General features: G+C 30.8%; 3 protein-coding genes across 10 annotated transcripts; 1 reads left to right on the top strand and 2 right to left on the bottom strand.

Moving 5' to 3' along the window:
* Window positions 1-6,868: 6,868 nt before the first annotated feature.
* LOC139519212 (BTB/POZ domain-containing protein 19-like) lies at window positions 6,869-13,539 on the bottom strand. The gene is made up of 7 exons (XM_071311152.1): window positions 13,413-13,539; window positions 12,876-13,101; window positions 10,650-10,703; window positions 9,269-9,397; window positions 8,591-8,722; window positions 7,719-7,844; window positions 6,869-7,090 (listed from the first exon to the last, which is right to left on the bottom strand). The coding sequence occupies exons 1-7, from the start codon at window positions 13,493-13,495 to the stop codon at window positions 6,953-6,955; spliced, it is 888 nt and encodes a 295-aa protein (XP_071167253.1). The 5' UTR covers window positions 13,496-13,539; the 3' UTR covers window positions 6,869-6,952.
* A 7,464-nt stretch (window positions 13,540-21,003) lies between these two features.
* Window positions 21,004-30,899, bottom strand: LOC139526263 (BTB/POZ domain-containing protein 19-like). The gene is made up of 7 exons (XM_071321398.1): window positions 30,724-30,899; window positions 27,060-27,270; window positions 26,261-26,314; window positions 25,390-25,518; window positions 24,094-24,225; window positions 23,482-23,607; window positions 21,004-22,958 (listed from the first exon to the last, which is right to left on the bottom strand). Exons 1-7 carry the CDS (start codon window positions 30,804-30,806, stop codon window positions 22,836-22,838), a joined length of 858 nt encoding a protein of 285 aa, XP_071177499.1. The 5' UTR covers window positions 30,807-30,899; the 3' UTR covers window positions 21,004-22,835.
* Window positions 30,900-56,296, top strand: LOC139526213 (kynurenine/alpha-aminoadipate aminotransferase, mitochondrial-like). 8 transcript variants are annotated; one of them, XM_071321368.1, is made up of 13 exons: window positions 30,904-30,977; window positions 34,524-34,635; window positions 36,193-36,292; window positions 36,991-37,059; window positions 37,644-37,776; window positions 38,580-38,654; window positions 39,787-40,062; window positions 40,824-40,906; window positions 44,234-44,254; window positions 46,498-46,594; window positions 49,630-49,756; window positions 54,010-54,215; window positions 56,026-56,296. In XM_071321368.1, exons 2-13 carry the CDS (start codon window positions 34,569-34,571, stop codon window positions 56,077-56,079), a joined length of 1,308 nt encoding a protein of 435 aa, XP_071177469.1. In that variant the 5' UTR covers window positions 30,904-30,977; window positions 34,524-34,568; the 3' UTR covers window positions 56,080-56,296. The 8 variants fall into 8 exon arrangements, with proteins under 8 accessions (XP_071177475.1, XP_071177469.1, XP_071177443.1 ...); XM_071321342.1 differs by lacking the exon at window positions 44,234-44,254 and adding an exon at window positions 41,645-41,674; XM_071321346.1 differs by lacking the exon at window positions 44,234-44,254 and adding an exon at window positions 41,645-41,674 and having other exon boundaries at window positions 30,906-30,972.
* The last annotated feature ends 3,155 nt before the right edge of the window (window positions 56,297-59,451 follow it).

The raw sequence follows: 59,451 nt of genomic DNA, 5'->3' as shown, positions 1-59,451 counted from the left end.
TAAAAATAGTATTGTGAAAATACATGGACGGGACCAGCGTAATTCGAACCATCAATCATGGGATCTACCGGAAGTACTCTAATAAAAAGTACTAGGAAGATATATCCTCATCCAACCGCTTAGACTATCTTAATATCTGTAGTTATACAACATACCTCCCTATTTTCGTTTATTCGCGCAGCTTACCATTAATCTCTCAGAGCGGCTCACTGGTCCACTCCTGGACAATGCCCGAGTTCATTTGGAAAATCCATGGCCAGTTACAGATATGTCACGATCACCTGGTAAAACCTCAACTGAAAGACACTCGTATGTCCCAGTAACAGTTGCTCGTAACGCAAATGTTATGAAAATACATGGATTGTATCAGCAAGATTCGGACCTTTATTTCCAGGATCTAAGGGCAGTGATATACTCGACTTGGTCATATTGATAAGTCTAAGTGGTTTTACTTAAAAATTCCCAGCAAGTGAAAAACCTTGCAAGTACACTTTCAATAGGGTTCTGTGTGTAACAAGTTGTAAGGCCCAATTGTTGTTCCTATTCAATACTCTGATATTCAAGTGGCAGTCCAAATCAACCCTTTCGCACCCATTACAGCACCTACATATTGTATGTATCTATAGTTGAATATTTATCGAACATGAATGACATGTTTTCCATTAGACATAATTTTTTTCGTTGATTTAAAAACATTTAAGACGGGTGTGAACTCTTTTATTTCATATGTTTATCCAACAAATATTCGAGAAGGTGTAGAAGGATGATCTTAATAATATTTCTATCCATGATCATTCATTTATGATGTCAATATCATTGATGTTATATCTTTTTTAATGATTAAAATGTTGTGTTTATGATATGAGAAATCGCACACAACGAACTAAATGAAATAATTAAATAATCTTAACTTGAGAAGTCTTGAAGCCTATCTTCAAAATTCAAACTGTATGACTTCCCATTGTGGTGGAACCTCTTATAGCAGAATGAAAAAAACTGTTTGAATTCTATCTTGTTTTTAAAGATAAAACTATTCTTATTAAATTTTCGCGTTCGGTATTATTTTTGATTGTTATCAGTTTGCTTATGTATCGTTTGAAGCTACCCTTAGAAGTTTTTCCTTTTACAATATTGTATTTTTGTACATTATTTCTTATAAATAGCAATACAACACTAGATCGTGTCTGCTTGCTCTGCGCACGACACACAAATGCTGTATAAAATCTTCACAGAGGCTCATTTTTTTTTAAATAATTTATGACCAAACTGACTTTATGGGCACTCACCATCCCTCTTTTAATTTTGGTGATAATTTAAGTATTGCAATAGCATGCACTTACATAAATATCATGCATTTCTATATTTAAAACAATTTGATTCTCAATCAGATTTTAAATTTCAACCTCAAGGTGGTTTTTTTAAATTAAGGACACAAAATTACCAAGTTATGGTATATATTGTTCAAACAACAATTAGTTTTTTTTATATGAACATTTCAACTTTAACATAAGCAGCTGCTTATTCAAATTTAGCAGTTGATACGGTTCATGTTTTTAAGTCATACTAAAACAGACAAACGTCTGTCTGAGCTCTATACTTTTTGAAAAGAACAAAAGCGCCAAATTATCAGTCATATTTGAGAAAAATGAAAACATTGATAAACTGTCTAAGTTCATTGCTTTTTCTTCTATTTGAATTAAGAAGACTCGTTTTTTTTTGCAGAGAAGGTCTTACATTCGATGCAAAATGTTCTTGTTATTTTTTCTCCTTTGTTTAGAGTTTTTATGCTTCTGTCTGATAAGCGTCATAACTAGTTTTTTCAAAAGGTGTTTTGTATAAAAAAAAAAAAATTGAGAATGAAAATGGGAAATGTGTCAAAGAGAAAACAACCCGACCAAACAGCAGATAACAGCCGAAGCCCACCAATGGGTCTTCAATGCAGCGAGAAACTACCGCACCCGGAGGCTTGCTTCAGCTGGTCCCTAAAGTTTAGATATTTTTTTTTAAATTATCTTATGTAGATTTTAATACATTTGATTGATCTTAGTTTTGTTGAATTGAAATTTACAAACTCTTATACTTACGTCGAGAGACATATACAGTCCTTTTATCAGCAAATATATGATTCAGACTTTCACAATACAAATGTGTTTCCATAATTCTGCTACACTATTGGGACATTCAAGCATGAGTTTCCAACAAAAGCTAATGCATAACCATAACGATAACATCTTTTTCAATATGGAATATAGAATATTTCATGTTTCTTTAATGACTGCGTAGAACACACTCATACCTTTAGTAATTATATAACAGGCGAGTTTTAATATTGATATTTTCAATTTTCTAAATTATATTTATATAATGCTTTACATGATGAGTAAACAAAGAAAACATGCAGCTATCAAGGAAAATGAAATGGACATTTTTTTAAATTGATTTGTACAGCATAGTTTCAATACGGTGTTTTACATCCCTAACATATTGAATTGAAAAAGAGTTTACGGGTTTTAAGAAAAGACAGAACAAATGAAACGTGTCGTACCGCGGAGCAATTATAATTAATGCAAAATATGATGGCGGTTTATCCATAGTACCAACCAAGCATGGAAGTAAGACACATGTAGTAAACATGTTAAATTGATCATATATCTACATTTTTTTTATATGATTTCCAGATATTGTTGGGAGAGAAAATAACAACAAAATATAAATGTATATATCACTATATATATATTTATTTTTTTTTTATTATGAGCACATGTATGAATAGAATAATTAGGTTGCATTAATAATAATTATAATCGTTTAATATCAATTTAATCGTATATGAATATAAGTCAATGAATTTTTATATTTATTTTATTTTATTTTTTGTTTGTTTGTTTTTTGTACTTTTTGTTTTGTTTTGTTCTTTTTTTTGGGGGGGGGGGGGGGGCGGGTGTGTGCAGTGGATGTATAAGCACTGACACTGACAGGTCAAAATGAATATTCTTCTTTGATAGAAAAAAATGCATATAAATATTGTATAAGATGAAAAAATACAAAATTAAGAATTATAAAAAAAAAATATCTACAACAATTATGAATAATTTTATGACTCAAAGGGGTATAAGCTACGGTTTAGACACAAAATATAATACAATGTTTTCTCTCTCAAGTATTCAAGGATAAAAGCGGATTTGTTAAAACAATATTCCGTTTAAAGCAATCGATTTGGCGCAGATCTGTCAAAATAAGTGCATGAGAAAACATCGCATGTGTATGTGCATTTATGTGAAGATGTGTTACGCATGTACTATACGTGTTTAGATATTTAAAGGAAAGGAATGTCCCTGAACATTGAATTGGAACAAGAGTAAACCATTCCGTTGAATTATAACAGATTAGATCCAAATTTCTTTCATCTATACAATGAAATCAAATAGACCCAAGAAAAATTCAATTGCACATGCTCCATATCTATTTATGTCTGTCGACAGTCTTCGGAATACATCTCAACTGTTTTATTTAGATGGCGTATAGGCTTAAACACATAAAATGCTGTTATAAAGTCCATGCATAGTTTGTTGTTAGCTTTTTTTGTAATTTGCGTTTTAGTATGTTTTAAATCATATTTGAGAATTTGCAAATCGGTGAACACGACAGCTAATGCCCCTCATTGTCCTTTAAAATTGTGAGACTGCTAATTCATCATGTCACATATATTACGTTGTTATTGGTTGAGAAAATATTTATTTTAAACGGATTTGACTTTTATTCATTTTGCCCCTTTTGAGTTCTTATTTGTTCTCCCCCCCCCCCCCCCCTTAATTTTTCAATTCTTGCATTTCTGATAAAGACACATATAATAAAAGAGCTCATAACACAAGCTATTCGATTTGTTTCACCTTGATTTACCAGCACTGTATCGATACCATTGATCTTAGATTGTAAGTAACCACGAATTTCATCCACTACCCAGTAGCAAAAACTTCACCATATGTTCCTTTTAGCAATTTACCACTACACAAATGTATCCATATTTTCTAACTATCATTTTTAAAGCTAAAGTTGATACATTCAATTCAATATACCCTTAGAGTTGGTCTCGTGTTAGTGTGCTGGCCTCAAATGCATAAGGTTGTCGTTTCCATTGCCGACCTGGTCAAACCGAGGTTAACGTTTCGATTGCCGACCTGGTCAAATCGAGGTTGTCGGTTCGATTGCCGACCTGGTCAAACCGAGGTTGTTTCGATTGCCGACCTGGTCAAATCGAGGTTGTCGGTTCGATTGCCGACCTGGTCAAACCGAGGTTGTCGTTTCGATTGCCGACTAGGTCAGACCGAAGAGCAAAGATCGACTACTCGGTCAGAGCCAGAATAATGGATTGAACGGCCGAAAGATATCAAAGTAACAATCAAATTTCAGAACTTTCTGAGAAGTGGAAGAGAAACCAACAAAGCCATTGCAAAAAACAAACCCTCGAAAAATGGCTAAATGACGAGCAAATGTCTAAAAAAAATCAGTACTTTTTTAAACTAAAAAATGAGTAAGGGGACAACCATTTGATATTCTGGGGGGGGGGGGGGGGGGGTAGGAGGATTTGTTTTTGATCGGTTATTTATTTTTGTAAACTAAGAGGACAGATTATTCATTTTCTGCACTGTTGAAGCAAGATTTTTCATTTTCATTAAAGCAAGGGACTGATTATTCATTTTCACAACTATATTTTTGATATTCGAAAACATACAATTTTTTAAATGATTTGTTTATTATAAATAATACATACATGTATAGTATAGTCAAGTCATTATGTACCATTTAGTTAGATTAACCATCCCTCTCTGCAGAAATGAATCTTTCAAATTAAAAAAAACTGCATATACATGTATTGCACATAGTATTACAGTTTAGTTATAACTAGGCACTTTTAAATGTATTGGCAAACATGCTAAGCCGAGCGTTGCGAGGCAAAAATATTTTTGAAGGGTTTTGGAGCCACTAAAGGCTCAAGAAGCTATAGAACAAATGATGCAAAATCATGCTTTCTTGGTGTTCCGAAGACCCTTTCATAATCTGAAAATGAAGTTTTGTTTTAATAATAATTTGGTCTCAAAGCAAAATGTATAAATTCAGTGTAAGACTGAAGTTTCTAGGGACAACATCAAAAGACCAATGTGCATGATAAAGCAAAAATGGAATTCACATAGTTAAGCCTGTGGCTGCTGTTTTTTTTAAACTCATGATCAAGTTCATAACAAAATTACTAGATTACAAAAGGAATGCAACACTAACAGAATACAGAAGGGCAATCAATGAACAAAAGACAATTAATAAGAAACATTGATCTCGAAAAATCAGGGCTATAAGTCTGAGGGAAAACATAACTTTCTTCTTGCAAGGCCGTGAACACAATTTGATATGGAGACAAGGGTTTGGTTTTGAAATTTCCTACATGTAGTTACGGCCCTGTTAAAATAAAACTGAGGTAAGGTTTCCAGAGACAATATACCTCAAGTCAAATGAAACCAATTTTCAGACATTTCAAGTATATTTAAATAATATTTATACTTTTGTTATTAAACAATTTGGGAAGTGTTTCCCGATTGTTTTGGGGAAAAAAGATGAATTTATGAAGAATCTGGTGCCATCTCATACTTTCGATTAGACCTGCTGAGTTATTTATTTTCTATACATTGCAAGAAAGGTAATTTATTTTCAAACTACCACAGAACAAACCATTTATTTTTGTGATTATCAAGGCTGAGTTATTTATTTTCAAAATCATCCTGCAACCCCCCCCCCCCCCCCCCCAGAATATCAAATGGTGGTCCCCTTACATTTACCTGGTGCAATGAAAAGGTTATGGAACCCTGTTCCTCGTGTGACGCCCATCGTTTTCACGACACATACACATTTTGTATTGCGATTCATTCGGTGCTACGATACTCGGAGCATATTCGTTGTCACCTGTACTTGGTTATTGTATCAAATACGAAAACGATGACCCTTTCGTTATTTCATATCAATCAAATGGAAATTTATGTAGCAAAAATATATCTCTGCAACAACATATCTGTATTTAAAAAAAAATATGGACTTGTTTTTAAATTAAGAATGTTTTGAAAATGTTTAACTGTTTTCACGAACATTCAACACCAATGTGCATCTATTATATACGAAAGCAATCGATAATATTGAAAGAAATCCTTCAATCATATTTAAAAAATTAAAGGGAAGCATATTTAAGTTTAATATGCCAAAGTTAAATCTAATAACAATCTATGATCTCCATTCATCACATCGAGCAATCAACATAAAGACAAATGTGTACGTATAATCAAAGTTACGAATCAAACCTCCTCATTGGCCAGGAACTATTTCTCAAACTTTACTATGACATATTCTATCAGTCATAGGCTCCCAGTGGCTTTAAACCCGTTCTTAATTAAAATTTAACTCAATTTTCTCCGTTTTCCTCCAGTCTGTAGGGACCTTCTTTCGAAAGCCAGCAGTGTGTAACAATTTGAGGTAACCATATAACTAAATTATCTTTCAGTTAATCATTTAATACAGTTTAGAAGGTAACTCAGTTAAGATACTATCGTCTAATAATGATAATAATTACATTTTCACATAAAAAATGGGATATAAAAAGTTGCGTGATTTAAGAAATAACGGGTTATATGGGCTTCAAAGCAATTTTCTTCATATTTAAAACATTCTTATGATAACCCTATTTAATAAATACCAAATAGCTTCTTAGTTCGGTATTTGAATGTGCTGCATAACTGTTTGCAAGTTACCATCTCCGAGGAGACAAATATATGGTCCTTTGTTTTAATGACGACTTAATTTGCTTGCTAAATCTTACACAAATGTCAAATAAGAAACAACAACAGACATACTTTTTTTTTTTATATAAAAAGATGTCTAGCAATTCTACTAGTCATGTCATATTCATCGTGTTTTAAGCTGAGGGTGCTTCGGTTAACAAGTGAGTGTGGTGTTCCCTGCTGTCTGTGCCCTTTCGCACTCTCATAAGTGGATTACCACTGTCGCTTTTCTTTGTGGCATGAAATTTCCATGCTACGCTGAAGCACTCGATCTGCAAATCAAATGAACCGAATATAAGTTTAATTCATTTATCTTAAAATAAAAAGGTTAAAAATATAGAGCTTTACGCAATGATATATTTTCATTAATATTAATTTTAGTCCCCAAATTATGTTTGTTTTTAACTTTATCAGTATTTATATAAGAGAATGAACTAGTAGTAGTATCGTTAGAACTAGTAGTTGTATGGGTATACGGAACTAATAGAAGTATTGGTCGTAACAGTGGTAGTAATAGTAGTTGTATGGGTATACGGAACTAATAGAGGTATTGGTCGTAACAGTGGTAGAACTAGTAGTTGTATGGGTATACGGAACTAATAGAAGCATTGGTCGTAACAGTGGTAGTAATAGTAGTTGTATGGGTATACGGAACTAATAGAAGTATTGGTCGTAACAATGGTAGAACTAGTAGTTGTATGAGTATACGGAACTAATAGAAGTATTGGTCGAAACAGTGGTAGAACTAGTAGTAGTACTATAAGAACTAGTCATTCTAGTGGTTAAACTTGTATATGACGGTTTTCTCTCCTTAAAAAAACAGTAAGGAAAATTATATCAACTCTTTCATTATTGTTATGTTGACTTCAGTTTTATTATACAAAATAAATAATGACTTACTGGTACAAAGGGTTCTTTCCGATTTTCGACTTCAATTTTCTCTATTTCTTCTGGTGTAAAAAGTGTTAATCTGATCTGTTTTACTGCTTTCTTTCCTATCTCTACATATGGCTTCTTTAGAACAACCTTTAATAATACAATCATTGTACAATTAATTTGTTTTTTTTCTGAATTTGTTGCGAAGAATTATATGCGGCGTTCTTTTATTTTGTGATATTGTTAATATTACTTGCATATCTAAACATTATTGAATTTGACATACGTAGCCGGTGTTAAATCTGTGCAAATTTAACTCGGATAATTCATGCGCGATTCAAGTTGAAACTTAAAGAATAATAGCATACAAATGATTGGGTAGATTAACAAGGATTAAACACATTTTCTAGATGTTATTTGTGTGTAAACTGGACAGCTGGCTCACAAACTTTACATTAAATCGTCCCAGTTTTACATCAATAATCCCTTAAAAAAACTGTTGAATCCTATAATGCATTACTTCATCTTCATGCCATGATACATCTTTAAAAGTAAAGTATAAAGTATGTAACGAGGGTTACAAAACAACCTTTCTTATTTGGAAATGGAAAAAATAGAATGTTACTTGTATGTACAAAGGGAGATGACACATACAGTGCTTATAATGTGTTTTGTCTCTGTGTTCTAGCTTGACAGAAACAGATTTTCTCTGCGTAGACTGTTCTGTCATTGACAATTGTGACGTAAAATTTACCATAGAGCGATTTCAGTTTATGATATACAAATTATGCGAGCCATTTAAAAAGGGTACCTGATATATAAGAAATGCATTTATTGTAGCGATAAATATTATAATAACATTTATAGTCATACAAAAAAAAAAGTTATTGACTCACAGAATTCACTTGTGCCCAGTCCCTGATATATTTCAGTATCTTCGATTCGTCCATTGTTAAACCATCGCTCTTTAATGTCTCCACCAATGATTCTTCGGACAGCTCTGCAAATCCCTTTGATTTAAACACATCCTATAAAATAATCATGCATCTAAGGTCTTTGATTCATATTCATAACTGTTATGTTGATATTTTGTTGTAAGAATTTTAAAAGTTGGGGATTTGTTTTGTAACCTATGATATATCTCCCATTAATCCCTCAAACAGTCGTTTTAATTTTTATATGAGCGTATTAGTATTTACACAGCCAAGTCAAGACGAAAACCCCTCCTCTCAATCAAACACGCACACAAACACTCAGTGAGCTTTTAAAAATGTCAGTAACTGCTATTTGACTTTAGAATTTCTAAACTATGATTACCAAAAGGATCTTAGATTTAGTATCCCCTGCGACAGCTGCTTTTAATGTAAAAGTATAATGTTGACTGCAGCAAATCTAAGTATATTTTTATGAGTAAAATATAAAGAAAGAACGAGATAAAATATTACAACTTTGCTTTTACAGAAGCTTCTGTCCAAGTTTCATATAACTTAATGTAGATTTAAAAAAAAGCTATTAATGTCTGAAAATCTTCAATCCCAGATAGTAGAAAACAGACACAAACATATATATTATACCTCTGTGTGTTCATCAATATATAAGATGCATGCGTCTTTGAGTTCGTTCTGGGCGAACACTATGGATGCTTGTAAACATTCACAAACGTTGTGAACTGCTAAATTCTCTATCAAATAGTGGCCTGCAAGCTAAATGGTAACATGAATTGAAAATCATAAAATATTATGAAGAGTGTTAACGTTTTGGCAAGTGACATTTTGTGACAAAACTCCACTGATAAACAATAGGATTGTCCATAAACACTTAACTAATCTTCTTGTTACAAATCTCTACATAAAAAACATATCTTTACACATATAATAGAAAAGAAAGGATACGGGACATCCATCCATGACACACAATCCTTATATGCACAGAAAAAAATACAAAAGTTAAGGAACAGCGCTTTAATTGCTGTATTCGTCTCGAAGTCACAGCTATTGAGGCCTTCAACACGGATCAAACTGACGATCACGCTGTGCTGATCCTGATGTAGTACATACCGTATTTTATTGAAATTTTCACTTTGCAGTTGTGATGCAGTCTCCTTTGTACAATTTTCACAAACGTCAAACGAAACATCCTGCACTTTATGCGATTTCAATACAAATTTTCAAAGCACCAAATCATTGGGTGCACTAGTATTTGCCATATTTTTTTTCCGATGAAGCTAGTTATATAAATAATCACTGCATCCAACAAACAAAAGGGCCAACTTATTGAATGTTTGAACGTTTGAAATGAACATACTAATACAAATCAAATTAAAAAAAAACATGAAGTTATTTTCTAAGCCTATTCCTTAAATTTGGTTTAGATGGAAATTTTATACGGTAAAACTATTTTTTTGTTCACATGTAGAGCATCAAATTTCGATTCCACTGCAATGCCACCTTGTCCAAGTGGTGAACATTTAGCATACAGAGTTCAAATACTGTAGACACGGTTATATCGCCATATCATGTCATGCATAAGTTTTATATATAGATTCTTACACTGAAACAAGTGTATTACGATATTTCTCCACTCGAGACAGTTAAATTTTATTATTTAAAGCGCGAGGCTTGCCGAGCCCTTTAAATAATAAAATTTAACTGTCGAGAGTGGAGAAATATCGTAATACACGAGTTATAGTGTCGGAATCTGTTTCTCTAATGCTTTTTATCGTTCTTTTTCAAAGATTTTCAGAAAATTGTGCTCTTTATATGCGACGTCATCAGGCAAGGTCGCCTTTTTTCATGACGTCACAATAGGAAAATTGAGAAGAAAACAAAACATTCAGACGTCATAATCAAATTTCGACTAATCATTTGCCGAGAACAGATTTTTCACTAGTGAGGAGAAATATTTTTCTCACACCGGTCAGGAAATGTGAAAACAGCACAAAAATTAGAGAAATACCTTTCTCAATTCTTCTAGCCCATATTCTAGTCCTATTCCAAGCGAATCAATAGCCTACAAAACAGAAGTACAGAACTCTAGATGAGCTTCATTTTTAAATAATGACACAAACAAAAGTTAATAAAAGTCAGCACATGGATGTTGGTGAGAGTGTTGCAATTCTTGAAAACTCAAAGTTCGACAAAACAAAGATGTCAACCCAAAGCAACTTACTTTAACAACGATATATTTTAAGTCATATCTATTTAATAATTGAACATGTAAAAATTTAATTACAAATAATGTATTTGGCATTTAAAAAGTCAAATACAATTCTGATTTGAGAAGGCAAAAATTGTCTAATTTGAGTTACTTGAAACTATCCACTAGTACACCAATGTTAAACTGAAACGGTAATTTTGATCTGAACAGCTCTTAAAAGGCTGAAAATTAATCATTGAGTTATGTTAATCAGTCACTAGCTACGAGATATATAAAATATCTAAAGTATGATTTTTTTGCAAGTTCAATCATTAATCATTAATGACACTGACATAGTAAAATATTGATTCGATTTTAGCAGCCAGAATGGTTAAGGTTTGTCAAATTAAGCTAAGTAACATTGATAATGAATTATTCACTTGCAAGTTAGATATGGATAACGCATGCATTGTGTCTGTTTAGTTACCTAAAGACAAGAATGTAAACATTAAAAGTGAAACAATAAATCATCTGATTGACTGGTTCGATCCACAAAAATCATTCTTATACAGGTAAAATCGACAATTAACATATATTTTAAATCTAAAATATGAAATTAGACAGATGTAGAAAAATCCAATAGCACGAGTATGCTTAATATTATATATACATATATAATATATATTTATAGAATTGTGAAAGGAAGTGGGGAATGTGTCAAAGCGACAACAACCCGACCATTGAGCAGACAACAGCCGAAGGCCACCAATGGGTCTTCAATGTAGCGAGAAATTCCCACACCCGGAGGCGTACTTCAGCTGGCCCCTTAAAAAATACGTATACTAGTTCAGTGATAATGGACGTCATACTAAACTCCGAATTATACACAAGAAACTAAAATTTAAAATGTTGATATTGCTTATATGACCATCGGAGTTGTTTGGATGTCAAGACTAAATTACACATAAAACGAAACTACGTAATTACGAGCCCATGCCCTGTCAATTTGTGCACTTTAGACTTTTTATCATTTATCCATTGCGGTAAATTCAGTACTGATTATACAATTCGCTCGTGGTTAATTAAGATCTGGTCTGTCTATGTTAAGTACTATTTACCCGTACGAAACAAAAACGTGCTGAATTGTATTAAAAGATACTGAACAGTATTGAATTGACTGCAAGCATGATATCTGAACAGAACTTGAATTACAACAAGAAAATATTTGACAAAGAACTTTAACTATAACCAAGACTTATCGTTTTTCGTTTCAGACTTTTCAGTTGGTGTAAAGATCAAAATGACCGTTTCAGACTAAGATTAATTTACTAGTGATTGAAAGTTGGAGTGAACTGCCTATTAAAGGAGTAGGTCCACTAAGGGCCGATTTTGCCCCCAAATTTCAGATTCATCTGACGAAAGATTTTGACCACTTTTTAAACACTTAAGTGGCTATTTCAGTTGATTCAATAAGTTTATGTGAACTTGTGATTTTAACTGATTTAGTCATTACAAACGCTCCGATTCAAGCTTAAATATGAAAAATCTATCAAATATGCCCAAAAATGTTACCGTTTTCAGATGGTTTTTGTCAAAAATGAAAGTGGCCGCATCCGTGTTCATCCTCAACCTTTATATATGTTATTTATCATCATCAAATACAACTTACATTTCAATATTAAGAATGAACACAAATGCGGCCCGTTTCATTTCAGACGGAAATCGTCTAAACTTAACTAAAATACTAAAAATTTGAAGATTTCAGTAATTTAGCATGACTTAATGATGCTAATACCCGATATATGTGCATTGTATTGTCAAAAACAGCCCATATTAAGTTGGCTGAAGCATTCTACTTTCAAATAAATAAGTAAATGTTTACATTTTAACAATTTGTAAAACTGCTATATTTTGAGACCAAAAAGGGGCCTTACTGGACCTACTCCTTTCCATCCTGATGTTTTTTTCTTTTGTCACTAAGTAAATTGATGCATAACTGATTTACTATTTTCGGTATTAGTCCAAAAACTTATACATAATACCTACTATTTTGGGTGTCAGTGTAACACAGTTGGTGTAGATAAATTCCATCACAGCTAGAAATATATCTGGTGTCATGTCTGCTAGAACAAAAGGGACAGTATTGTCTACCACACCGGCTCTTTGTGCCTGGTCCTGAAACATTGCCTTGAAAACAGCACATCGATTGGCTAGGATGCATCTGTGTGCGTATATAGGTTTTCTGTTTGATCCGATCAAAAATTTAATGTCACTGAAAATAGATCAAATACAAATATTGGTATACTTCTTTCTCTTTAGGATCATCATGAACATATATAAAAAGAGTGTTTGATGAGACTGCTGATCTACTTGTTTGAATCTGGGATTAGAACAGAACAGACATTTAAACAAATCTGAGACTATAATTCAATTAAATTAATATTTAAAAGTTAAGAATTTGACTTATTATTTGGTAACCAGGTAAAGTTAAGATAGAATTTCAAACATTGTTGCTTTGGAGTTAAATTGTGTGCTGAAAACAATGTACATTTTGGTATATTTTGGCATTATATTTTGGCTTACCTTTGTTCTTTGTTGTTCACCAACCGTTTCATCTGAACGGCAAATTCTTCTATATTTCCCTTCATAGTTTTTTCGTTCGCCATTTTGGAGTATTTTATTTGAAACACCGTCAGTAAAAATGTTTTAAAAGTTTATGCATAGCTAAGCGGATAAAACCTATTAATCTGGATTAATTTATTTGGTTAATCGTTGAATTAAAGAGATCTTGTATGATGAAGAAAGTGGTATATATGGTAGTATGTTGACTTGTTAAAAATAGATGTTATTTCTACAGAACATGACTGTAGCCGAAGTTAAAAAATTATGAATTATATTCCTGCAAAAGACTTTTTCATGCAATAAGTTATAAAACCAGGATATCTCAAGACTTAATTTCTTTATAGTCACTGTTTACCAATACCAAAAAACATAAGAATCCTGAAAAAAAGCATCTTATGCATTGTGAAATAGCACTGAATGACATCAATTAAAATCCTTATGATTGTATTATATATACAGGTAATAACAAATATCATTGATCAAAGCATTTTAATGTTTGACATTATAAACCATAAGTACTTTCTAATCCGATTTTGAACTTAAAATGTAGAAAATAGACAAAATAATTAGAAAATAGCCTCTATGATCGGATACAGAAAAAAAATCTACCAATCAATGAAATGCAATATTGTATCTTTATTATCAAAACAATGATAATTAGAAGACTGTGTTTATTCTAAAATTGAAGGTGGAAAATAGTTATAAGCAATCATCAAATAATAGATTGATTATATATGTTGTTATAAGTTGTAATTATAATTTGTACAGCTTTTTATGAACAAGTTATCAGTGTTTTATGAACTGCTTAACACAAATGGATGATGCAAGCACACAGTCTTTTGTTTCGCATATTTCTGTCATATTTCACAACTTCATGATACAGTCTAATACTGAACACTGATGCACACACATTATAAGAACACAAAAAGACTTTTTATGGATATGATTTTGGTATACGGTGAAAAATAAACTTTAAATTTAAACCATTCAGGTTTCCTCATTTCCAGTTTGAGGACAAAGAGAATAGCACTTAATGTTAGGTTGATGCATGTACATTTGAATTTCAGACATTAAACTGGTACATTTTCTAATATTGCATATTACAAAATCTGACAAGTTGCACAATCTGTAGCTGAAAAAAAAACCATACATTTTTATTATGTATTTGAGAAAAACCTGATTTAAACTACATTTTGGCAAATTATTGAAAAAAGTCTATGGATTTTAATTTAGACCCCTATCTATCATAAGTTGAAGATTCCGTTTTGAAAAGCTAAATGTGCACTCGGTTAGGACGAAATAAATTGAAGTAGAATGTTAATATATATATATATTCTGTTGAAAGTAATGTCATATGCTTTCTGTGTCAAATTGTAAGCAAATCGGTCAACTATGAAGATCTAAAAACAACACAAGGATGGTAACATATACATGACCATACCTATATGCGTTTTTATATATGCATGGATCCAGTATACAATCCAGGATATTATGCTAGTTTTTAGTCCTTCTCCGTTTATAACAAACTGACAACGCCATTAAAACAAAACAAAATCGATCAAAAGACTACCAACTATCTAAATCAAAGAGCTGAAAGCTATGAGGGAAAAGACGGCCTATGATTTTTATTTTTATCTAAAAAAAAAACACCACTTCTGAAACTTAACACTGAACAGCACGAGCACCACCAAAAACTGCTGACGCGGCGGCACATTCTGGAATGGTAGGCATTTTATGACCTGCTATACACACCCATCGTATTGCATATGCAAGTATAAACCTGGTGAAAATTATAATTCGGTAGATCTTATTTGATAAATAAAGCACTCGTGATGACGTCTGTATTTTTTTCGTAGGGATGACTTCAACTTCAGCACTTGGAACAATACTGGAAGCAGCAATCCTTTATCAATGAAATCAGGATATGAAATGCAAGCTTTGGTATATGCATGAATCGGGAGATTTATATTCCATATGCAGGCTCTACTGGAATGCTAATTCATAGAAATGGAAATTGAACAATTGGAAAGCTCAAACCATCTCCTTTTCTGTAAAGTTTTGTTCTCAACCGACCCTCATTATCAATTTCTATATGTGAATAAAGATATAAGGAAGATTTAACTGTATCTCAGTGTTGTATCCTTTATTTCAAGTTCGATAGGATAGTCAACACACTTTGATATATTAAAGAGAGGACATAATCTTCTTTACAGTGGAAAGTGAATAAAAAAAGATAATGCTAGCTACTTTTCATTTTTCCTAATAATCCCATGTATAAAGGCATCATATTAATAAAGAACAACTCGACAAGAGGAATACAGTTGTTTCCCATGGAATGCTGATTTGCTCAGAAACGCTTTATCCAAACGTAACATATATGTTGTCAGTCAAGAAACCACGCCTCTTGATAATGTCAGTTTCAGAGATTTTTGTTTGTTTTTAATCACATCGATATTTTACGATTTATCATTCGACCCCTAATAATATACTTATTTTTACGTTGGCTATTCTTTTGTTTGTAATCAATTCTTTCAATATTTCTTTAGTTTGTAATGGGGAATGCTTGTGATAAGTGCAGAAAAGTCAAATAGTTTTAATACTAAAGAAACTCTGATTGTATCGAATCTAACAGATCTTTAGAACTGTTTAGTGTCCATATCTTATCACGCCACCCTTATTGCAGGTAGTTCCACTTTAAAGGCTGGATTTGATTGCCGATAATATAATTGCAGTTAATAACTTAAAAAAGTTTATTGGAGCACTTCAGGAAGACCAAGCAATATAAAGTTGTGTGTTATGACGCTTTTTGTAATTTAGGTATCCAATACAGTGAAGAAAGATCCATTTCTTCATCTTTTATTGAAATTCAACAGCAACATAGAATGGACCTATAATTATTCAAAATTTCTTCCTTGATGTTGTGGGGTATATATAGAGTTTATAAGTGAATTGCCAATACTAATACCTAAATACCTAGTTCCTTTACAAGCAGTTTCTGTAATGTGACTTACACACATAAAAGATGTTGTATGGGTCTTTATCTGCGGGAACAACAACACATGTATCATGCAGGTATGACATGTTCTTTTGCAGGTATTATAGACTCATTTTAAGGTATGATAGGTATTTTTAACAGTTTCAATGATGAATTCATTTAAGGGACAGTAGCACTGACTCCTGGCATGAATACAATTCCATAAACAAATATCTAATGAGAGGAATACAAATTTCAAACATTACACAAGAGTGCACACGCTGAAATGTCTCGCCTTCTTTTCTTTATTACAACTGTCACATAAACTTAACATTAACCAAGAAAACTAAACATTGACAAATGAACCATGAAAATGAGGTCAAAGTCAGATGAACCATGCCCGTCAGGCATGTACAGCTAACAATTCTTCTGTACAACAAATTTAGTTGACCTATTGCTTATAGTTTAAGAAAAACAGACCAAAACACAAAAGCTTGATACTGAGCAATGAACTGTGAAAATAAGGTCAAGGTAAAATAAAACCTGTGTGGTGGACATATAGATCATAAATATTTCCATACACCAAATATAGTTGACCAATTGCATATAGTATTGGTTAAAAGGACCAAAACTCAAAAACTGAACTTTTGACCACTGAACCATGAAAATGAGGTCAAGGTTAGAAGACACCTGCCAGTTGGAAATGCACACCTAACATCCCTTTCTTACACCTAATATACTAGACTTATTGCTTATAGTATCTGAGATATGGACTTGACCACCAAAACTTAATCTTGTTCACTGACCCATGAAATGCAGTTGAGGTCAAGTGCAAACTGTCTGACGGACATGAGGACCTTGCATGGTACACATATACCAAATATAGTTATTCTATTACTTATAAGAGAGAATTTCACATTACAAAATATGTTAACTTTTTTTTCAAGTAGTCACTGAACCATGAAAATGAGGTCAAGGACATTGAACATGTGACTGACTGAAACTTCGTAGCACAAGGCATCCATTTACAAAGTATTAAGCCTCCAGGTCTTCCACCTTCTAAAATATAAAGCTTTTAAGAAGTTGGCTAACGCAGCCGCTTGATCACTATTCCTATGTCAAGCTTTCTGCGACAAAAGTTGCAGGCTCGACAAAAACAACTCAAAAACTCCAAAGAGAGTATGCTAATAAATTAATCTTTTAATCTGCATGAAATCATGTTGCTTGGATGATTGGATTCTATATCAATGATCTATCAATAGTCCTTTTTTCTTATTAGAAGATTTTCTTTTTTTGCCCTCTTAACCAACAGAAGGGTAATCCATATGTTCTTCTGTCCATGACATTTATCATTGAAAAAATCAAAGTAGAGTGCCACATTTTTTACTGCAAATGAAACAAAAATAACAACTATGACAAATTGTTATATTTAATAAATAAATTTCATATATTTTAATCTATTACAATCAAATGAGGTCAAATGAGTTTCTTAAGATACATTCATCATACTTAAAACACCACTGGGGTAAAGCTGATGACCGTAACTGCATTCACGGTCATCCCAAGATGTCGGATGAAAAATTAGGTCAGTTTCTGTATTGTCTGTTAAAGTGTTTCTATTTCATTTTCTTTACAAATCATACATTGAAACGATGTAAATTAATAAAAGAATCACTCGAAAATCACTAATTACTTCCGAGAAATGTGCATGAAACGGGAAATTCGATTTGAAAAAATCGTTAAGATGACCGTAAATCATAATCAAAATATTTTCAAGATGACCGTAACATAAAACAAGGATGACCGTGATTGGTAAAAAGATGACCGTAACTTGTAAAGGATGACCGTAATTTGTAAAGATTGACTGTAATTTATATAGGACGACCGTAACTTTTATAGGATGACCATCAATTCTAAGAAATATCCGTATTGTATTCAAAGCTTTTTTGTTGAGTTTGTCGATCTCAATAGGGGCTCGGTTAGCGGATATAAATATGTTTCATAAATTTCTTTTTTTAAACTATAATATAATTGGCCATATTTAAGATTGATAACAATGATAGTAAATTGCATATTTCTCGTAAACAATGAAATATTTATTGAATCGACGTTAAAATTTTAACACAAATTTACAGCGATACGACGAAAATTTGAAGAAACATGAATGTGTCCCTAGTACACGGATGCCTCATCTACACTATCATTTTCTATGTTTAGTGGACTATGAAAATGGGATAAAACTGTAATTTGGCATTAGAATTAAAAAGATCATTCCATAGGGAAAATGTGTACTAAGTTTCAATTTTATTTAACTTGAAGCTGGACAAACGGACAAACAAACAGACGAACGGACGAACGTACGCACAGACCAGAAAAACATAATGCTAATAAATGGAGCATTAAAAACATTAATAATACATACGAATATTTGGTAATCGAGCCCATGTGTATGGGTCCAGAGAAAGCAGATTAAAATCTTAATTTGTCTTGATATATGCAGGCGGAAACACTTTTGAAATAGAACAAAAGAATTGAAGCTCTGTGTTTATCGAGAAAGCGATAAAAGTTAACTGTAATGTTTGATATAGTAACAAAATTTTAAAAAGTTAATAGAAACAAATAAAACGACAATTTTCTTATTTTAAAAACACCATTTGCATAAGTTTTCAATGTATCTATTACATAGTAATGCAAAACAATAAGATATCAAGTCGACAACATGGTTCTTATCGGGGCCTTTTATAGCTGACTATGCGGTATGGGCTTTGCTCATTGTTGAAGGCCTTACGGTTACCTATAGTTGTTAATGTTTGTGTCATTTTGGTCTTTTCTGGATAGCTGTCTCATTGGCAATAATACCACATCTTCTTTTTTATATATAGTATCTATAAGTTGGATGTAGAAAATGCATAACCTCCGATTTTTTTTATCACGGACGGAGAACATATCAATCTTTTAGTTCAGAAATTTTCGTGTCTGCCTTTCCATTATGTGAATCAAGAAAAAATTCCCCAAAACAGGTAACGATTGTATCGAAAAAGAGAAAAATCGAGTGCACCTTTTTTATGTTAGGGCATGTTTGGGGTGTATATTTTGTCTTTAAAACGTACAAAACAAGAGTATTTTATATAGCATCTCGCTTCAGATTCTATCATTATTATATATCAAAGCTACAGGTTGACTTTATAACGTAAACAAATGACAGTACGAAAAGATGAAATATATGGTTTTATTGAGATACCTATTTAATGAATCACAAAAACAGAGTAGGTGTGTTCGAATAGCTATTTTTTCTAAAAGTACTTGACGGCAGTCTTTTAATTTGAATGATGAAAATGTGTGTGTGTGATAACTAGGGTTTATAATCTTCAACCACTGAAAATGTTTAGTCTGCCCTTCCACGAAATATTTAATTAGAATTTTTTTAAATGCTTAAGAATTTTCAAAAATTCCATCTGACATCCAAACAGACAATATTTTTAAGTTGAATCAATGCAGACAAGATCATTAACTAATGCTCATTAGCTAGTAGATACATTTGTATTTTAAAATATAACTGACATATAACGATCGATCGTAATGGTGCTATGTGGATAAATTTATCAGTTTTCCAGAGCAAAATTGGCAGAGCGTCATCCCTACAATGGCTTCCATTTCTACGACTGTGAGCATGAACTGGCGTAATGGGGAGATAAGTTTTAAGAAGTAGAATCCTGACTGTATGAATAACATTTCTGTATATATACAAATTGACAACGTTCCGCCTTGTGATACGCTTTTCGTACAATACTATTTTAAGGATCTACTTTGCTGGAGCTCACCTTCACTAGTTTATTCGAATGATATTTTCAAAATATTTCTGTTATTTTATTTGCATGACAAAATGAAAGACGATATAATATCAATGGGTGTACATGCAATTTTTTGGCATTTTTAAAAATGTGTATTTATTATATGTCATTAAAAGGAATCCCAGAAACAAAAAAAAATCTTTTGTCGAGCAGTTGAAGGCTGTGCACCGCATGTCTTTTGGCAAATTCATTTTAAAAATTGAACCCTCTACTGTAAAAAAAGATACATATGGTAATCTTTGCATTTGAAGCACGTCTTATTTTCTTCTACCTATAGGATAAAACTTTCATATTAATATGTGTATACCAACACGATTAATCATTTGATACAAAAAGATAGTTATATAAATACGGATATTTCTTAGAATTGAGGGTCATCCTTTAAAAGTTACGGTCATCATTTACAAATTACGGTCATCTTAAAAGCAGTTACGGTCAGCCTTGTTATGAATCGCTGATTCTGTTACGGTCATCTCGATTGTGATTTACGGTCATCTTGGCGATTTTTTTAAATCGAATTTCCCGTTTCATGCACATTTCTCAGAAGTAATTAGTGATTTCCGAGTGATTCTTTTATAAATTTACATCGTTTCAATGTATGATTTGTAAAGAAAATGATATAGAAACACTTTAACAGACAATACAGAAACTGACCTAATTTTTCATTCGACATCTTGGGATGACCGTGAATGCAGTTACGGTCATCAGCTTTACCCCAGTGAAACACATGATGTAAATAAACATTATCAAACTAGAAAATTTAAAAAACACAATTATTACAGAGTTATTTCCCCTGCACATATTGTCTGATATGTAAAATTGCGTACAAAGTTCTTTTTTTCAAAGGAGGAAAAGAAAATCCAAAATGATAATTGGTCTTGGTTCGTATAATCAAATATTAGCTTAAGTCTTAATCATGAAAGAAAACCAAAGTTTGATATTTTCATTCTGATGTGAAATCTAAACAATAATTTAGTCATAAAAAGTATTAGATGTTTTAGATAAGGTACAATAAAAAATCGTGTTGCTGCTTCAATTTCTTCAAGAAACTGAATTCGATGATGAATATTACTAAATTTTTAAACATTTTAATAACAAATCTTAACAAATACTTTGTATATAATTGTTTATCATAAAAAAATATCTCAAAGCAAAAGGTACAAAAACATCACATATAAAACTGGACGGAACTATTTCATAAAAGGTGGCTACATTCAAGTCAAAAAGGTTCACACAAAAGCACCTAATTTGTAAAATTGCTAAGATACTATATATATATATATATATAACTATAAAATGAAATACAAACATGTTAACAAGAAAAAATATAATAATTGCAGAACTATTTTGTGTAGTAACTGTTTGCAAATCTTTATGCATAAATAATATTAAAAGGAATCATTAAAGGTACAAATATAGGTAATTATACCATTTATATAAAGGTACAAATAAAGGTAATTATACCATTTATATAAAGGTACAATAAAGGTAATTATACCATTTATATAAAGGTAAAAATAAAGGTAATTATACCATTTATAATTTATCAACAACAAACTAACTATTAAATGATATTTAAAGCTAAATAAATTTGGAACTTACCAAAAATAAAAAAAACGTTTACATTTCAACTTATCTAAAAATTTATCCAGCAATGACAATGAAGTTGAATTAACATAAAACTAATTTCTAAGATACATTGCAGAATATTGTTAAATAAACTTCAATTGCTATTGAGCAATTAAGCTGTCATAACAAAAACTGCACAAAAAATATGGGATATTTAATAATGCTTTCATAAACAAAACTGCACAAAAAATTAAGGACAATTGTTAAAAAGTACAAAATGAGTGCATAAATAATGTCCAAATGCCTACTGAAAAAATGTTTATACACAATGCTTATCAGGATTTCAAATATTACCTTGTACACAAATCCCTAGATTAGATACATAATGTAAAGCAAACACCAAAAATATTAAAACATCATTGTGTGTGCATTTTACACTATTGACATTGTGTTAATTATAAAATTCAGAATAACAAATCAGTTTCCAAATTGTCATATGCGTTTATAATGAAACTTCACAATTATTCTTGGTTTATTTTGTAGTCCCAAAAATGTAATAAAGAATGAAATTAAGTAATGACTTTATAATAGAACTGCTCTGACGGATGTTTTTTTTAAAGAAGCAATTTTTTGTTTGTTTCTAAATCCTCCTATATGCATGTGAAATATTTGAAGTTTTCTGGTTTTTTTTATCATATTGTTTGAACTCAAATTATAATCGTTACATCATCTGCATTGATGAATAAATATTATTGCCCGATTTTTATGAAAAATGGTTGTAAAAATTCCAAAGTTTAAGAAAATATTCAAAAAACATTAAATTAAAAGTCTAATAAATGTATTCATTTATTCATTTCTGACCTTTGCTGACCCTATTATTCCTATAAATGTCCACTAGCTCTCTTAAATTGATTTGACATTCAATTTTTATCAGTCTAGCTATCTATGTACACACAGTTTTGATTATCACAGAGTTCACAAATATTTCAGTTACTGGTCCAAGTACTTTAAATGATCTCTGTTTTCTGTGCCCTTTCTTCTCTTCATGAGAGGATTTGATGGGTCACCTTTCTTGGTGGCATGAAAACGCCATGAATTGTTAAAACAATCAATCTGGAAAAAAAAGCAACACCATTCAGCAATGCATGCAAATAAATTTAGAAAACAATTATGACATTAAACACTTAAACAAGAATGGAAATAAAGAAAATGTTACACTTTTGAATACTATCACTTTTGCAGTCTCTCTTTGTATTTTGCCATGTACAAAAAGTATTAGTTTTAGGATGTTGGTTGCTTATATTGAAAGCTTAATTTATGTTTAGATTTTGTGAAAAATTTATACCAAATATTATGTATTTTATATTGAATGCAGCTAGGAAGTACCATTTCAAGAAACTATATTTTTATAAATCAATTATTGAACTGTATTGAATGGCAATAGAAACAATTGTGCCACTACAAAAAAATACTCACTACAGAGTCTTTAGACTTATAATTAAATGATTGGAGTATCAGTAGTATCATACATATGTGAAAGAATAGAAAGTAACCCAACAACTCAAAAAATATTTTAAACAAAATATTATATAAATATAAAGTTCAAAATTAGAAAAGGATAATATCAGCTACTTACAGGAATAAGATTGTCTTTTTTATTGTCTTTTTCTATCTTCTCTAATTCTTCAGGAGACAGCAATGAAAATCTAATCTTAGGTATTACTTTTCTGGCTACTTCACTCACTGATTTTTCTAATACTGTCTAAATAAATAGATACAAGTTTTATATTAACTACATGTATTCATTTTGCATACAATGGAAATGAATCATAAGGTATTGTGAACTATGATATTTTGATCAAGCTATAAACCAGTAACTGGAGAATGTGGCTAGTACAGCCATATCTATCAAAAGTTTTTGTTTTCCGTCTTCCGCTGTATTTCCAAATTTTGTTCATTGTCTTAGATGTCATTAATTTGACAATCTAGAGATCAAAGACTAGCACAAATTTAATCACAAGACAAGTATATGTAATAACTATACAAATAACTGAAAATTAAGCTTAGGTAGCATAAAATATGACAACCAGTAGTTTTTTTAAAGATGCTTTCTGTGTGTGAGTGTGCTTTTGTTATTTGAAGACCATTCAGTGCATAATAATATATTGGAGTCTACTTTTATACAGAGGAACTTTCACACAGAAGAATATTCAGGTGGGTTTTTTTATAACTACATTTAGGTACTTACTGAGTTTATGGTTGCCCAGTCTTTGACATATTTCAGTAGTTCAATTTCATCCATTTGTAAGTTATCACTCTGTAGAATTTCATTCATAGATTCATCAGAAAGTTCTTGGAATGCTTTGGACTTCAGAACAGCCTAAAATTCAACAAATACAATGTCAAACAAAAGTTTTATATTAATGCTATGTACAATATATTTAAGGTAGCTAGAGTGTCTAAATGCTTGATGATAGATTTTTCTTGAACTTCTGTAAAATACCACTGAGTCACAGACCTTGTTTATTGCAAAAATACATTCAAAATTACAAAAGCAATTCTATTTTATGTGGTTTATATCAGAGAAATTTAATTTTTCCTTATTGAAGACACATTTAGGGCATATGATATAGTTTTGGTCCAATGATGAAATTTTGATGAAAAATTTGAACGTAGATTATTTTGTACCTAATTAAATCAAATATGTAATATAAAATATACCTTCGTGGGCTACTTTTTGTATATAATAAGTTCGAAATTTCAGATATTTGCTCAAAATTCAGATTTGTGGATGTATTTTTCTTTAATAGACTTAAATACATAACTTTTTTGTTTTTAAAGATAAACACAAGCAGATTTTGGTTAAATTATTTGTAATTTCTATTTCATATAACTCTCCCAATAATTTTTCAATTTTTCTATTAGAAATCACTCATATTTATTAAATAATGTCAATGATCATTAATTTAGAGAAAAAAAACCGCTGTATATTTATCAAATTCAAAAAAAAATGCCATTGTTGACTTTTCATGAAAATTGGTACAAATAATCTTCATACCAAATGTTATTTTGAAGAGGGGTCCATAAACTTGTTTTCAAGTTAAATCAGTTTGAATGATAAAAATCAGTTGAAAAAATGAATCCTTTTCCCAATATGTCACAGTTTGACCTCACTAAAATACTATTTTCACATTAGCAAGTCATTATCTCCCCTGTAAATGTATTATATGCCCTTTAACAAAAGAATTGGTCAAATTTCAATAAGAGAATTAAAAAGAAAAAATTACATAATATAAAAAAAAATAGGGGCTCATGGATCTTATTTTCTTGAAAAATTGAAAAACACAAATGGTCAAATAAAATTCAGATTAATTATCTGCCCTTGATTATAAAAGATATTTTTTTCTGAAATTTTAATACGCTCAACAAAACATTAAAACCACTGTAGTATATCAAAATGTAAAGAGAAATTAAATTTTATTAATTGATGCAGTCAACTGTACAGTAAATTGATGGGGTGTACTGTTATTGCTATATTTCTTACTTCTGTGTGTTCCTCTATGAATCTGAGAGTAGCCCCCAATAGTTCAATGTTACTATAAGTGACAGCTACTTGTAGACATTCACAAGCATTGTGCACACTAAGATTTTCTACCAGGTATAATGCTGCAAGCTGAAAAATAGAATAAAATACAACATGTCATTGACAGATGTGTAGACATCATAATAACACAACCAGAAATGAGCAGGGAAAGTTTGCATTTGACAATAATTTCAATTTTAATGGAATTCAAATTACACAAAAATTCAGAATAAAATGGTAAATTATTTGTTATATTTTCAATGTTTTCTTGTGTGACCATTCAACATGCAGTTGCATTTTGTGTAACTTTTCATACAAAAAAAGTCATTGTATTGTTTTTGGATTTTGATGTCCTTTTCTCCTTTAAAATTAGTTGTTATGATATCATGTACCTTTATCTATAACAATTATTCTGGTAATATCAGGTACATGATTGTATAATGTACCTAACAACTTAATATGACAATGATACCTGAATTCAATTTCATTACTAAATAAAAACCATGGATTGTTTCTATTTTATTATAAATTTTTGCACATTGTAGTATTGCTAATCATACATTGTAAATGTAATTTTTTTTCTTTAGTTGTTGTCCAAAAGGTCTTCAATATAAATCAGCTAAAATGATTTTTGTTTAGTTACTATACGGAATGTTTTGTTAACATGTGCACTGTCTTTAAATAACTGATTTTCATTTTGCCAGTGTTTTACAGTTATTTTGTCAACCGATGAGCCATATGAAACAATGGAATATAACTCAGAAAATTAACAAATAAAGACCTGGCATTCATACAAATAGTAAAATAAAGTAATAAATTGTATAAAGCTTACTTTTCTAAGTTCATCTAATCCATATTCAATTGACACTCCAAATGTATCTAAAGCCTGCAACAGATAAGGTGCAAATGTCAAAACATTTCAATTATATTAATCATGGCAATATAATTTTTTCTAACTTTTCATTCAACATAATTCATACAGCACAGTAATAAAAATAAAGAGTAAATAAAATTTAGTAAGTTGTTGGAATTACTCATAATTTTAGAACTGAAAATCTTATTTTTTCACTGCAAAAAAAAATGTGTTGAAAATTTATAAAAACATATGTTAAAATGTTCAATTGTTTTTAATCGAAAATATTTTCAGCAATCATCTATAGTGATGTATTTGTGACATCAAATTGTTCATGAATTTCATAAAAACCTAATTTTTAGCAGAATTTTGCAAAATTTATAAGTTTTCGGGAAAATTAACACCACCCTTAACACACAAACATGTTTGCTGAAATGTTATTTATATACATATGCCATAAACTATAACTTTAATGGACAAAGTGTGGTGCCACATATAAATTGAGATGTGTCCAATAGAAATAGACCTTATGCAATTACATGTATACATGTACACGTATCAGACTTTGATTGGTTTTGGAACATTTATATTTGGATTTAAAAGATAATTTCTGATCTATTTTGTAGGGTTGACCCGGTTCTTATATCGACTTAATTTTCAAACAGTTACAGATTTTGCATCAAGATTAATCATTTAACAAATGAGTGCATGGTTTATGCGCTGCATGAATTATTATTATAAAATACATTTTAAAACACACAAGCATTAAGATGCTTACAATTTTAGGTGTGAGCGATACACAGTTTGTATACATAAACTCTAACATGGCCTGAAATATTTCTGGTGATGTGTCCGGTAGAGGAATCTCTACGTCTCTGTTGGGGGTCTGTTCAGCAAACAATGCTTTAAATATGGCTGATCTTGCTGATAAAATACATCTGTGAGCGTAAAAAGCTTTTCTGTTTGGTCCAATTTTGAACTTAACATCACTGAAAAATATGAAAAATACATTTAATCTTATTTTGTTATTACATATGCTTCAAATTTTTTATTTTAATTTGAAATAACCCCAACAAATTGAGTTTTGTTTGGTATTTCCCTGAATCTTAATGCCTTTTCTCCTTTTGAATTTGAATTTTAAAATAGACTTTCATTAAAAGGATTAAGTTGTGCATAGGATTAGAACAAAATGTAATGATATCACATACATGCTTTAGAATTTAAACATATGATAACAATGACTGTTCACATAAAATACTAATATAAATCAAGTGGCTGAAAAGCAACACAATTTAAAAACCTCATATATTAAATAAGTAATCTAACACAAAAAATAAGAAACCATATATTAGTCTATATGTTTAAATGCATCAGTCCAAAAACAATGAACCTTTGTGTGTAACAATGAAACAATCCCTTTCTATACTAAGTTACCTTGCATGCTGGTGGAATAAAGGGTTCTTTATTATAGACCATTATAAGATATTTAAATATTATAGTTGTGTTTCTTTCACCTTCTCTTGTAACAAATACAAATTTCTATTTTACTATACTTTCTTCGTAATTCTAATTGTTCTGCTGCATCAAAATGAGTCTGCCAGTCAGTTTATTCCTGTAAATTTTTCTGAACAATGTAATTTTATCTTGTTTAATCCACATTAATATTTTTTAGAAAAAAATGTAAGTTTAATCAAATTGCTCAAATGACTCAAATCTAATTTGTAAATGGTCTCTTGATTTTTTTCTTATTTAAAGTTTTATTAGTTAAGAAATGTTGAAATGATATTTGTTTATATAATATTTTCTTCTTACAATGAATGATTTACCTGCACTACATGTATCAAAGTTAAAAAGAAAAATTTCTCTTCTAAGAAGTTATCTTAAATATTGCTTCATGAAATTCCATATGTAGAATTTGATCTATAGTCAATAATTGGATTTATTCAAATGGAACATAGTCTTACTTGTACATGTTTAATACATATAAATTTAAATATTTTAAAAATATAATATCAAAAGTCTTTAAAAAATCTTTGAAATTTTTGACTATATAATTTCTAATGGCAGAATAGTCAAATGTGGTAAAAAAATAAAATTTTGAGTGAAAAGTTTTAATCAAATTGCTTAACTTACACTTTTATTTGGTGTCCAGAATCAATATAATTTTATCATGTATTGATACAATTTTGATCTATTTTGTGAAATTGGGGTCAAAAGTCTAATTTGGCTTTAAAAAACATAATGCCCCTCTACTATCATAGGTGGGGCATAAAAACACAGCTGGCATTTAGGCCAGTCACATACCAGGTATCTTGATCCAATGTCCAAACCACTGAGACATTTTAGGGATCAATCTTGAGATCCAGATCCAGATTTTACTTCCCCACTGTTACAAAACCTTTTATTAATTGCTCGTAAAGAATTATGGACTCATGGAAATCAGCCTGGACTCACCATTTTCATAACTGGTGAGTCAAAAGTCCTCAGGTTTGTAAAATGCTACATGTATATAATCTGATCAGCACACAACTTATTATTTTATGACAAAGTCTTCAATAACAGTAGGAAAACCAATACACATCCGTACTTAAAATATGTTATAAATCTTTAGATTTCCTCCATTTTTTAACATGTTTAAACTGATTAATCACAAAAAAATAATAATGATGACAATCATTTTGAATTTATTTGTTTGTAACTTTAATTGTGTACGTAATAAAAAGAGTCTACTGAGTGTTTTAATTCAACATACAATTTTACAGCATACAAAATGAGTTATGTTGGGAACTCACCTCAGATGATCATATCAGGCAGATTTTTGTATTTGTACAAAGATCAACAATTAAGCAAACTTTGTTTCTGTATATTATTTATAAAATTGAGAAAATGTGGTAAGATTGCCAATGAGATAACTCTCCATTAGAGACCAAATGACACAAAAATTAACTATAGGTCATCATATGCAGATTTCATGCATAACCACAATTCCTACGGCATTGGCTTGTAAAATTCTTTTCTACAAGCCAACAGAATCCGACTATTTTTTTTTAGAACTGAGCTTCGGGCTGCATGACTCTAAAAATTTATCGTGAAAGCTGCATAAATACAGCCTATTTTTTTTCTAGATAAAAACCAGTGTTTTTTAAATAAACTATAATCATGATAATGTCATGAATGTCTATAAGAATAAGAAAAAACACTGCCTTAAGATATTATTTCTTTAATTTGTTAATATTATAAATGGAACCTGTAATTCAGTGGTTGTTGTTTGATGCTGTGTATGTACAATGTATATGCATCTGTTTTTCTTTCATTATTTTGTACATAAATAAGGCTGCTAGTTTTTTTGTGAAACAAGTTTGTTGATGCTACGAGTATGAGCATTCTAGCCATACTCATGCAGTAATGAGATTTTGACAATCTTTTTTTGAAAAGGGGCACCAACTTTTAAGTTATATGAAAATGACCGAAATTAGGTGAAAAAGTTTCCAGATCCTTGATTTAAACCCATAAGAGAATATAAAAAATTCCTTACAAAATATAGACCTAAAATCAGTCATTTGTCTGTTATGTTACAGTTATTTAATTAATTTTCACCAGAAGTTATATGGGGCTTTTTTTTTGCAATTTGTAAATGACTTGTTCTCGCTCTGCAAAAGGACCTACAAAATGTATGAGCTACAGATCTGTAGCGAGGAAAAGACACCATAGATCAATATTATGATATGAAACGACAACCCTGATTGTTGATATTAAGATAGTTGGCAAACAAAAATCAGAATGGTAACAAAAATTGTTCCCCGGAAGGGGTGGTGACAAAGAAAAATTAAACCAATACAAAAAGGCCAAGGGAAATCCTGGATCAGGGCTGCCAAGTCTTACACAATTAGACTGAGACTCAGGCATTTCCATTCTTAATTGGCGGCATTTTCATTTGATCTATTATTTTTTTCTCTTTAATCTTTACTATTTCGGCTAAATCTCAAGCATTAGCTTCATGAAAACTTGGTAGTACAGCTTGGTACATATTATTTTTCACCTGACTGTATCTGTATCTGTAAGGGTACGTCGTAGCTACCAATTCTGGCTTTTATACAACGGGAGTGAAGGCGCCATCGATTTACTGACATTTCGCGAGAGCAGATTTAAAGCTCTCTACACTTGTTGCGTGTCTTAAATAGGTGGTTCTAATTAGTCCGAGATTACTCTGACGTCCAACGGCTGTTTTGCCAGACAAGCTGGGGCCGTGGGACGTCCGAGCTCGTCCCATATCAAAAAGTGAATATTTGCCTGTCCAAAATAGATGCGCTGCTTCGTTGCTTCTGGTGCAAACGGACGGCCCACAGCCCCAGCTTGTCTCTCAAAACAGCCGTCAGAGTAATCTTTGACTAGTTCTAATTTACTATTGTGGACACAAAGAATGAATTTGAATTTGACCGTACCTGTGCTCTTTATTGTTGATAATCTTTTTCATTTCTTTGGCAAATTCTGCAATGTTGCCTTCCATTTTTAGATCGTTAGACATTCTTAAAGATTATTTATCACAGCTATTGAGTCTATTCTGATAATTTCTCCACTGTATCCAAGCACTTGTTTTTCCGGATGTAGAATTAAGCTCGAGTCGCAGTTCCGGTTTCGAAAGTGTAAAGTGTTCATTCACCTTCCAGGGACATCCAACTCTGCTTAAATATGTAGGGTAAATAAGCAAAGCAATGCAAAAATGTTTCAGCAAAGAAAATGTTTTTTTTATATAGAAATTGAACACAATACACATTTGTCATTAGTGATAAGAATTATGCTATTACAATAATAATCCGGTTGTAACTAGATTTTGTAAACAAAAAATATGTTTATGTTGTTGGTCCACAGACAAGATACTGCTCAAGAAATAAATGCTGTTAGTTACGGTCACCGTCATCTTATTTATGAATAGACTTGTTGCTTATAGAATGTGGTTTACTTCAGACAAATATTTTTGTTTCATCTAAAAAACTCAAAATTTTTAAAACTCTTATGACTGATTAAAGTTGTTTGGTTTAATATCAGTCAGATTATTTAGCCATTCCTAAAGAAATGAAGAAACCATCCAAATACTTATATATATTTATTTGGTTTTCTTACGTATCATAAAATTGTGGTTGATTAAATCATTTAGTATTGATCAATTATATGAGGTACATGTAAGAGGGTGGTTATGGGGGTACCTTCATGACGAATAACGGTAAAAATTCTTGCCAAATGACATTAACGGTAAAAATTCTTGCCAAATGACATTAACGGTAATTTTTGGTGCATGACAGTAAATTGTACACTATCGTTTAAACACTAAATAAATTGACTGAGTTAAACAAATCACGTTAAATTTTTCCAAAAAATGACGGTAACGATAAATATTTGAGACCTCAGACGAATAACGATAAGGATATTTTGACGAATCACGGTAAAATTTTTACCAATTTGACGCTAACGGTAGCTGAAAATTACCGTTTGACGCCTGACGGTCTAGGGCATTACTACCCTCATGTAAGTCCTCTCAGATAAAGTATATTGTAAGCCTACCTACTTTTGTATACAAAATCCTTGAAAAGGGACATTTTGTGGGGTACCACGATTTCCTGAGAAATACAAGAACAACGTAATATCCCAAAAACAAACTAATATATCCTGATAACAAGATTTTTTATGGTGTTATACTGCTTAAATTAGTGTTACAACATACAATTATAAGGTTTAAAGCGTTCATAATTAATAAAAGTACACACAGTCTTCAGAAAATCGATTTGTATATCTTGTATGCAAATTCCTTGTTGAAAACAATTTGGCAGACGTTATGTTTTGTATACAAGACAATACAAATCGTATTCCTGCAGTGAAATTGCACTTTGATTGAGTAAAAGCGAGTAATATCTTTAATTAATATTCTTTAATATTGTTAAAAGTAGCATAACACCATGAAAAATCTTGTTATCGGGATATATCAGTTTGTTTTGGGGATATCATAAAGGTTGTGTACAAAGGAGTAGGTCCAGTAAGACCCCTTTTTGGCCCCAAAATATAGCAGTTTTACAAAATTGTTAAAATGTAAACTTTTAGTTATTTATTTAAGGAATGACTGTAATATTTTTTCTGTCTATGAAGAAATAACATCAAAAATGGGGTGCATACTGAATAACCCGCGTAGCGGGTTATTTACAGTGTGCACCTCATTTTTTATGTTATTTCGAATAGACAGTAACTATATTACAGTCATTTCTTAGGATTTAATTCTTTATAATTCCCTTTTAAACCGGAGTAAATCAAGAAAAAACGGTCACATGACAAAATTATGTCTATGAGCTGATAAACAAAACGATGTCAGCTAATCAGAAGACATGTTACATCCAAAATTAAATTATAGGAAAGGTCAGACAGGACTAAGAATGCTTCTGCTACATAAATATGGGCTGTTTTTGACAATACAGTGCACATATATCGGGTTATAGAAGCATTGATATGTTCAGTCATGCTAAATTACTGAAATCTTCACAATTTTAGCATTTTAGTTGAATTTTAGATGGTTTCAGTCTTAAATGAAAGTGGAGGCATTTGTGTTCATTTTTAATATTGAAATGTAAGTTGTATTTGATGATAATACATACATGACATATTGCGGACCTGTTTTTGTATTGCTATGAGTTACAATTTATGATAAAAATAAGCAAAGACCCATCGAAACAAAACTGATAAACAAATTTAATAATACTTTTAGATATTTGGATGATATTTTGGCTCTCAATAATGACGACTTCAGTATGTATATTAAAGAAATTTATCCTGTTGAACTTACTTTAAATAAAGCTAATACTAACAATGACCACTGCCCTTTCCTCGATCTTGATATCTATATCACTAACGGAAAGCTGAATACTAAAATTTATGATAAAAGAGATGATTTTTCATTTCCTATCGTTAATTATCCATTTTTAGATGGTGACGTTCCCTTGTCGACATCTTACGGTGTTTACATATCTCAACTTGTACGATTCGCTCGTGTATGTAACAATGTTTTAGATTTTAACGAGAGAAATTTATGTATTACTGAAAAATTATTACACCAGGGTTTTCGATATCACAAACTAGTCAAAACATTTACTAAATTTTATCATCGGTATAAGGACATCATTCGTAAATATAGCTCAACATGCAGACTTCTTATACGTTCAGGTATTTCACATCCAATTTTTTATGGAAATATTCTTTATAAAGCACAAAGGTGTCAGTATTCACCTCAAAAACTAACAAAACCTTTGAATAGACTTATTAAGAAGGGATATAGTTACGATACTGTTGTCAGGTCATTAAAGATTGCATATTTTGGCGTTAATATTGATTCACTTATAGGGTCTTTGCATCGGAACTAAACACATTTATTCAAAAACCAGTTGTTGGCATGACACGGGTTATGTTCTTCTCATATATGTTATGATGGTATGATACTAAACCCCTAACGGGAAGGATTGTGCCTGATGTTCATATGATGAAATCATAATCTGTCAGTCAGTTTAATTGAAGTCTGGAGCTGGCATGTCAGTTAACTGCTAGTAGTCTGTTGTTATTTATGTATTATTGTCATTTTGTTTATTTTCTTTGGTTACATCTTCTGACATCAGACTCGGACTTCTCTTGAACTGAATTTTAATGTGCGTATTGTTTTGCGTTTACTTTTCTACATTGGCTAGAGGTATAGGGGGAGGGTTGAGATCTCACAAACATGTTTAACCCCGCCGCATTTTTGCGTCTGTCCCAAGTCAGGAGCCTCTGGCCTTTGTTAGTCTTGTATTATTTTAATTTTAGTTTCTTGTGTACAATTTGGAAATTAGTATGGCGTTCATTATCACTGAACTAGTATATATTTGTTTAGGGGCCAGTTGAAGGACGCCTCCGGGTGCGGGAATTTCTCGCTACATTGAAGACCTGTTGGTGACCTTCTGCTGTTGTTTTTTTCTATGGTCGGGTTGTTGTCTCTTTGGCACATTCCCCATTTCCATTCTCAATTTTATGACATAACATATATAAAGGTTTGGGATGAACACGGATGCGGCAACTTTCATTTTTGACAAAAATGAATGAGAGAGCATCTTGGTCAATGATTTCAATTTTTGTTCAAATATTTTGATGATATTGATTTTCACTCATTCAATAGCATAAATATATATAACCCACATTTGAAGTTGATTTAATATTGTTTCATTTTTCTTTATAGGTACATATAGTGTTAGTGAAAGTTATGAACTAAAATCACCACAATATGAATTACACAAGATTTCTCAACAGACTCAGTCTGGCTAGAAAGCCATCACCTATTCGTATATTGAGTAAGTACATGAATGGTATTTTGTGGGACAAATAAATACTGCTGATGAAACATAATTGATGTTTTAAGGTTTGTGTATAATAAATTATTATGTTTAGGAAAATGATGGTTGTGTCTCTGGTAACAAGGGAAAAAAGTGCAGTTAGTAGATAAGATTTGTTTATTTTTTTTTATTATATCTTTAAAATGTTTAGGGTTTATAATCGTTGTTGATCAAGGCTTATTTGAAATGAGTTTAAAAAAAAAGTACTAGTAATAAAGTAAACATCCTTATTGTGAGATGTTAACCAGATAACAAAAACTATAAACATATTTTTTTCCACAACTTTTCTCAGATTATTTACAATGTCTTTACACAAAATGCATTTGATATTTACTGAATTATTGACTGATGTAAAAGTCTGGAAAACATGTCCTATTTATAAGTTGAAATTATAATTTGATAAGCTTTCAAATAACTGTAATTATATTCTAATTCGCCAGCTCAAACGAATATAAATTATTTAATAAATAAAACAACACATATATAGGATAAGTGTGCCTACAGCTGTAGCAGCCTTTAATATTAACTTTACATTCAATATAATTCTCAAACTAAAGTCCTTCACTATAATTCAGGCACACTACCAATCCAATCATACAATAGCACAGTAATATACAGTTACACAATCAAAAACTATCTACAAAAGAGGAAAAATTCATATTAATATAATGTAATATTTGATGCATATACTCCCATTAACGATAACCATCTCATAAAAGGGTGGGTGGGTGGGTAAACATAATAACGAATGCTGCTACTTTGAACTATAGGCAAACTTCGAATAACTTTATTTTCTCAAACTAACCCCTTAAGTAATACTTAATCATGCTTTTCACGGAAATCATGAGGGCATATACCCGTAAAACCGGCACTACAAGTATATGCCATCGAATCAAATTGAACGTAAACACACACCATGTGCTTGATATAAACACACACACGTGTTTATAGTAAACAATCACTTGACCGTTACAACGTCATGTGACCAATAACTTTAATAAATATATGTACTCTCAGATCTATACTTTGTGGCATTTGTTATTTTGTTTACTGTTTTTGTGCTAAGTTCCAATCCCATGAGTAAAGCCCTTTTCAAATGATTTTTACAGTTTATTTTATTGTTGTGCTACTATTTTGAATTTTCCTTGAAGTATTTTGGGTAATTTATTTTATTTGACTTTTTACACCATGGTTCTAGGTAAGGTGGAGGACTTCCGTTAATATTTCATCCCTGCAAAATTTTCTAAAAAATGATGGTTGAAATGAAAAATAAAATAAAATGTAATTGAAAACTAATTTTTATTTTTAAGCTTAATCTATAAACATGATAAAGGTTATAGAAAAAAATCTTAAAATACCAAATTCTATATGCTGTGGTAGGTTATGAATAATAGATATATTTTCATGCATTTAACTCTTTGTTTATACTCATTTAAAGGACATCACCCTTATATTACTTGTAAGATTTAGTAGATAAATATAACTTTTTTTATCAACATTGAAAATACATTTCAGCTGCCATTTTAAATGAGAGTTCAGCTGAGATGATTTCAATGGCAGGAGGAATGCCCAATACACAGACTTTCCCAATAATGGAGGCTTCTTTCAAACTGAGGTATGACTATATATATATAAGAACAATATATGAGTTTGCTGTTAACTACAAATGTCAGATGAAAAGTGACAAACTGTCTCTGGCTCCGTCCGTTCGTCCGTCCATTCGTCTGTGCGTCCGTTCAGGTTAAAGTTTTTGGTCAAGGTAGTTTTTGATGAAGTTGAAGTCCAATCAACATGAAACTTAGTACACTTGTTGCTTATGATATGATCTTTCTAATTTTAAAGCCAAATTAGACTTTGACCCCAATTATACGGTCCACTGAACATAGAAAATGAAAGTGGGAGTTTCAGGTTAAAGTTTTTGGTCAAGGTAGTTTTTGATGAAATTGAAGTCCAATCAACTTGAAACTTAGTACAGATGTTCTCTATAGTATAATCTTTCTAATTTTAATGCCAAATTAGATTATTACCCAATTTCACAGTCCATGGAACATGGAAAAGGATAATGCGAGTGGGGCATCCATGTACTTTGGACACATTCTTGTTTTTAAAATATTGATTTTGATCACAAGGTGAAAAACCTTTACATCATTTATTAGTGGGTGATTAAAAAAAAACATACCGTTTTTATTCAATTATTAAAATTTGTTGAGTTTAAAAAGTATTAGTGTTCAACATACTTTATACAATGTTGTACAACTTGTTAATGTAGAGATTGCAAATAAACAAGAAATAAGCTATCAATTTGCATTTTAGGGATGGTACTGTGTTAGAGCTTGACCAGAAAATTATGAATAAAGGATTACAGTATGCTCCTACACCAGGGTTTGTATTTAGAAGAGAAAATTATGTAGTGAAATAAAAAGCAATTTTGAAAAACCATGCTAAAGAAATGCATCTGTTTGGCAGTGCAGAATGTATGAATATGTATGAATGTGAAGCCATGTCAGTCAGGATGTGGATGTTGTGATGTTGGGTGTTTGTTGCCCATTCATGAATATTCATGACATGTAACCATTTGTATGCACTTAAAATTTGTGTGGTCATGTTTCTGAAAATGACTCTTGCTATAGAAAGTTCTATGCTATGTTTATTCATGCATAATATAATGAGCATTTGTATTTGTCATTCTGATTATTATAATTTGTTGTATATGATATGTAAGACAAAGTTTTAAAGGTTATAGTGAGTAGCAAACCTACATTGGGTCTTTGTTAACTTTGTAAAGACCATAGATTACAATCACTTTATTTTCGGACAAAATAGCAATGGAGATTTTTGCATAGTTAACATGTAAAAATTTATGATAAGGTCAGTTTAAGGACAAAAAAAAACCAAACACAATGAAAATAATTGTAATAATGACTTAGAGTGCTTCACCTTTTTTTATTTTTTTTATTTTTTTACAGTCTGCCAGATTTGGTCACATGGATAGAAGGCTTACAGTCTAGGGTGCATAACCCGCCAACTTATAATGACAAGAGCCATCCAGGTAAAATGGAATGCTTGGTAACTTGTGGGAGTCAGGATGGCTTATGTAAGGTAATGAATCATCATTGATTTACTGTAAATTCAGAAATTATAGCAATGTTTATTATTAAGGGAGCTGGCTCCTCAGTTTCAAAGTAATTAACTTTTCAAAACACTAGCATAAGTTGATAGGGGATTAATAAAGGAATCAAAAGATCTAAAAAAAATATATAGGTCACCGTGCTTGTTTTCGAAATATTAGCCATTTAAATTTTGGCGGGAAAATGTTCTCTCTTGACTTTTCATAGCTTTATCATTGACAAGTTTAAGTCCTCAAAAACTATTAAAAAGTAATTAAAATTTTATAAGACTTTAACAGACAGCTTATCATTATACATGTAAAAGAATTATAAAAAGAAAAATGGGGGTCACCAGGCAAATTTTGTTGAGGCATTCAAATGGATAAAACCAGAGGATTTGTAAAATTTGATCAACATTCCAAAACATGACAAGTGAGCTTCCTTAATGTGAAAAATGCGATAGTATCAGGTTTGCAATAATGAGAACTAACATTTATAATTTTGGTAGTGATTTTTCCCTCATAAAGTTTTTGTAATCACACTATTTATAGAATAACAAATCAAGGATATCAAATAAAGAATAAAGAATTATATTCAACAAGTAACTGAACAACATATTATAAGGAATATATTACAGTCATATTAATCTTTTTCAGATCAGACTTATTAAACATATGGAGTTGTCTTTCTTTAACTGTTTTATGTATGATCATTGATACATCTATGGTATGATGTTCTGTGCATTTATGCCAATATATATGGATCATTTAAAAAAAAATAATCTTCTATTCACAGGCATTTGAAGCTTTAGTTTCTGAAGGAGATAATGTTTTATTGGAACATCCCACATACTCTGGTACTTTGGCTATAGTAAGTAGTATAAATTAATTAATTTGTTTTATTTAAGATTTTTGAAACTGAAAGTCATGATAGTTCCTTAGTATATATGTTGAAGAATTGAATAAAGATAAAAAAAAAGAAAAAAAAAAGAAGAAAGTTTAATCAGTTTAAAATGTTTTGGATGTTCAAATGTTTCAAACAGTCAAGAATAGATATAGGAAGATGTGGTGTGAGTGCCAATGAGACAACTCTCCATCCAAATAACAATTTATAACAGTAAACCGTTATAGGTCAATGTACGGCCTTCATCATGGAGCCTTGGCTCACATCGAATAATAAGCTTAATACTAATTAATGAATGGCTATTATCTATTTTGAATTTATTGAACCATAAAACTAATTTTTGACCTTTCATATTGAATAATCCGTGAAGCCGATTATGTAAAATGTGAAGAGTCAAAAATTAGTTTTATGGTTCAATAAAATCAAAATAAATTATTGCCATTCATTATAAATAAATTTGTATCAAAACTAAGGCTCAAAGAACTTTTTATATTATTTATATTAACAATAACAATGTACACACATGTTGGCGTATGAATACACAACGTCAAAGTGGGCGTGTCGCCATCAAAATTGACAACATTGAAAATAAAACTAATAATTTTAACCAATCAGAAGACAGTAAAAACACAAAATTTATATATTAATGGTTGTTTCACACATCTTTTTTCTGAGATATTGTATTTTTATTTCCTTTACAAATGTATTAAAAAAAAGGGAAAAAATTGCCTAATTTTAAATCCACAAGAGATCAAATAAAACAGAAATTAACAACTATAGGTCACCGTACAGCCTTCCACAATGAGCAAAGCCCATACTGCAAAGTCAGCTATAAAAGGCCCGAAATGACAATGAAAAACAATTCAAAGAGAAAACTAAAAGCCTAATTTATGTACAAAAAAAATATTTTCTTTGCTTGAAAAATTATAATATATATGAAATTTCTCATTAGGAATTTAAAAAAAATAACCTGTGATTTGAATATCAATATCAGTGCATGTAGTAGTCAATAAATCTATAATTTCATAGTTAAAATGTCTAACATCTTTAAAAACCAGATTTCGGATTTCCTCTTGATATTTGATTTTATATTTACTAGGTTGGACCTATGGCAGCTAACCTTATACCAGTAAACTCAGATAGTCAGGGGTTAGATCCTAGTCATTTAAGAAAGACATTGTCAAGATGGAGTCCATCTGATTTTTCAAGATCAGGCAGTGGTGCTCCAAAAATTTTATATTGTATCCCTAATGGGGGAAACCCCACTGGAACTAGTCTAAACTTAGAAAGAAAGAAAGAGATATACAAGATTGCCCAGGAATATGATTTATTGATATTAGAGGATGATCCATATTTTTATATACAGTTCACAAAGGTACATTTAATAACACAATTACTTTAGAGCTTATAGTTATGTTAATATCAGGTAAAAAATTACTCCAAATTTAACTTATTTGAAAAGTTTGAAGCTGAATGCATCTTTCTATGATAAACCATTAACAAGGAAGAAAAAGCTATGTTCAGTGATAAGTAAAGGATTAAATTTTAGCATACAAGCAGACAATTTTATACACATGACATACTGATTTGTCTTTAATATATTATAGACAAGTAGAAGTGACGATTTTCATCATGTGGTTTTGAAAATATATTATACCATGTGATGTCTTTTCAAATATATTCTGATCTTGTACTTAATGAGGAAGTTTTAAAATGTCAAATAAGGAAGAAAAATAATGCTGAAAGAAAGAGCATCTTAATTTTTTTTTATTATTTTTATTTCAAAAGTTTACATGAGAAAAATTCTCTTAATCTTTAATGCCGTAAAATATTTCCAATAGTTGCTATTTTAATTTCATAATGTAAAATTGATAAATAGATGTATAAAATCTTTAAAGATATATTCAACTTACAAAAACACAAGAAGGATTGATAGTTTTCACTGAACTGCAAAAATCCTTTTTAAATATCAAGTTTTATTGCCTAATGTTTTCCATTGCAATACGTTTTTCGTACATAGTGTCTGATAAATCAGGCTCTGATTGAATCTCTTTTTTTGAATACTGAATTAGCAGTTAAACTATTAAACATTAGTTGAAAGGCCATACAATTTTGCTATTTCATTTTCATTTGTAGCCTTATATACCTAGTCTGTTATCCATGGATGTAGATGGCAGAGTTTTACGTTTTGATTCAATGTCAAAATTGTTGTCTTCAGGGTAAGATAATCTAATATTTAAATGAATGCCAGAAAAATCTTCAGTTTTTTCTCTTGAAAAAAGCTCAACAAGCCAATGAAAGCTAAGTATCTAAACAGTTTTAAGATTGACTCATTGACACACAGCACTGATGTTATTCTCTGAACTCTTTAAGACCAGATGAGCCTTTAGGTTTCCCAATGTCTAGAGCAAAGAATACTAAAAATCTTTCCCCAAAAAATAACCTTTGATAACTGAGGTATCTTGCTTTGCTAACACACATAAACATCACTTCAAGATTTTAGTTTTTATGAAAATATTTAGATTTAATGAGGTCCAACTATTGTATGGTTATACACTGCTAGGGACATATCCATGTCTGGTGTATATCATAAACAATGCCAATATTTGAAAGATGATTTATTTGTGTAAAATTTTCATGATTTAAAATTCTGTATTAAAGATGCATAACTTTTATTTGGGTTATATTTTTTCAATGCTATGATGCAAATAACTTGAATAACATAAACTAACAATTAAATTTGAACCATTTGCATTTTATAACCAGGAAACAGTAATTTCTTATTTATGGTTTGAAGAAAATCTCTATTACTTGAAATACACTTAAAAATAATGTCTGTATTTATAGGTCTTATAAAAATGAGCTATTCATGGATCAGTTCCTAGTCTAGCTTTATATAAAATGATACTCTTGACATTTATAAATATATATATGTGTAATTTTTTTCTTCAAAATAGGGTAAAATGTGGTAAAGAAACTATATCATGGTAGTACTTTTTCAAATGTTAATTCGTTACTTCATTATTTCAATGGTTTTTGTTGTTTTATTTTAATTTTTAGTTTTGATGTTTGAAATAGAAACTTTGTTGTCTCACCTGGCCTGTGACGCAATTCAAAGTAATGTGAGACATATGACTGTTAAACAGAAGTGCAGTATAATAGCTATGCTTTTACTTTTAACTTCTTGTATATAATAAAAGTAAAGTCTTTTTAATGTCATTTGTTCTATACATATTTTAAAATTTACCTTCAAAAGGAAGTCTCAAAGCTGAAAGTTAGGAAAGCCATAAAACATAGATAAGCTTTATAACCAAATAAATCCTAAAAGTAGGTCAAGTTTGCAACCTTTTTCTTGTTTTTTTCTTTTCTTTTAAGTTTGAAATGATATAATTTAAATGTATCATCTGATAATTTATAAGAATATTGGAACAAATCATTATTAGAGCTGAAATATGGACTTTTGCATAGCTATAAATACATCAGTTTTATTTATCAAATGTATGCTATAAAAGAGTATTTAGGGATTCACTCTCTCCAGGAACATTAAAGGCAAAGAATTGGGGAAAACCAATTATCACTGTGCTTAAACGGCTGTGGGTAACTTAAGTTACCCACAGCCCAAGATGGAGCCGCCTTGCGTCGGTTAGGGACTTCTCTTCTATAAAATAACAATACCATGGATGCATCAATTAAACCGCTGTATTAAAAAGCTGTATAAATCGTTCAGGGAAACCCCTAAACTTAACAGGTGATTAAATTCTACAAAATAAACGAGCACAGCACGATTTGAAAAAACGCTTAGGCTGTCCGTAACTTAAAAACAACTTGTCCGTAACTTTTTTCATTATACAAATAGGAATTCCGTAACTTTCAAAGAATCGACATACGTGGATGTAATGTTTTACTTATGAAAGAGATTGCATTGAATACATAATCAGAAATAAAGTAGATCTCTAGTATGATATAATTCATTTGAATTAGAATGGAAGACAAAATTGAGAATAATATGAAAAAAATAAGGATAAATCCGTTAAACTCGGGTCTGATTTTTTATAACGTTGGGATACCCAAATCGCCCAGTTCGGAGGGTGGTTTCCTACCATTGCAGATAATCTGTTGAAACATCATTGTTAATTTTTATTTTTGAACAAGTAGATGGAATTGAACTAAACTAAATTACACAATAGTTAAAATTCATTGATATAAAAGGAACAGAGCAATCAACATAGTGCAACAATTAGAAATAGTACTAGTATATGAAAATATAATTAACTAAGACAACAGGGTAATTTAATAGTTTAACAATCCCTGATAACATACAAAGAGAAATTAAAAAAAAACATACTAGGAAACGTATTCAAAAAACATAACACTATAACTTACTGGTGGGATGTTTAAATACCGAGCCGCGTCAAAGAGCATTCGTCAAAATATACTTAAAAGAAACAGAGGTGAAAATAAACAGCAAGCAGATAATTAAACTAAAAAATTTAAAGAGTATGACAAAGCCATGGTGCGAATCGAAAACGTCGATAAGACGCACATCAGTTAATAAAAGTTCAAACCATAACGAGGATCGAGTACCACAAACCCCTCATAAAACCTCTGTGGTGTATGTATGATGCGTTAATAAAATCACATTTGGTGGTGAATGAGTCGTGTAAACGGCCGTGAAGGTTTCAAATATGATGTTAATTGTTTTCTAATTGTTGAAATTATAATTCTAAATCAAAAGTTACCCACATCTGAAAATAAAGTTACGGACAGTCTGCTTAGTTTCGATAAAAAAGTTACGGACGTCTTATGCATTTTTTAAAGTTGGCCTTGTGCTTTAGTGAACTCTATATTAACAAATTTATGGTAATTGTTAGTTATTTCTTTATTCAATAATCCTATAAATGATTACATTCTGCATGAAAAACGTCGCAAAAGGTACATCTTGTATGAATTAAATATCAACGAGTTTAGGGTCCGCCATCTTGGGCTGTGGGTAACTTAAGTTACCCACAGCCGTTTAAGCACAGTGATTATGTATACTTGGTAAATATATAGGGATTTACTGTACAGTAAACCAATGACAAAACAACTCCCAGTCATGGGTAACTTTTGATGATTTCACCTCCTCTTGATAGTTTAAGTAAACAATGATCAATAAATTCATCATGGATACCAGGATTGAAATTTTATATTTTCGGCAGGAGCGTATTTTTAACTATTTTGTCTTCACTGATCAGCGATGCTAGAATAAAAAAATGTTAAAAAGGCCAAATAAAGTACAAAGTTGAAGAGCATTGAGGACTAAAAATTCCTTAAAGTTTTACCAAATACATCTAGGCAAAGGAAGAAAAGCACTATTTTGGATCATGGAAGGTCTACTTTCACACATACATTCTGAACTGAAGTAGGCAAAGGAAGAAAAGCACTATTTTGGATCATGGAAGGTCTACTTTCACACATACATTCTGAACTGAAGTGGTTGAATTGGTGGTCTAACACCTTTAGGCATTGACTTTAAACTTATAAATTGTTAATGATTATTTTTTAAGGGACACAGTCTCACTTTCAGAGTACGTAAGTTAGTATACTGTTGGCCAATGCTTTCATTGTACTATGTTTTCCCTTATTGTACTGTATTCATTATGTTCATCATTTCATTTTTCTAGGTGAACAGATAGTCATAAGGGACTGCTTTGAAATTTCAATGTTTGCTATCTAATTCTACACCCAACCCAGACATATATGCATCATTTTCCAAAAATGTTGAATTTTAATACACCTACAAATGTATGACAAAATTTTCATTTTAAACATGTTAGTCATAAGAAACCTCAAATTAAAAAAAAATATGCATATGTTTTTTATAACTAAATGGATAGTTTTCATTATACAACTTATGTACATATACTTTTTTTCTGAGGAGAATTCTTTAATTTGTCCACATTTAGAAGAAGTTTGCTTATTTTTAATTGCTTGCTTCCAGGAAGCAATTCGCCGACATATTTTCCGTATTCATAGTGACCCGAGCGTAACCCTCCTCGTAAAAATCCGGTGAACGCAATACGCATGGATCTGTCATTGAAAAAAACAAATATCTGATTATACATGTTAAACACGTGCTCAATACCCATGCTTTTTGTGATTTGTTTACTATAAGGTGACAATCGGTAAAACTCGGCTTCAAAACACGGCATTTAATGAGCAGCCATATTTGTTAAATCATAACAAACAGAAAGAAAAAAAATTGACGATTATATGATATATTTGCGAAAATAATGATAAAATCGTGCACAGAAGACTTAGTTTATGATATATACATGCATTGGTTCAAGAATTAGATAAACATTATTTTTCACCACTCACTCGTTTCATATGACTTTAAATGAAAAATACAGTTGTAAGTGTTTAAACGAAAGTTTGTAGGATTTTTGTGTCTTTAAATCAATAAGAAACACAATTTAGATCTATATTGGTCATATTTTTGTGTAATTCATGTCCATACAGTGTTAGGGTAACATATTTCAAACTATTTTTCCTTTTCTCTGATTGCCTTGAAATCTGAAAAATGAACTGTAAAGTTATAATAATGAAAAATCACAGTTTCTTTATTATTCTATGTAACATTTTTTCTTCAAATTAAAATCAGTTAGTGTACTTGAAATGCTGTCTATCCTGTTATCAATACATGTACTAGAACAGCTTATAAAATTACTTTTCCCTATGAATATGGAACTATTCAAAGCAGCCATAAAATTGTAGCTTTATCTTCACAATTTGCTCAAATAAAATGAAATACTTCTATTGGTAACAGGATAGACCTTAGTTTAGTGATATTTCATAAATGCACTTTCCTGTTACCAAAAAAATAAAAGAAGACAAAACCAAAACAATAGGTGAGGGAAAAGCTTGATGTTAGGTTTATAAGAAAGAGAAAAAATTCTGTACAGTATGAATTGCTATCTTAGACTGGTGGTTGTAATTTTTAAAACATTTGAAAATCAAATATTTTTCAATATATTTTGGTACATACAACATGGACAATTGACATACTATCGAAGTAAACAATATGCAGAAAGAAAATATATAGTTTTTTTTTTCTTCAAAAACCTAACTGGTCATGAAAAACAAGCATGAATTTTGTTGAGACCTAGATTGCATTATTTATATGTTGTTCAAAAAGTATTATTTGTTTTGATTTGCTTATAAAAAGGATAGTCTAAACTAGTAAATTTGAAAGATTCAACATTTTTTTTTAAATGACCCATATATATGTCAACAGTTATCTTTTGAAATTTTTTTAGTTTGAGCACGGTCATAAAACTTTCGAGCATGATTTTTGTACTTAGACTCGAAAATCAACCAATCAAATTGCTGGATTTCATGTTTCTAGCATGATTTTTGTGCTCCGAGCACTGAGCAAACTTATATGCCCTCAAGGCCTGATGAAAGTCCATAGAGAGGAGCACTTTTGATTGACCTAGTTAAGGAAGTGCTAATATCTTTTTGATGCTTCTTTACTGTTAAAAAATTGTTGAACTAAAATAGCTATTTGCATTGGCAACTTCTAATATACCCCAACAGTTACAGTATACCATCTTTTTAAAAAATATTCAAGTTTGATCATTTGTAAGGGTACAGTACCAATTTTTTTGCTATTTATTCTCTGAAGGTGAGTTGTCCACCTAGGCCTACAGGTTTTTTCCCTACCAATTAAACTAATTGACAAAAGATTAGGAAAAAGAATATTAATTCAAAACATAATATATATATATGATGCCAATGTTACAAAATAATTTTGCTCTGATTATTTCAGGATGAGAATTGGAGTATTAACTGGTCCAAAACCAATTGTGGATAGAGTTAATTTACATATGCAGTGTTCAGTGATGCATGCTAGTGGTTTGTCAAAGGTACATACATTGTACATCAAAGTTTGATTAAAATACAAATTCTATATCCACACTGTGTTAACACTGATCTGACAAGCACTATTTTACAATCAGATTTGACTGAGACTACTACAACGTGTGTTAGTCAATCTGATTAAGATACAGGAGGAGACTGTTTTCACAAAAAAAGTTACGACTTAGATTGATCTTAAGTATACTGAATTGGTCATCACTTACGATCAATCTTAAGTCTTAAGTATTTTTGTGAAACTGACTATAGATCCTGTGTCAAAGCTTTACTTATAAGGAACTGAAAACTCTCTATCCCGCTTCCTGTTTTAAAGAACAAATTCGGATCTTTTGTATTTTGTCGAACTAAAACTTGTCCTCAAAAATTAGATGGCTGAAATTTCATTGCTAACTATACCTGAACAGAAGGCAGACATAGAGCCATTCATTTTTAAGAGGGGGGGTCCACCACATGCAATTTATATTAAAATTGAGGCGGGGGAAGTCCAAACCATATGCCCTGATACCATCCTTTTCCTTATACAAAAAACATCAATAGATTTTAGAACAGTACATTCAATGGGTATTGATGGATATTAACTGTGTCAAATGAAAGATATTTTTGGCATCTGTTTGTAACTTAAACAGTGTATTTATCGTGACAAAATATAGGTCATCCCTTTTCTTTAAAAAAAGTTTGTAGTTAAAAGCCTGAAAATTTGTCTGAGGCGTAATAAGCATCCATTATCCATATCATAATTCATAAAAAGAATGATTATTTTGAAAGTAAAAATATACAAACTTACAATAGAAAAGTCATGAACTCTTGCTCTCATTGGCAAACTTCAAAATCTTCCTATTTTGTTTACTTTTAGATTTATCTTTAATGACAGCAAAATGATTGCACTTTATTTTAAAAAAATTTCCCCAAATCTTTCATTATAAGATAAGTTCTGTTTCATGTTCATTTTTTAACCACAGAAGCCCAATTTAAATATATTTTCTTGAAATTAATTTGTTTAAAATCTATAATTACACAACCATTAACCGGTAATTACTTTTGAAATTTTAAATCATGTCTGCAGCCATTAGTCAGCAATCATTAATTGTACAGCAATACTATTTAGTATGCAGTATGCAGACTGATCATTGCCATAAGATACAAGTCAAATGTCCCCTTATTCCATTTTTCAAATGCATTTTTACAGTTTTATTTAATTGTTTTCCTTTATGACACAAATTCCGACCAAGGGAAAAAAGTTACATACAATCTTATTAATTGGTGTAAGGATACTATCATGCCTCTTGTGGACTATTGTGGGTACAATTTATTATAATCTAACTCTAAATAAGTAAACAACAGCTTTGCAGTTTGATGTTTACTAGATACTAACCAAAGATTAAATTTCAAAAACGTAAACCTCAGAGTGAATATTTGTGGACACGGCCGCCGCTGCCAACGGAATGTAGGATCTCTATGCCTTGCTTTTTCAACAAAAGTCGAAGGCTTGACAAAAAGAAGATGTGGTATGATTGCCAATGAGACAACTCTCCACAAGAGACCAAAAGACACAGAAATTAACAACTATAGGTCACTGTAAGGCCTTCAACAATAAGCAAAGCCTATACGCCATAGTCAACTGTCTGGAGACGTGTGTCTGACTCATAACTGACCAATTCTTGCTCAAACCCCTAAATGTGTGTTTTTAGCAGAGATGCAGCAAATACAAAAATCTAATTTTCAATTCTTTGTATTCACCTAGACGGTAAACTAAGCCAACTTCACCTTGAGTAAGACACTATGACCAGAAAGGTCATTATATGTAACGGTAACCTTTGTATCTTTGTTAACAGTTTCAGTTTGTTACCAAGTTGTTAATAGGCAATCTATCCCTATAGCTATTTCACACCTTTATCATTTCAATCACACTATATGATTATGGACAGGCTGACCGTTATGATTTACAAATCATCAATGGATTTGAAAGGTTACAAGTACACAAAATGTCATCCTCACTAACCTTTCAGATTTAAAAAAAAACATCAATAGATTGAAAGGTTATCAGTACACAGAATGTCATCCTCACTAACCTTTTCAGGCTGAAAAAAATCATCAATGGATTCGAAAAGTTCAAAGTACACAAAATGTCAGCCTCACCAACCTTTCAGACTTAAAAACATCAATGGCTTTGAAAGGTAATAAAATGTCAGCTGCTACTTGAATAATAATTTTAACTTTTTTTATTGTCATCATTGTCTACCACCCGTTGACTGAAGTTTGAAATGCCAAACCCATGTATATGACACATATAACCAAAAAGATTTGTTTATTCAGAAAAGATTTTCTTAAAATAATATTGTTTTAATTTTAGGCTCTGTTTTCACAAGATATGAATCATGATCACAATAATATTATGTTTTTCTTTAAAAATAATCTGTATTTTTCAAAAATTATATCATGACATTCTGCCATTTGAAAAAATTGATACACAATAGATTTTTCATATTCAACTTTCATCTCCGGATTATATAATTTTTTCGACAGGTTGCCTACTTTATGGTAGGTAATTCTGGTACTCTGTCAAGCAAAGAGCAACTAAAAAAAGGAAAATGAAACTTTCAAACATTGTTTTTTCTTCATATTTTTCATATCTTATTTATTAGATATTTCTTTCAATAAAAATTTAAAGTTATTATACTGAAACTTTGTATTGAATCATTAGGCAACTAATGAATTAGTCCACTTTCTGCTTTTCCACATTTCCTATCATATCTTTATCACAATGCTTTGTCATTTGGTCTCTTGGGGAGAGTTGTCTCATTTGCAATCAAACCACATCTTCTTATTTTTTTATTATTTTATTACCTCACAGTAGAACTGATTCAGATTGTTGAATGACGTAACTTACACCAATTTGCCTTGCCGTAGTTGGGTCAATAGGAGTAACTCCTTCATAGAAAACAACAAGAGACTCACTGGTGTATTAATCTTTGTTGCTTCATATAGAATTGTTAATATGTTATATATAATCTACATTTTATTTTAGGTGTTTCTCATCAAACTGTTTGAACATTGGGGCCATGATGGTTTTCTTGAACATGCTGAAAAAACAGCCACATTTTATGAAACCAAGAGAGATCTTTGTTTAAAATCAGCAGAAAAACATTTGAAAGGTTTGAAATTTTCTTCATTATTTGTAAAATTTATTCCATATTACATTAGAACTGCAACAAGAAACAACCTTTCATACAGAATAGAGTACAACCAACATAAATAACATTTAAGAGAATAAAGAAATAAGGTGATTTGGTATTCTATTCTACCATAAAGTGACCACCTTCAACACATTGAAGATTATGTCACAGGAGGAAACCTACAACAAGACATAGATTGATATATATATATACATTTTTTTTTTAAATATGAAAAATTAAAAAAAAAATGCTTTGTATAATTAAGTAAGATGAGTTAATATTGTTGCTTTGAAATTGTAGATTTGAAAGAGTCTACTGAAATGCAATTTACAATGTTATCCGGTAGTTTGTACCAGTCAGTAATAGTTCTTGGAAAATAGGATTTTTTTCTGTACTGTGTTTTGCAGGATGGAATTTGGAAGCTGTTTGAAATAAGAATGTCTTGTTTGTCTTTTTTGTGGGATTAATTTATCATTTTTAGGTATTGCAACCTTTTTCTGTTCAATTTTATAAAGCATTACCAATCTGGAGTCTTTCTTCTGTCAGAAAGACTGCACCATTCAAGATGTTGTAACATGTTACCAAAGCTTGAGGTGTTCCTGTATTTGTTGGTAACAAAACGTGCAGCCCTCCTTTGAACTTTTTCAATGCTATCTATGTCTTGTTGTAAGTATTGATCCCAAACAGAGCAAGCATACTCTAGTGATGGTCTTACTAGGGACTTATATGCTTGCTCTTTAATGGATGTTGAGCTTATGTTCAGGTTCCTCCTTAGAAAGCCTAGTGTGCTATTAGCTTTCTTGCATATGTTGTTTATATGCACATCCCACTTAAGGCTGACCCCCAGATACTTTGCTGTTGTTCTAATGAATGATTGTGTAATGTGTAGTTAAATGTGATTGGTTTTTTTATTTCTGGTGACTGGAATTACATTACTCTTATCTGGGTGGAATGCCATTTTCCACGTTGTATTCTGCGATGCCAGTTTGTCAAGATCTTTTTGTAATGTGGATGCATCGGAATTTGATTTTATTGCCAAATAAACTATTGTGTTGTCTGTAAATAAACGTACTGTTAATGTTAGACCAGTTGGAATGTCATTAATATAATTCAGGAAGAGACTTTCCCAAAGGAACTCTATTCCAAGTTTTTTTCTTTATGAGACGAAACATAGAGATCATATCTTGGAACCAGTACGTAAACAAAACAAAATATCTATGAAATCACATATATCTCCCCACATGAGGCATGGTTGATGAAGCAGCTGAATTTACAAAGTGCAACCTGAAGAAGTTTTACCCAATTTTTGTATATACGTATTGTACAAGTAATGTCCTTAATAAGGATTTTTCATATAAATATACTCCCATGGATGGCCATCTTGCAAAGACATTATTGCAAACAATATTCCAACTCATTATAAATCAAGTATTTTCTACAACCATGTTAAACCTTTCCACTTGTCCCATTGGCGGGGTTAAGCATATTAGTGGATTCCCAACTCTCTCCCTTACCTTGGACAGTTGCATAACAGTATAACATAAGAACGAACTATAAAAATAGTCTTAACTTATATCAACTTTCAGTTCTAGGATATTATTTTCAATGAATCATCTTTGTAAAAGTAGCACAGTTTTAGCTGTAAAGGGAGTTCCTATTGGAAACTACATTGTCTATATTTCAGAATTGCAACCTCCAGTATTTTTTTAATCAAGTATAGTAAATACTGTGGATTCATTGTTTTCCTGGGTATTAATTTCAAGGCCGTAACTACCCTTGAGGCAATTGCCTCACTAAAATTTCGACACTGATTAATTTTTTTTATACATATATATAAATATAATAGTCAATTGTTGTTCTGTCTCAACCTTAATTTCTAATAATAACTTGTCATCATTCCTTTTAAACTATTCTTCTTGGATATAACTCAGCATCTCAACGGGTGATGTTTCTCGATTACATTAACTTAGTAACGATAATCATCATGGATCTCTGGTTAAAAAAGGCTCTTGCAGAAAAAGGAAAAGCGACACTGAAGGTAAAGAAGGAATAATTCTAGTAAACTAGTTTTTTTTTTGTGAACAGAGTCTGAGTATTGCATATAACTTCATAAAAACAATTCAAAAACGATAAGTAGACTGACAAATCGAGTACTGGTCTTCGGAAGGGGACAGTCCTGTCTGCCTATTCATTTCACGAACTTTAATCTTTCTCTTTACAGATAAATAAAATATAAATAATATGAAACATGCATGCATTAGTTTTTATCCATGTTTCTTTAACCTTAAAAATTGTAAGAATATCCCATATTCCAATTTGATATTATTGAGTAATGGTAGAACCTTTAACACAGGATTTTGTCTTTACTTATTCGGGACTACGGAATTTCGTTTCTTTATATTCGGGGTTTCGGAATCGGACACCCCAACCCCTAAATTTATAGACTCTGGAACTAAAATACCACCAACTATTTCCAGAAATAATTTGAAATTACGGACCTACATGTAAACGTCAAAAAATCCATTCCAATTCCCCTGTACCCATATCATATATATTTATTCTATAGATAGAATCATATACATGTATCTTATCTCATTCTATCCCTAGTTTGTTTACTCTTTGTCAGCATAAAAGCGAGTTTTATATTTTGTAACTGCGACTGTATGAAGGTGCCTACATGAAAGCTTAATTCCCTTTTGCAAACAAAACTGTTACTACCGATGCTTTGTGTTGATGATAATGTGCTACCTTTAGAAACACAGACTGCCCTGAAACGACTGAAAACTTGGTAAAGAGCATGCATGAGTGGCGAGAGATTGTGCGGTCTTGCCATGCTCCATGTTCATCGCTATAAGGATATCAGCAGACCAAATTATGATTCTGAAACTATTTGACTGAACCTGCCATAGAAAAATTTGGCAAACTCTACTGAATCGATGTTTGTTCTATGTTCTGGCAGCAGACTCAAATCAGTGATATTTGGATGCTTATCATCTTACATATAAATTTAAATAAAGTTGTTAAAAATTTGGTGTTATTAAAGTCTTCAAATATGAAAAATTTATATAAAAAGTGTCCAAATTCAAAACATTATCAAACTCTCTAAAAATGCCTAGAAAGCAGGATTTTGCACCATTCATTTCATACGCTCCAAAAAAAATTTTCGCCTTGCTTCGCTCGGCTCAATTGTTTTGCCTCACTAAAATAAGATGCCTAGTTACGGCCTTGAATTTTCGTGCATTGAGAGAAGAATGGTACCCTCATGGATTATTAATTTTGTGGTTCTACCAATCTCTGCATACAAAGCATAGAGAAAATTTGTAATTCGTTGCCTATTTGAATTCATTGTTCACCTCCGCCCACAAAACACATGAAAATTGGTGTCCAACAAATAATAATAATAATGAATCTACAGTAGATTGAAAATGATCTTTTAGGAAGGAGAATAAAAGATAGATTTAGATCGTAGAATGTACATACTCAACACTATAAAGCTTGATAATCTAGTTTTAGTAGGGATGATATATAGTTTTATTTTAAATGTTTATAAAAAAAAAATGTGTTTTTATCTCATTTAGATAATTTGGCTAATACAAATGACAAACTTTAAAGAACTAGTTGAAAGAGTCTGTCACAAATATTATAGGTAGGATTGGTACAAATAATTGTACTTCTATAATGTCAAAAAACAAATTGTTTTTTTTTCTGTTAAACTTCCTGACCTTAAAAATATGATAGACAGGTGGTATTTCCTGTCTCATGGTGTGAACTAAAATTTTATTTTTTTTCATTTTGAAATTAAAAAATATGTTTTCTATGATAAAGTGAAGGTCAAAAATGATTTTAATGTAGTTTTGCATCAGGGAACTTTTAAGTTAAAGAGTAAAAAATGCTGAATTTTGAAATTTGATACACACTGATGTAAACAAACAACCTGTTAGAAATAACATGTTTTAATTTTAAAGTGTCCATGCAGAGATTTGATAAAAGTACAGTGAAACCTTTTCTAAGAGACCACTTGAGGGTGAGCAAAAAAGAAAAGTTCTCATTAGATGATTGCCCTTTCAATGCAGGTTCAATCTATATGAAATGCACATGACGATGATGTGTAGCAGAGGGACCTAAAATAAGTAGTCTTGTAACACAGATTTTTGCTTAATACAGGTGGTCTTTTTTGCAAATTCGACTGTTTGTATATGAAAAAAAATGAATAATAAAAGTGTATGTTTCAGGTCTTGCAGAATGGTCAGTGCCAACTGGTGGCATGTTTTTGTGGTTGAAGCTGAATGTGAAAGACACTAAGAAAATGATTGAAGTTAAAGCTAGGGCAAATAATGTCCTGTTTGTTCCTGGAAGTGCTTTTATGATTGACCAATCACAACCATGTTCACATATCAGAGCTTCCTACTCTACGGCAACACCAGAAGAGATGGATCTGGTAATTTAAAAAACTTTTATTTATTTGGTCAAAACATTGATATCAGATACAGATAAACATATACAGATGTATCAGTCCTGTAAAAAATTGAACCACATAAACACAGTACTAGATATTTTTGATGTTGACTATTTTCATATTACCGACTTTTGACTCTGGTTTTTATTATTTTTCGACAGGTTACCTACGACATCCTGGCAACATAAAGGAGTAACATCAAACATTTAATTGGTACAATTCTTGGGGAAATTACACTGCTTCATATTTTCTTTACACAACAAACTCATCGGAAAATAGTAAAATTTCTCCTCAAATTACACCGATTAAATGTTTGATGTTACTTATTAACATTGCTCTTAATTGTCAGAGCACCAGGATGTCGTAGTTAACCTGTTGAAAAATAATATAAACTAGAGTCAATCTATTGAAGAACAATTTAAGCATCAATCCAATTATGGTGAATTTTTTTTGACAGAAAAACTTTAACATAACATCATTATTAGGAAAGAGTAATTATAATTGTTACATGCAGTGAAATATGTTTTGGTAAATATCATGCATTCTTTTGCCCACCACTTAATTTTGTCAGAGCAAATTCTTTTATTATTACATAAAAATGAAACCACACTTTACCAGAACTACTTCACTTACTTTTCTTTAGTGTGATTGTTGATGTCTTATTTATCTTTTAAACCATTTTTGACTTTTGTGATTTTTCCATAGCAATAAATTGATATTCCTTTTCAACATTTTGTGAGTTATGTTCTTGCACAATATATTGTGGAATGATGTGGAATGGAACATAATTTTAAAAATAGATTGAGCAAAAGTGCATCTTTTCTTTGTTTACACTTGGATATATATATATACATTTAGATATATAAAGTATGTTAATTCAGAATCACCTCTGCCTTACAAGGGAATGGAACCATCTTGGAACTAATATTTTAAATAGTGTATAACTAAGCACCTATGGTTTCATATTTTGATAAAATTGACGGTTTGGTGTTTTCTCCAGGAAAACATATGGACTTTATTTTATATCCATTATGATATTATCAACAACAATATATTAAATTTATCAAATCAGATGCATTTTATATTTGCTATCCTTTAGATGATACTTAGACACTGAGATTGGACAAGTGGTCAACCTTTATTGATGTGTCATAAATAAAATTTATTTTGTGTGGTCCAAGTAAAAATAAGTTGTTAACATATCATACATTAAATTGGTTGAACCCATAACCTGTTAGTTGGTGAACCCTTTGCAAGACCCCTTCCTGTCATGTAAAATTTTGATAAATTGGGGAGTGGTTATTTTTTATCCCACACTATTTATATCTCTTATGACTTTTATTCCTTATGGAAACATGTATTGTTTTACTCTTTGTCAAAATACCATGCGAAGTTTAAATTGACTGCAATGTTCATTTTCTAATCATACTTTTAGAAATGCATTTGAAATCACACAACAAAAAAATTCTGCAGAACATAGTTTGTACAAGTGAAAATGATGAAAAACTTTACATTACATTTATATTTCATTACATTTACATTACATTTACATTACATTTACATTTACATTACATTTACATTACATTTACATTACATTTACATTACATTTACTTTACTTTACATTTACATTACATTTACATTACATTTACATTACATTTACATTACATTTACATTACATTTACATTTGCATTTACATTTCATTAACATTACATTAACATTACATTACATTTACATTACATTTACATTACATTTACATTACATTTAAATTATGTCACTTTGATATTTTATATAGGCATTTAAAAGACTGGCAGACCTAATAAGAGAAGAAGTGAAAGAATCTGATTGATGTTTCAAATATTCTAGAAGTACATACATATGCTGTTTTATCTAGGTGTTAATTTATGTTTTAAAGTTAAGAGTGAGCAGTAATTTATATTGCATTTTACCAAAGAGGGCGTATTTTTAATATTTGTTTAGAAAGAAGATTACATTGTCATTTATTGTTGTACAATGAATCTCTTTAACATATACAATGTGTTGAAAAATAAATATTAATCATGTAACTTAGTTGTTAACACATTTTCTGCTGACATAATTTCAATGTCTATTTTCACCAATTCAAATCCTGAAATCAAAAGATTTTCTGGTTTCATTTAATTTTCATCATTGTCCTAGATGGAGTAAAAAAAGCTACACATAAGTATGGTGTTTCTGGGTTTGGCAGCAGTGGTGTCAACAATGTTTTTGGTTTGTGATTAGCTCTTGTAAAGGTGAACCACTAACAGTATATCTCAATGATATTTGGTATACAGTTGTATAAGCAATGCCTTTCTCATTTCCATGGAGATTATTCGCCCTGCCCCTCTGTCATAGTGTATTGACTTTAAAACTTTTGCATATAGTTTACATACATTAGGTTGTGATGAGTTCCAGTTTAAAGGGAACCTCCAGTGGTAGGTCATGTTAATTTGCCATTTATGTATGTGTATATTAAATCATTAGAACATTGTATTTCCACGGAGAATAATTGTTGCTCACCCCTTAGTCATGGTTTAATGACTTTGAAACTTTTGCTTAGTTTCTGTGTTTCCTTAGTTTGTGATAGGATCATATAAAAAAGATGTGATCTGATTGCCAATGGGACAATTCTCCACAAGAGACCCAATAACACAGAAATCAACAACTATAGGTCACCAGCGTTCAACAATGAGCAAAGCCAATAACGCATAGTCAGCTATAATATGCCCTGACAAATGTAAAACAAATCAAAAGAGAAAACTAATGTCCTAATTTATGAACAAAAAAATGAACACAAAAAAAATGTGCAACAAATCGACAGTCAAGATAAACCACTGATGTAAAGTCACTATCCTTAGAGATAAACTAGCTTCACCCTCTCATCACGGTTCATTGAATTTGAAACTTGTTTATAGTTTACAAGTTAATGTTTTTTGTTTAGATTTGTTTAGGGAATGACTTATGATGATAAAAAAATATAAATATGAGTGTTTTTCCTTAGTTTTTACTTTGTGTAAAGATTATGTAGAGGAAACACATATATGTTATTCATATTGCAAATAGAATTTTTCTAATATGATATTATATTATATTGTTTTGTCCACTTTAATGATAAAAGCTGACCAATAACTTGTAAGGATCTGTGTCAAATGATGCTGTTTTGAAGAATAACTTTCAGTGCCTTGTACTTTATATAGCAAAATTTTTGTGGTGTAAAGAAGTTTGCAATACACAGATGTATACCTATCGGCATGCATATATACAATTGTGATTTAATGAGAAGACTAAAGGATCACCATTTTTTTTGTTTATACAGATGTGTATTTGACTTAAAAAATCATTCAATATATAAAATAATCCAAAACTTAATTATTTGGTCATAATACAAACTTTGGATAACTTTGCCTGAAACCAATTGTTTTTTACACATGGATTATATAACTAGGCATCATCTATAGAATTCAATGACACAATTGACCCATTTCATGTATGTAAAGACGACATGAAAATAAACTCAAATCTGTCCAAAATAGAAGGTTTATTTCGAGATACACACGACATAAAATAGATGCCATCCATTTCATTTAAGTTTCCTATATTCATTATAATTACCAGGAAAAAGTAAGGCACATCTGTCTGAAATAAAACACATATTCAATCTGTTTGCAATTACAGTACAAAAGTTAAAAGATATCTTTAGAAAAATAAGAACAACATATACTAGATCTGCTTTTCTTGCTACAGAACAAACACAAAATGAAAGGTACAATATATATAATAAAACCATGTGCTACATCCCTAAGTGAAAAGTTTCTCTCTTTTGGTATCAAGATTATTTCATAAGCTTAGACACAGATTCATTCGTGTGTTGAGCAGAATATGCCTACCCATGGCACCTGAGACCACCCCTATCAGGTTTTTGATGGGGTTTGTGTTTCTGTTGTACCCTATACTTATGTCATTTTTACTGATTGTGTCTGTTTTGTTCACACATCGTTGTCAATATAATGGAAATTGCTGCGACTGTAATACAAGTGAGATGTTAAGCGCTTTAAAACTAGGTTTAATTCATCATTTTCTTTTTCTACATTTGAAAATTTTACAGTTGACCATTCGTTTGATGTGTTTTATTATTTGATTTTTGCCATTTGATCAGGTTTTTCCGTTTTGAATTTTCCTCGGAGTTCGATATTTTTGTGATTTTACTTTTTTCTAGGACATAGTAATGAACTTATGAATTATACTATCAAAATTTCCATCTAAATTGTAACCAATAAATTCAATTTCTGTAATAACTTTACAATAACCAGTAAAAGTTTAAACTAGATTTTTCAAACCACCAAATGACCTTTTATTTTGGACATCTGTTAACATTTTGAATGTGAAAAAAAGAAGGTTTGATTGTCAAAGAGACAACTATCCACTAGAGTCCAAATGACGTGGATTTGACCAACTAAAGGTCATCTAATCTTTTCACATATCTTCCGGGTTGAATGATGGTAATCAATAGTGACATTTAATTGCGTCATTTACTTTCATAAGTACCATAAAAGATGTCTTATTGGTTGTTAACATTGAATTTGATTCCAAATGAATTTAGCTCGAAATACTTTTTTTAATGAACTTTATGAAATTGGTTACATCGATGTGAAGGAAAATGATATTAACAAAAATATCGAATTCAAGGTAAACTGAAAAAGAGAGAAGTTCATTAAACCTGTCAAAACCAAACACTGGACTATATGAACCAACTGAACGCGTGGAAAAACAATTGCAATATTTCTGACAGAAAGTTTCCGAAGAAAATAGTAGATTAAACCTGGTTCTTAGCTAGCTTGTATCTTGTGCCACTATTGTCACAAATGCCTCAAGGTGGGTAAGACCTTCGGGCAAGTTACTTTGATTTGGGATAAATTATGTAGTATAAAAGAGGGACAAAAGATACCAGAGTACCAAACTCATAAATCGAAAATAAACTGACAACGCCATGGCTAAAATAGAATAAGACAAACACACAAACGATAGTACACATGACACAACATAAAAAACTAAAGAATAAGCAACACGAACCCCACCATAACTAGGGGTGATCTTAGGTGCTCCGGAAGGGTAAGCAGATCCTGCTCCTCATGTGGCACCCGTCGTGTTGCTCATGTTATAACAAATCAGGTAGATAGTGTAATTCGGTAGGTCACATTCA

The sequence above is a fragment of the Mytilus edulis genome, chromosome 1 (genome assembly GCF_963676685.1).
Source record: "Mytilus edulis chromosome 1, xbMytEdul2.2, whole genome shotgun sequence".
Classification (NCBI taxonomy): Eukaryota; Metazoa; Mollusca; class Bivalvia; order Mytilida; family Mytilidae; genus Mytilus; species Mytilus edulis.
This window is presented reverse-complemented; position numbering and strand designations above follow the sequence as displayed.

Bases quoted from the DNA above. Each gene is read 5' to 3' on its own strand.
- LOC139519212 (XM_071311152.1), bottom strand. From the start codon at position 13,495: ATGGCGAACGAAAAAACTATGAAGGGAAATATAGAAGAATTTGCCGTT. The intron at 13,102-13,412 runs GTAAGCCAAAAT...ATCTATTTTCAG, and splicing joins GTGAACAACAAAGAACAAAG to TGACATTAAATTTTTGATCG. The intron at 9,398-10,649 runs GTATTTCTCTAA...GTTACCATTTAG, and splicing joins GGCTAGAAGAATTGAGAAAG to CTTGCAGGCCACTATTTGAT.
- LOC139526263 (XM_071321398.1), bottom strand. From the start codon at position 30,806: ATGTCTAACGATCTAAAAATGGAAGGCAACATTGCAGAATTTGCCAAA. The intron at 24,226-25,389 runs GTAAGAAATATA...GTTGAATTTTAG, and splicing joins TCATAGAGGAACACACAGAA to GCTGTTCTGAAGTCCAAAGC. The intron at 23,608-24,093 runs GTAAGTACCTAA...CTATTTATTTAG, and splicing joins ACTGGGCAACCATAAACTCA to ACAGTATTAGAAAAATCAGT.
- LOC139526213 (XM_071321342.1), top strand. From the start codon at position 34,569: ATGAATTACACAAGATTTCTCAACAGACTCAGTCTGGCTAGAAAGCCA. The intron at 38,655-39,786 runs GTAAGTAGTATA...TATATTTACTAG, and splicing joins ACTCTGGTACTTTGGCTATA to GTTGGACCTATGGCAGCTAA. The intron at 54,216-56,025 runs GTAATTTAAAAA...TATTTTATATAG, and splicing joins CACCAGAAGAGATGGATCTG to GCATTTAAAAGACTGGCAGA.